Here is a 72,089-nt window from a genome sequence, read left to right as displayed (position 1 = left end):
ATTAAAGTACACAAAAGGTGGGGACCTAATTTGTTGTCCTTATTAACTCCAATCGAAAGTCCTAACCAAGCACTATGAAGATCAAATAAACTGATCTTCATGTAAGCTCTACTAAATTGACATTATTAGATAATGAAAGTAACACAAAGATTGAGTAAACTCACTCACTCTTGAAAATTAAAGCATACATTTTTATTTTGAACATTGTTCAATAACCGACTGATTGATGAAGAAACTAAATCCCATAAACAAATTCAGATTTATGAAATTTAGTTTAGTTTGATGAATAACAATGCAAAGCTATTTAAGTATTTATAGTGGTTTGGTTGGAAGAAAAAGATTAATTATCCTCAACAGACAGCTCATCTTCATGTGATCATTAATTATATCGTGTATCACACGTACCACACATGTTACTCTGCATGGATACACATATTAAGATAAATACATGTGATGAGTGTTACTATTTTTATGTACTTTTGACATCAAATTTATATGATTTTTGTTGGAAAAAATAGTTTAAAATGGCATGTTAAGTGGCTATTTTGCGGTACAATTATCAGTGGGGTCCACTTCCGATTTGGGTCGGTTCAAAGTGGATTCGGATACTTCGTAGTGAGACGAAGAGATTGATATATTGTACGCTCAAAACGGATAATGGGTGAATGAGATATTGATTCTCAAAGTAGACCCATTTGAGTTGGAAAATGAAGGGAAAAAGTGAGCTTTTGTCCCACATTGCTTTGGAATGAAGATTTTCCCCCCTTATATACAAGAGCTCATTTGAAGCATGTAGAATTGTATAGCATAGAGGCTCTCTCGCGCGGGGGGGAGGGGGGGGGGGGGGGTGCAAGTCAAATTCCAACTAGAGGAGCTTGAAAAAGGCTTGATTCAAGCCCGAGCTCGTGTGCGCCGGCACCTGGGTGCACGAATGTCGTCCGAAAATTGGCTGGCCTTGCGGGCATAAGTTATGCTAAACGGACTGTCATTTTCCAACACGCCACTGTAAGATGTAGCCGAATTCCAACTAGAGGAGCTTGAAAAAGGCTTGATTCAAGCTCGAGCTCGTGTGCGCCGACACCTGGGTGCACGAATGTCGTCCGGAAATTGGCATTTCCAACACGCCACTGTAAGATGTAGCCGAAACTACACCATGGTTCGGCCTTTGTGGCCGAAACCAGTAGGTAGTTTCGGCCACACCTTGGTTTCGGCCTTGTGGTGGCCGAAACTGAAGTCTCGACCTTGCGGGCCGAGACATGATAAAGGGCCCATGGCCGAAACTTCTAGTTTCGGCCTGGGGTCGAAACTGGGAGTTTCGGCCTACACGAACCTGTGCAGTTTTGTGACCGTTGGCTCTTCAATTCTATCGTTATGGAATTAATTTTTGAATTAATTCCAATTTTTTAATTTTGAATTGAAGGCCATGATAATGGTGCTGTTACAAGGTGTAGTGGGGGGGTGCCTTTAAGTGCCTAATAAAAGCTATTCATGTCCTCCACCCCTATATAAGAAGGAGTTTGGGCAGTAGAGTTTTACACAGAAATATAGAACACGAAAGTTCATCTTTTAGCCTCAAAACCTCTCTGCTTCTACTCCTTCTCTAAGCCTACTGTGTTCATACCGTGTCTTGCTCGCCGGATTCCTTGTTTGAGTGCTCAAACATTGAATCACTAGCAAGTTTTATCCTGGGAAGCCTAGGCCACAACGCTCCTAGCATCTTTGGGGGGTGGCAAATAAGGTTTTAAGGAAAGAGTGCACACTTGACTCTTGCAAGAACCCAACACCAAACACTAGCCAATTTCTTCATCTTTTCTTCCCTTCTTTCCAGAAAAATAATAGTCAATTTCTATTTGATTATTATTTGTTTTCCTACCAACGGTTCCTACAATTTTGTGCTAGTTTAAAGCTAAGTTTTTTTTTTTAAAAAAAAAATACATTAAAACGCAAAACAAAACATAGTTCAAATAGAAATTACATTATAAATCAATCATCTTTAATATTTAAAAGAAAACACCAATGTTGTTACATTTAAAGAATCCAATTAGAATTAAAAATTAATCTCATAAATCGCAATTATAATCTCATTTTAATATTAAAAAGGGAATGTCAAAAAATAAAATTTAGAAAATCAACACCCTTAAAATTCGAAACCAAAAACACATCACACACTAACACAAACCTAACCATATATAAGGTAACATATCCTTTAGTTCAACTTTTGTACATCTAGTATTCATACACGTTTAGTCAGTATATATGAGGGGCCTAAATATACAATATATATATACAAAGGGGATGGGGTGGGGGAGGGGGGCACACTACTGGAAATCCTGCAATTTCCGTCCAACTAAAGTTGGACGGAAAATAGGAGTTATTGGTCAGAAAACGGGTTTCCGTCCAAAATGAGACCTTGGAAAAATGAACATCACTAATTCCGTCTGATAGATTTAATTAACCCGGGGTAGACCCGAATCACTAAACCCGATAAGTAATGGATAGGAAAAATGCGTGTCACAGGGACAACTTTGTATTGATAATATTCGTAAAAGGGTTACACGATAAATATGGTAATAATAGCAGAAGTAGATGTCCTTAGGCAAGACACTAACTAATCCTTTTATACCAGCCAAGACTCCCAACCGCCCCCTATTCTCGCGGGGCAGTTGGATCACGCGTTGACCGGATCCACGCGAGTGCCCGGGGCCATCTTGCGCCTCAAGGCCCCCGTAGGCCTCGCCCGAGGTCGCAGGCCGAGGCCTTGATCGGCCTCATCCGGGGCCGCCGTAGGCCTTCGCGCCGGCCTTCCCGGGTCGGTTCGCCCCGAGCCCATACTTAATATATCCATCATCGTCCAATATCATATGTCGGTCGGAATTTACGTCCAACACGTCAAAATCGGACGGAAATTCCGGATGGTAACCCACCATGTTTAGGATGGGAATTTCCGTCTAACTTTAACCCGTTGGACAAAAATACCGACCACATGTTGGCCGGAAATTCCCCTAGTCCATTATGTTGATTTCTTTCCAACTGTTGGTCAGAAATTGCGACCAATTGTTGGCAGGAAAATCTATATTTATATAAATTAGTTTTTATTTATTTTGATCTTGCTATAATTTTGTTTTATCTGTTGTCAATACATTCTATGTCATTTACAAAATAATATACACACACTATTTAAATATCAAAATTATTTACAACAAAAAGATAGTATCGTGTCCGATCTATAAATATTTAACCAATGCACTATTGCCATACACACAAACAAAAAATCATATAAACATAAAGTACTTAATCTTCATGAAGGGACTTGTGTTTAATCATTTTGTCAATCACCCGGTTAGCTCCCATTTAATCTAAAAAATTTGTGCCTTATTCTTCAGCCAATCACCTTTTTTCTCCCTCATATACAAAAAAAAAAAAAAGCAATAGAAACATGTATATTTAGATTACAAGTGCAACCCAATGTAGACACTAAGGTGAAGCAATGGTCACCAATGGCTCGGCTTCCACCCACTTGGTGAAATAGTCGATGGTCACCACGCAGAACTTGAATCGTCCAGGTGCCAGAGGCAGTGGGCCCAGTAAATCGATCCCCCATTTGGCGAACGGTATGGCGGTCATCACTGGAGTGTAGAACGTAGCAGGTCGAGTATCCTTTCGGGCGAAGGCTTGGCATACGGTGCATTTGGCGATCCATTCCACGCAGTGTCTCATTATGGTGAGCCAGTAATATCCTTGGACGACTAATTTCCGAGCGAGGGTATGGGCGCCTTGGTGGGCTATGCATATTCCCCGATGTGCCTCGTCCATTATTTTTTTCAGCCTCTGGCCTCAACAAGCATCTTAGAAGGGGCCCTCCAAATGATTTCTTGTGCAATCGCCCGTCGATAATGTCGAAGGAAGACCCCTTTCTTCGGACCCGGGCGGCGACGGTTGGGTCGTCGGGCAACTCTCCTTTCTCCTTGTAGTTCTGGATGTCCTCGATCCAGAACATCTCGGGATTGTTCTCGCGATCCCAGCTCCCAACCGTTACCTGCTGGACCTTGTTCGTCGACTCGCTGATGCTTTGCCTTTGTACTTCCTCCTTCTGGCAAATCTTCACCAGGTAGTCTAGTATTCCCCCAGAGCAATTTTTGACAGTATGTCCGCCTCAGTATTTTCCGTCCTCGGGATGTGCTCAATTTCGTGAGCGACGAACCCTTGTAAGAGCTCTTTCGTCTTTCCCTTATATTGTGATAGTCGGGCATTCTTTGCCCCGCAGGTTCCAGAAACCTGTCCTACCACGAGTTAAGAGTCGGTCTTGATACGTAGCGCCGGCTCCTAAGGACCTTGCGAGCCGGATGCCGCCCAGCACGGCCTGGTATTCGGCCTCATTATTAGAGACCTTGAATTGGTATTCCAAGGCGTAATACAATCGAAACCCCTCAGGTGTGATTAGCATGACTCCGCCCCCGCAATGCTGACTGCTTGCTGCTTCGTCCGCGTGTAATTCCCACCATTCGCCCTCGTTGCCTGGTGAAGACGGGGCCTTCTCAATTTCTATGGCGGTGCATTCGACTATGAAGTCTCCCAAAGCCTGCCCCTTGATGGACGGTCGGGGAAGGTACTTGATCCCATATTGTGTCAATTCTACGGCCCATTTCACCAATCGGCCTGATGATGTGGGATTGCGTAGCATGCCGCCCAAGGGTAGGTCTGTCAAGACTCGGACGGTGTGTGCCTAGAAATAAGGCATCAGCTTCCCTATGGTGACGATCAAGGCGTACACCACCTTCTCCAACGGGGTGTATCGCGTCTTAGCAGATTTCAGGGACCTACTAACATAGTAGACCGGGTGCTGGACCTGCTCCTTCTCTTAGACAAGTATGGAGCTGACGACCCTGGTGGACGCGGCAAGATATAGATATAGCGGTTCACCTACTTGCGGCGTGGAAGTACGGGGCGCGTCGAGAGATACCTTTTAGCTCTTCAAACGACTCCTGACACTCGCCGCTCCACACAAAGCCTCCCTTTCTCTTCATGGCCTCAAAGAAGGGTACTGTCTTATCGGCCGGTCAGCCTTTGAAGGTCCTTGATGGTTTTCGGGGGCAGCATGTCCATGATGGCTTGGACCTTTTCCGGGTTCGGCTCTATACCCTTCTTGGTCACCATGTACCCCAAATACTTTCCCCCTTGTACGGCAAAAGCGAATTTCTTGGGGTTAAGCGACAAATTAAATTTCAGCATTACCTGGAAGCATTCGGCCAGGTCCTGGGCATAGCCTGATTCTTCTTGACTCTTGACCAGCATGTCGTCGACGTATGCTGCCATGGACTTCCCCAGCAAGTCTTGGAATAGTCGAGCGACCATTCTGGTGTACATGGCTCTGGCGTTCTTCAGACCGAAGGCCATTACTTGGTAGCAATACACACCGTCTAGGGTGATGAATGCCGTCTTCTCCTCGTCGGCTTTGTGCATATAGATCTGGTGATACCCTCGGAAGGCATCCATGAAACTTAATAGGGCCGACCCAGCTGTCTCATCCACCAGCTGGTCGATCCTTAGCAAGGGGAAAGGGTCCTTTGGGCAAGCTTTGTTGAGGTCGGTGTAGTCGACACATATCCTCCAGGCAGGCGGTTTGGGCATTAGCACCACATTAGCCAACCAGTCTGGATATTTCACCTCTCGGATTTGGCCGGCTGCGAGCAATGTGTCGACCTCCTTCTGCACGAACTCGCGCCGATCATTGGCCAGGTACCTCTTTTTTTGAATCATAGGTCGATGGCTAGGGTCGACCGCGAGTTTATACGATATGATTGATCAATCCACGCCAGGCATGTCCTCTGGCCGCCAGGCGAAGACCCACCGATTTTCACGGAGCACCTGAATGATGTCCGTCCGGACTTTCTTTTCGAAGTCGACCCCAATCTGCACCCGTCTCTCAGGTCGGGCAGGGTCGATCTCTACCTCTTCTAGTTCGACTGCGGGCTCAGGGCGCGGGGGCACCGCCTTCTGGGCGGACTGCTCAGTAATTTCATGTATCCGCATCTCACACTTACCCATCCAGGGACAGGCCTGCAGATAACACTCGCGGGTGGCTCTCTGGTCGCAACGAGCTGCACCTATCCCAGTTGGTGTGCGAAAATTCATGCACATGTGCTTGACGGAGTTAAGCGCTCCTAGTTCCTCCAAACCTGGTCGCCCTAGGATCACGTTGTGTGAGCACGCCAAGTCCACCACGATGAACTTCATGTCTAACTTCCGCACGTTTGGGTAACTACCAATCTTTACGAGCAAAACGATAGAGCCCTCTGACTCTATGGAATCTCCTGTGAAACCAACCAATGGTGTCTTTACCGAGGCCAGCTGCTCCCGGGTTAGGCCTAGCTTAGTGAAGGTTTCCAGGTATAGAATGTTAACACTGCTCCTAGTGTCTACCAGGACCCGCTGGACGACTACCCCACTTACATCCATCACGATGACTAGCGCGTCCTGATGTGGCATCTGGCCAGTGGGTAAGTCCTTGTCGGTGCGGTTGTGCGGTGAGACGAGAGCCATTGATTTTGATTAAATCAATGTCCAAGATTACCAAAAAAAAAAAGAAAAAAACGCAGTGGTAATTTGGTAGTTTTTGCATCTAGGTCAAATTTAAGGTGCGTGGTTTTGGTACTTAAGGTGCGTGAGTTTTGTGCTTAAAGTGCATGAGTTTTGTGTTTAAGGTGTATGAGTTTTGTGCTTAAGGTGCATGGATTTTGTACTTAATGTAAGTAGTTGTTGAAACTTAAGGTGCGTGATTTGTATGCTTAAGGTGCAACAGTTGTGTGAAACTTAAGGTGAACCATTTTGAAACCTTAGGTGCGTGATTTGTGTTCTTAAGGTGCTTTGTTATGTGCTTAAGGTGCGTTGTCTGTGTTCTTAAGGTCCGTAGTTTGTGTTGTTAAGGTGCGTGGTTTGTGTACTTAAGGCGCACCATTTTAGTGTTTAAGGTACGTCCTTAGCACAATCCCACGGGAACCCTTTCCCGCACCTGAACCTTTCGATATATATATATATATATATATATATATATATATATATATATATATATATATGTGTGTGTGTGGTGTGTGTGTGTGTGTGTGTGTGTGTGTGTGTGTGTGTGTGTGTGTGTGTGTGTGTGTGTGTGTGTGTGTGTGTGTGTGTGTGTGTGTGTGTGTGTGTGTGTGCGCGCGCGCGCGCACATTTTCAATATATAATTGGAGGTGAAATCTGATAGATTTAAACTCATGATTTATTAAAAGTAAAGATACAACAATGATCAAAGGACCAAAAGTGAAGATTAATATACACAACTAACACAGACCGACGACTCAGACTTGGTTAGGGACAATTCTCACACCACAACGTGCCCCTTTTATTTATATTTATTTTACCTTATAGATAGATAACATATATATTAAACATGGTGGCTAGTTTCTTCATTGCATTTCATGATTTCAATTGAACTTGAAAAGGATATATTTCAATCAGTGGCAAACCCAAAAAAATAGTTGAGTGGGGGCGAAGTTTAAATAATAAAAATTGTCTATAAGTCTATAACAAAATGTCAAGCATCAAGATCTTCTAAATCAGGGACAGATCCATAAATTTTTTTGAGTGGGGTGGTGAAACATTAAAACAAAAGAGATGACTTAAAAAAATGAAACACTTAAGAAGTTAGCCATAAATATTGTTAGATATGAGCGAAAAATAAAACACATCAAAACTTTAATATTATTAGATATGAGCGAAATATAAAACACATCAAAACTTTATAAAATATTTATAACAAAATAGGAAACATAATTAATTTGATAAATAATTCTAATAGAAAACATATTATAAATGATTTAATATAAAGTATATATAACCATTATTTTGTTTTTTGAAAGCAAGTCACCATTATTATTCAAATAGCCACAAAAACTATATTCACACCAATACACCATAACACAGATTCAAACCCTTGACATTCCAAGGACAAGGACAAATACACACACCTAGACATCTAAGCTAACCTATTTCTTGTGAACATTTCCTATTTTATTTTACTTATACTAAACCTTGTAATATATATATATATATATATATATATATATATATATATATATATATATATATATATATATATATATATATATATATATATATATATATATATATATATATATATATATAAGGTTACATATGGGTTGGGGGTGAGGGTGGGGGTGGGGGTGAGTGGAGGCAGCTACCTCCACTGCCCCCACTGTAGGTCCGCCACTGATTTCAATTGAACTTGGTTAGGGACAGTTCTCCCTCCCCGTTTGGAACCACAGCACTTTGGGAGCTCCGCAATGGTGCCGTTGATGTAGTTCCTACAATCCTTGTCGGAGCGATCCCTGGTTCACTGAACCAAGCCGTACACCTTCACCGATCCCTCGGCATTCGCCACTCCGGCCGCATAATAACTCTTCTGCCCTGCGGCTTTCACCGCTAGTTGCCTCAACAACGCGTTCCTTTTTGGGATGAATACCCTCGAGTTACTCACGCGTTTAGGGTTCCACAGGTAGAACTTATTGACATTGTCTATCTTCCCAAAGAAATTATACTGGGCGTACTTGAGAAGACAATTGGTGTTCCTAGAAGCAAATATTAATATAACATAGGCAAAATTAAATAGATATAAAGTACCACACACACACACACACACACACACACACACACACACACACACACACACACACACACACACACACACACATATATATATATATATATATATATATATATATATATATATATATATATATATATATATATATATATAGGCTTCGAATCCGATGCAACCCTATGATACATGAGATCTCATGATATCCATTGATTCATTTTTCATGGTTGGTTGAGATTGAAAGATTCTTTTAAACTAATTATGGACATTTGTAAAACATAAGGATTAAAAAGTAATTCTAGTATTGAGTTTATTTTTTGGTTAGTATTAAATTGTAATATTGAGCATAATATTAGGTAGAATATTAAAGGTAATAACTAGTAATAATTTGTATTGAGAGCTGATATTTTTAGTTGATTATGTACGATGTTGTGTGCGTGTATGTAGTATGCCGTGTGAAAAAGTAATTATATGATGGTGTTTAATTTTGGTGATAATTTAAATAGCATCTTTACCATAATATTATTCATTCTATCAATGGTAATAATTAGATATACTTGTATTCTGATATTTTAACGTGCAAAATGAAACAGTATTCAACAATCCTACAGAGCTTGCAAATGGTGCGCAAGTGTGTGCATTTTTGTGGTAGGGTGTGTGTGAATTTCTGGTAATGAAACTTTGAACCATTTGTTTTTTTTTTTTTTTTTTAAATTTAGTTTGATGGTGGTTGCGCTTATGTAGAGGTTAGCGTGTGCAAATTGTAAGCATGGAGTTTCATAAGAGTCTTAAGCATGATGAAGATATAGTGTTGGTGTTTGATGTTTGCCGTACGTTAATGTTGGCGTTAGTGTATGCATTTGTATGGTTGGGTGTGTGCGAATTTCTGGTAATGGATCTTGGCACCATCTGTTTTTTTAATTTAGTTTGATAGTGGTTGCGCTTATGTAGGTTAGCGTGTGCAAATTGTAAGCATGAAATTTCATAAGAGTCTTAAGCATGATGAAGATATAGTGTTCGGGTTTGATATTTGTTGTACATTAATGTTGGCGTTAGTATTTGTGCATTTGTGTGGTAGGGTGTGTGCGTTGCCTCTTTTAGGCGTTTGCATGCGTATGTTTTCTTTTTGGCTTGTGCAAGTTTATTGGAAGAAGAAAACCCAACTACATGAATAACATTTTTTGTAGACATTGACATTTTCGAATGGATAGAAAGTGCATAATAGATATACTATGAAAAATGTAAAACCAAATAAAAATAAGGAACGGATAAATGAACGCCCACACTCCGCCACAATGACGCACACACCCAACACCCAAGCGATATTTTTCGTACATCACAATAACAAAAAAAAAAAAAAAAAAAAAAAACATAAGCGCACATATGGAGTCCTCTAACGCACACACTAAAATATGCAACCACACCGGAAACACAAACTCATGATTTGAATCGCACATACCTCCTTCCTAACATGCATTCAGTGTAATGCACAACACCAACATATAAATGTAGGCAATAAATTACGAACAAAAATTTAAATATAAGAACAAAAGAAAAAGAAAAAATAACTAATACTAAATCATTACAAAGATGATTAATACATAAGCATAAAAAAAACCATGCATTAAGAAGTTATAGCATTGAGTTGTTACGAAAATCATATGATATTTTTTATCATAGGAATTCAAGAAATTCTCACAATTTATAAATGTTTGGAATGTTGATACGCATGAACCAGAACACCCAACCACCACCGGTGCACATTACCCGCACATTATCCCGAACACACTAAAATATGCACCCACACGGGAAGCACAAACTCATAATTGGAAACACACATACCTCCTTCCTAACTTGCATTCACCATAATACACAACATTCGATCTTCCATAGCCACCATCCATCACGCCTCCCTCTCCTTCAGCCTCTAAATGCCAAGCCAACTACAACATCATCAACTTCTTACTTCTCTTTCCGTCCGTTAAGGAATGTACAACAACTCCATCTCTCTCGCCGAAGTCTCTCCCTTGTCCTCTTTCAACTCTAGATATACACATACCAACCTATACATACATGGAGGATGAGCTCTTGTTTTATTTCACCTGCTGGGTTTCCGGCAATGAAGCTTGTACATGGCGACCTTGCTCCACCACTACCGCCTTTTTCTCTCGCTCCCTCTCCCTGGATTAGCAGTGACGAACCAGCGTAATGAGAAGTGGACGAGTCAGTGTCGAGCCACCTCTGTTCTATCTCTCGCTCGACATACAGCAGCAATAGACCGACGACCGTGACCGGCGAAGCAGCGGCAACAGCGAGCCCTGTTTCTTCCCTGCGATTGGACTTCTCCGGTAGTAATGCGGCCAAAATCAATGGAGGCCAGCTACCTTGCATCGCTACGTGGTGAAAGGAGAGGTGAAGAGACGACCACTAAGAGAGAGAGAAATATTGATTAAGGAGAGCTGAAATAACGCTACAAATCTTTATAAACATGGAAATAAATGAAATGGAAAGTAATAAATATAGTGCTTGATGGTTTTTGGGTTTTCGGGCCCAAGGAGGTCCAACACAACCTTAAGCTGGAGGATACACCTTTCACAAAAAGTCTCGATTTTAGTGAAAATATGATGCTCAATAATGCTCTCTATTCCCTCTCTGGGTTCTCGAATCTGTCTCTTACAAGGGGTGGAGGAGCCTTTTTATAGTGGCTCCTCCTCTACTGGCTTAAAGGCTCATGATAGCCGACTTAAAAATTACATTCAATGCGCCGAGCTGTTGGGCGACATTACAGACTCTGCCAACGGCTCTCTCTGGCCAGTAACCGGCGGACCGAGTCCTGCTTTTAATGCCTCAATGGCTCCTTGCCTTGACTGCTCTGAAGGCTCTCTCAACGGCTCTCTGAACCGAGTCTCTCCTTAGGCTGGGGGCTGGACCGACTCCTCGTCTCTAGTTGGCATTCGGACTGGGCCGTCCTTCCTGGCTCTGAACTGGGCCTTCCTCTTTGGGCCTGGACCGAGTCCTGGACTCGGCCCATGCATTCTCCGAGCTTGCCTTGCGTCAGCCCATTCTTTCTCCTTTGGTCTTTCCTTTCTGGGCCTCTTTTCTTGGGCCGGGGTTCTCACCCCATCAACTAGTCCCTCACTTTTCCATACCCGGTCCACCAACCTGGGTTTGGAAAAGTAGTAACCGTCTCCTGCTCACCGAATCCATGCCTTGAATGACTCAGGATTGACCCAGATTATTCGCTATCTCCCGGATCTCCCGGGACCGTTCTGATCTCCTCGACTTGGCCTGATACCTATAAATGCCCTTTGGCCGCTCTTCTCCTAGCTCACCAACTCCTCATGGGTCGCTCACCGCTGAGAGGGAAGCGCATTGATTTCGGGTCGCCCTGGCGCCCCTTGCCTTCGAAACGGACTCGTCCTGAGAGGGAGCCTAAGAAGAAGGCTCCTCGTCTGACTCCACAAAGATCTCCTGTGGGTGCTGCCTCCATGGTTCATCCACCGACTCCTGCTCGACGTGAAGTCGCTCCGACTTCTCGCCCTTCTCCCCCTCCGGGGACTGCTCGAGTAACCTCCCAAGGTGGGACCATTGTTAACGTGCCTATCCCAGAGCAGCTGTCCTTCCGCATGACTTTCTCTATTCCTCTGGACGACCTGGGCGGTCCGATCACAGGGCTGATGAACGAGGAAGACTTCGCCCGCTATCAGGAAATGTACCCGGACGACGAAGAGCTGGTTGTGCCACCACTCATGCCGGCCTTCTGGGACTCGGTTTGCCCATCCCCTCCTGGACCATCGGGAGGGTTTTTCTGGAAGCGACTCCTCTTCGCCGGGTGAATGATCTTGGGGTCGGCTGGATACTTTAGAGGGGTAGTTCTCTTAGGAGCATTTGCTTTATTCTGTAATAAGCTCCTTGTAACCTGCACCTTCTTACCTTATAATAAAACTCTCTTGGCGTTTTGTCTCTTTTTTCATTTTCTCGTATAGTTTGCGCATTCGTCCGTCCAAATGGTCGAGGAGTCGGCCATGATGTCGAGTCCTCCCTTCGCTCGACACCTGTAAAATCTCGCTCCCCAGGGCGAGACAGGCTTTTTCAGTTTAGCGTGCGAATCTCACCCTTCCTGAGCTAATTGGATGGGATTAATCTCTGACAGAGATTCGCGCTGCCCATCTAATCCGGCTCAGGTATGTCAGTTACGATTCCCTCCGTGATTTACGCCTCGGTTGTCGCCCTCTCGAGGCTCTATATAAGGGCTCCTGGTAGCTCTGTGTTTTCTCACCATTTCTTATTTCATCACTTCATGCTATGAGATTCAGGGACGGTGATCGTCGTTGGTCCATCCGCAACAAGGAGCATGCCCGGCTGGAGGAGCTCCGGCGGAAGAGGGCGGCTAACGGAGGGCACTTGACGGGCGACTCCACTTCTGATCCCATCGAGGTGCCTCCTGACATGCTTGACCTGATGATTGTGGAGCCGGAGGAGGACGAGATGGAGCCCATGGTAGAAGACCCGGAGCCGGAGGAGGACCTAGACTGGGAGGCTCCTCCGCTTTTTGGTGTGGCCATGTCGCCGAGTGCCCTGGAGAGGCCCCTGCGGATGGTTGTTGATGGGAAGCCTGCCGTGTATCTGGACGAACTGCCCGAGCCCGAGCCTGAGCCGAGTCCCCTGCCTTTCCGTCCCCACTACTACCTGGAGGGTCCGCAGCCGGTGCGTCACGCGGAGGAGGATGAAGCTAAGCCCTAGGCCCGTCTTTTCTGTGTAATGTTTATGGCCGAGTCCTCGGCCTTGTACCCCTGTCCTTATGAAATAAAATTGCGTTTTTATGTTTTGGTTCTCGGTTTTGTGTGGTCCTTTAGCCGACTCTTGGTTCTCATGACTGGCTTATAGAATCTGCCCGACTAATCCCTTTGGGTAAGGGACTCGGCGAACCCGTTGGCCGACCTCACGATCTGAAGCTCGTCCGAGCCTTTCACTTGGCCGGACCCAGCTAGGTACCTTCTGGAAACTTCTAGCACGGTCTTAGTGGGCCCCCCGTAGCTTTGGCTTTGATGGGCCTTTGACCCGGCAGGCCGGGTTGCAGTCACTTCAGCCTCGGCCTAGGGTAGACGCTTGCAGGCTAGCCCTAGGCCTGAACCGTCGCCCCGCCTATCGAGGCATTAAATGCGGCGTCCCTTCGATGTCTTGTCGCCTCCCATTCCTCCACTAGGAAGGCGCCGCGTGGCAGCCTCTTGGGCTTCCTTTTCCTTTTAAAAGCCCCCTTCCTTCCATTCTTCTTCCTCACTTTTCCAAGCTTCTCAGTGTCTTCCTCGTCTTCCCAAACTCAATCGAGACCTGTAAGTAATGTCTTCCTCTTCTCATTCTTCTTCTTCCCGCCGTTTGTCCTTTGACAACCCGGCGGGGACCTCGCCATCGTCTTCCTCTTCCTCTTCCGTTGTCCGCCGTCTGGAAATGCCGGCGGGCTTCCAAGCGGTGTCCTCTTCTTCTTTTCTCACCCCATCCTCTTCTGGGGCAGCCACTTCGATGAGCCCAGCCCCGCTGACCACGGTGGCGGCTCTGCCGGACGGTGTTGAACGACCGCGAGGCAAGTTCGACTCAGTTGTCCGGCCGTCCAGTCTTCCGTCAACTGCTACGGCGGCGGACCTGGACATGGCCCGCTTTCTGCTTGGCCCTTCGGCCTTGGTTGTTGCGGCGGAAGGCCGGCCTATTCATGACCCGCCGGAGGGTTTTGTGGGTATCCATTTGCACTCGGTTGCATTCGGCTTCCGAGTGCCCCCACACCCATTTCTTTCGCTTCTCTTCCGGCACTATAACTTGGTCCCTGGCCAGTTAGTGCCTAATTCTCACCGACTCCTCACCAGCTTCATCAATCTCTGCCATTGGTGGCAGTGCGAGCCATATTTGGACCTGTTCCGGTACCTCTTCACCGTGAACAAGGTGGGCTCCCACTCGCCTGGCTTCATCCAAGTTGCTGCTCGCCCGAAGCGACAGCTTTTCGAGGGGTTGTCCGACTCGATCAAAGAGTGGAAGCCCCTGTATTTCTTCGTCCGACCTCTCTCTTCTTCCTTCACCTTTCCGACCCTGTGGCCGGCGACTCTCTTCAAGCCTTGCTCTCGGCGGGCCGTTTTTACGGAAGATGCTGTCCAGGGCGGCGAATTCTTGAAGAGCCTTGGGCCGTACTCGGTTAAGTACTGGTCCCGGGTCCAAGCTATGGCCAAGCATGGCCTTCTGCCGGAGGGCGCCGCCACCATAGGTAGCGTCTTTTTCATCTCCTTTTCGACTCGCTTCTTATCTCATGCGGAAATACTCACAAGTGCGTGGGTTTCTCTTATAGGTCCGTACGATTCCGACTCCTCTAGCTCAGACGAGGCCGTTGCACCGACTCCGGAGATGACTGACAGAGCGGAAAAGATGAGGCGTCGCTTGACGCAACGTTCTACCGGCGCTGCCGCCGCGTCTTCTTCTCAGCCCTCGCCGTCGCCTCGTCCGACTCCTCCACCTCCTCACAACGTGGTCGACCTCACGCCCTCGCCCGTGGTATCGCCAAGTCGGCAGCAGCCGCCTCCTTCTACCGAAACTCCGAGCTCTAAGCGGCCGGCTGAGCATACGGAGGGGCCGACTCCGAAGAGGATCAGGCTATGCCACGAGGTGGATGAGGACGCCCAAATCTGGATGGGCAACACCTCCATTCGCAAGTGGTGCAAGGATGTCCTTCTGCCAAAGGATGTGGAGTCGACTAAGGCTCTTGGCGACGGGCTCATCATCGACACCTGTAAAATCTCGCTTTCCAGGGCGAGACAGGCTTTTTCAGTTTAGCGTGCGAATCTCACCCTTCCCGAGCTAATTGGATGGGATTAATCTCTGACAGAGATTCGCGCTGCCCATCTAATCCGGCTCAGGTATGTCAGTTACGATTCCCTCCGTGATTTACGCCTCGGTTGTCGCCCTCTCGAGGCTCTATATAAGGGCTCCTGGTAGCTCTGTGTTTTCTCACCATTTCTTATTTCATCACTTCATGCTATGAGTTTCAGGTACGGTGATCGTCGTTGGTCCATCCGCAACAAGGAGCATGCCCGGCTGGAGGAGCTCCGGCGGAAGAGGGCGACTAACGGAGGGCACTTGACGGGCGACTCCACTTCTGATCCCATTGAGGTGCCTCCTGACATGCTTGACCTGATGATTGTGGAGCCGGAGGAGGACGAGATGGAGCCCATGGTAGAAGACTCGGAGCCGGAGGAGGACCTAGACTGGGAGGCTCCTCCGCTTTTTGGCGTGGCCATGTCGCCGAGTGCCCTGGTGAGGCCCCTGCGGATGGTTGTTGATGGGAAGCCTGCCGTGTATCTGGACGAACTGCCCGAGCCCGAGCCTGAGCCGAGTCCCCTGCCTTTCCGTCCCCACTACTACCTGGAGGGTCCGCAGCCGGTGCGTCACGCGGAGGAGGAGGAAGCTAAGCCCTAGGCCCGTCTTTTCTGTGTAATGTTTATGGCCGAGTCCTCGGCCTTGTACCCCTGTCCTTATGAAATAAAATTGCGTTTTTATGTTTTGGTTCTCGGTTTTGTGTGGTCCTTTAGCCGACTCTTGGTTCTCATGACTGGCTTATAGAATCTGCCCGACTAATCCCTTTGGGTAAGGGACTCGGCGAACCCGTTGGCCGACCTCACGATCTGAAGCTCGTCCGAGCCTTTCACTTGGCCGGACCCAGCTAGGTACCTTCTGGAAACTTCTAGCACGGTCTTAGTGGGCCCCCCGTAGCTTTGGCTTTGATGGGCCTTTGACCCGGCAGGCCGGGTTGCCGTCACTTCAGCCTCGGCCTAGGGTAGACGCGCCGCTTGCAGGCTAGCCCTAGGCCTGAACCGTCGCCCCGCCTATCGAGGCATTAAATGCGGCGTCCCTTCGATGTCTTGTCGCCTCCCATTCCTCCACTAGTAAGGCGCCGCGTGGCAGCCTCTTGGGCTTCCTTTTCCTTTTAAAAGCCCCCTTCCTTCCATTCTTCTTCCTCACTTTTCCAAGCTTCTCTGCGTCTTCCTCGTCTTCCCAAACTCAATCGAGACCTGTAAGTAATGTCTTCCTCTTCTCATTCTTCTTCTTCCCGCCGTTTGTCCTTTGACAACCCGGCGGGGACCTCGCCATCGTCTTCCTCTTCCTCTTCCGTTGTCCGCCGTCTGGAAATGCCGGCGGGCTTCCAGGCGGTGTCCTCTTCTTCTTTTCTCACCCCATCCTCTTCTGGGGCAGCCACTCCGATGAGCCCAGCCCCGCTGACCACGGTGGCGGCTCTGCCGGACGGTGTTGAACTGCCGCGAGGCAAGTTCGATTCAGTTGTCCGGCCGTCCAGTCTTCCGTCAACTGCTACGGCGGCAGACCTGGACATGACCCGCTTTCTGCTTGGCCCTTCGGCCTTGGTTGTTGCGGCGGAAGGCCGGCCTATTCATGACCCGCCGGAGGGTTTTGTGGGTATCCATTTGCACTCGGTTGCATTCGGCTTCCGAGTGCCCCCACACCCATTTCTTTCGCTTCTCTTCCTGCACTATAACTTGGTCCCTGGCCAGTTAGTGCCTAATTCTCACCGACTCCTCACCAGCTTCATCAATCTCTGCCATTGGTGGCAGTGCGAGCCAGATTTGGACCTGTTCCGGTACCTCTTCACCGTGAACAAGGTGGGCTCCCACTCGCCTGGCTTCATCCAAGTTGCTGCTCGCCCGAAGCGGCAGCTTTTCGAGGGGTTGTCCGACTCGATCAAAGAGTGGAAGCCCCTGTATTTCTTCGTCCGACCTCTCTCTTCTTCCTTCACCTTTCCGACCCTGTGGCCGGCGACTCTCTTCAAGCCTTGCTCTCGGCGGGCCGTTTTTACGGAAGATGCTGTCCAGGGCGGCGACTTCTTGAAGAGCCTTGGGCCGTACTCGGTTAAGTACTGGTCCCGGGTCCGGGCTATGGCCAAGCATGGCCTTCTGCCGGAGGGCGCCGCCACCATAGGTAGCGTCTTTTTCATCTCCTTTTCGACTCGCTTCTTATCTCATGCGGAAATACTCACAAGTGCGTGGGTTTCTCTTATAGGTCCGTACGATTCCAACTCCTCTAGCTCAGACGAGGCCGTTGCACCGACTCCGGAGATGACTGACAGAGCGGAAAAGATGAGGCGTCGCTTGACGCAACGTTCTACCGGCGCTGCCGCCGCGTCTTCTTCTCAGCCCTCGCCGTCGCCTCGTCCGACTCCTCCACCTCCTCACAACGTGGTCGACCTCACGCCCTCGCCCGTGGTATCGCCAAGTCGGCAGCCGCCGCCTCCTTCTACCGAAACTCCGAGCTCTAAGCGGCCGGCTGAGCATACGGAGGGGCCAACTCCGAAGAGGATCAGGCTATGCCACGAGGTGGATGAGGACGCCCAAATCTGGATGGGCAACACCTCCATTTGCAAGTGGTGCAAGGATGTCCTTCTGCCAAAGGATGTGGAGTCGACTAAGGCTCTTGGCGACGGGCTCATCATCGAGACCTTGCTCCGGCAGTCGTATCGCGTAAGTGTTGTTCATTCGGCCTCTTCCTCTATTTAGTTTCCTCTTTTTCATTTAACTGACGGTTGGGTGTGCAGGACCTCACCCTCCAGATGGAACTGGGCAATCGGTTCCAAGGCTTTAGGAATGACATGCGAGCCATGGTCGCCAAGCTGCGCCAGACGGAGGAAGCTTTCCTGGAAGAGCAGGCGAAGCAACTCAAGATGGTGGAGGTGCACAACGCCGAGCTGCTGAGGGTAACCCGTCAGTGGGAGGAGGAGAGGGATAAGGCGGCCACGATCGCCGCGACTTCTGTTGAAGATTACAAGAAGTCAGCGGCCTTCGAGGCGGACGTGCAGGCGGCGGTGGCAGCTCGGAGGAAAGAGGTGGCCAAGGAGTGGCTGGCGACTCCGGAGGGTGATGATTTCCTCTTGGACCTGGGCGAGCGGGACTACCGTCTGGGCTTCCGCGAGGCGTAGACAGAGATTCACGCCACTCTGCTGGCCCGCGACTCCGCGTTCACTCCCGAGAGCTGGTGCCTCAAGCCGGTGCTGGACGCTGATGGGCCGGCTGCTCCTATTGAGCCGGCGACTCTTCCTGTGGTGACGCCTCCAGAGCTCACCGAGTCCTCTCCTCAGGCGGAGGACCCTTCTTCTGTTCCCCTAGCTGGACCATCGGCAGGGGCGCAAGTTGAAGGGGTCGCCGTCGACACCCCCTCCCCCGTAGCTTAGGGTCTTTTAGAATAGATCCTATCTTTTGTAAAGGCTGGCCTCCTTGTCGGCCTTATTTTAATGAAAGCGTTTTCCTTCCTCTTCTCTTGCAATTTTGTCTTGGAGCTCTTTTTAATATTTTGCTTTCTTCTAATGCTTCGAACCCAGCTAGCCCTCATTCTTTCTCGCCGAGTCCCTCAGTCGAGGCGACTCTTTACGCAGTTACCTTCTCAGAAACGACTAAGGGCTTGGACCCTTGTCCCCTGGCTTTCTCTCGCCGAGTCCCTCAGTCGAGGCGACTCCTTCCTACTTTTCTCTTGGAAACGACTAAGGGTTTGGGCCCTTGTTTCCTAGCTTTCTCTCGCCGAGTCCCTCAGTCGAGGCGACCCTTTAGGCTTTTCTGTTCTCAGAAACGGTTCAGGGTCAGTGCCCCGGCGTTTCTATATATACTTGCCGAGTCTCTCTCTCGAGGCGACTCCTTTTGGCTTTTTCACGAAAACGACTAAGGGTCTGGGCCCTTGTTTCCTAACTTTCTCTCGCCGAGTCCCTTAGTCGAGGAGACCCTTTAGGCTTTTTCTGTTCTCAGAAACGGTTCAGGGTCAGTGCCCCGGCGTTTCTATATATACTTGCCGAGTCTCTCTCTCGAGGCGACTCCTTTTGGCTTTTTCACGGAAACGACTAAGGGTCTGGGCCCTTGTTTCCTAACTTTCTCTCGCCGAGTCCCTCAGTCGAGGTGACCCTTTAGGCTTTTTCTGTTCTCAGAAACGGTTCAGGGTCAGTGCCCCGGCGTTTCTATATATACTTGCCGAGTCTCTCTCTCGAGGCGACTCCTTTTGGCTTTTTCACGGAAACGACTAAGGGTCTGGGCCCTTGTTTCCTAACTTTCTCTCGCCGAGTCCCTCAGTCGAGGCGACCCTTTAGGCTTTTTCTGTTCTCAGAAACGGTTCAGGGTCAGTGCCCTGGCGTTTCTATATATACTTGCCGAGTCTCTCTCTCGAGGCGACTCCTTTTGGCTTTTTTCACGGAAACGACTAAGGGTCTGGGCCCTTAATTCCTAACTTTCTCTCGCCGAGTCCCTCAGTCGAGGCGACCCTTTAGGCTTTTTCTGTTCTCAGAAACGGTTCAGGGTCAGTGCCCCGGCGTTTCTATATATACTTGCCGAGTCTCTCTCTCGAGGCGACTCCTTTTGGCTTTTTCACGGAAACGACTAAGGGTCTGGGCCCTTGTTTCCTAACTTTCTCTCGCCGAGCCCCTCAGTCGAGGCGACCCTTTAGGCTTTTTCTGTTCTCAGAAACTGTTCAGGGTCAGTGCCCCGGCGTTTCTATATATACTTGCCGAGTCTCTCTCTCGAGGCGACTCCTTTTGGCTTTTTTCACGGAAACGACTAAGGGTCTGGGCCCTTGTTTCCTAACTTTCTCTCACCGAGTCCCTCAGTCGAGGCGACCCTTTAGGCTTTTTCTGTTCTCAGAAACGGTTCAGGGTCAGTGCCCCGGCGTTTCTATATATACTTGCCGAGTCCCTGGGACGATTGGCTGTAACCCATGCACTTTATTCAGATTTCTTGGAATCCTCGGGCTCATACATGACCTATCATTGGCTACTGATAGAACCTTTTCAAGTGAGTAGCATTCCATATGCGATCTATGAGCTTGCCTTCCATAGTCTCTAATTTATAAGTTCCGGCCTGGACAACAGCCGCGATGCGGTATGGCCCTTCCCACTTGACCGCGAGCTTGCCTCCTTCGGTAGGCTGGCTGGCTTGTCGATCCCGCAGCACTAGGTCGCCAACCTGGAAGGTTCTCGGGCGAGTTCTACGATCGCGGTATCTTTTCACCGCCTGCTGGTACTCAACCATTCGGGCACTCGCGGCTTCCCTTCTTTCTTCTAGAAAATTTTTCTCAATCTGCAGGTTTTCTTCATTCGCTGCGTCCGAGTAAGTGCGAACCCGATGGGTGGGTTCGACCACTTCGACTGGAACCTTGGCCTCAAAGCCGTACGCGAGCGAGAACGGACTCTCTCCCGTCGCTCGCCGCTGGGTAGTGCGATAAGCCCATAGGACTCGATCAAGCTCGTCTGCCCAGTTTCCTCGGACGTCCTCGAGTTTCTTCCGGATTCCGTCGACCAATGTTCGATTCACATTTTCGACCTGCCCATTTGCTTGGGGGTAGGCTACCGACACCTTGGTATGCTTGATACCGTGTCGGCGACAGAAATCGGCGAATGCCTGGCAGTCAAACTGTCGCCCGTTATCGCTGACGATGTGTTCGGGCAACCCGAAGCGACAGATCACCCTTTTCCACAGAAAGCGTCGACACTGGTACTCGGTGATGGTAGCCAGAGGTTCTGCCTCAACCCACTTGGTAAAGTAGTTGATGGCCACGACGCAAAACTTTAATCCTCCCGGGGCGACGGGTAGGGGTCCCAATAAGTCTATTCCCCACTTGGCGAAAGGAATAGCAGTGGTGACCGGTGTATAGAAGGTGGCCGGCCGAGTGTCTTTCCTGGCGAATGCCTGGCAAACACCGCATTTGGACATCCGTTCAATACAGTCCCGCATCATGGTCGGCCAGTAATACCTTTGAACGACCAACTTTCGGGCGAGCGTGTGAGCACCCTGGTGCGCAACACAAATGCCTCTATGAGCTTCATCCATCACTTTCTCGGCCTCAGGCCTAAGTAGGCATTTCAACAAGGGCCCCCCAAACGACTGTTTATATAGATGCCCGTCGATGATCCGGAATGAGGGGGCTTTTCGTCGAACCCTTGCGGCGACTGCCGGGTCAGTTGGCAACTCGCCCGTTTCCTTAAATCGTTGTATGTCGTCGATCCAGAACATCTCAGGGTTTTTATCTCGATCCCACCCTTCGATGCTTACTTGCTGGACCTCTAGCGGCGCCCCGTCGATACTCGGCCGACTCAGTTCTTCCTTCTGGCAAATCCTTATTAAGTGATCCGGCACCCCTTCCAGGGCGATTTTGGACAAGATGTCGGCCTCTACATTGTCCGCCCGGGATATGTACTCTATTTCATAGGCTTCAAGTCCTTTCAACATCTTGGTGGCACATTCTTTGTATAACGCCATTCTCGCGTTCTTAGCTTCGCACGTACCCGAGATCTGTCCGACTACCAGTCGGGAGTAGGTTTTGATTCGCAGCCGTTCGACTCCTAGATCTTTGGCGAGACGGAGGCCGTTCAATACTGCTTCGTATTCGGCCTCGTTATTTGATGTAGAGAACAGGTATCTCAGGGCATAATACAGCTGGAATCCCTCCGGAGAGATAAGCATGACACCGCCTCCGTAGTGCTGTCGACTCGATGCTCCATCCGCGTGCATCTCCCACCACTCGCCCGGATTGCTCTCCGAGGCGTGGTCCTTCTCTTCCTCACTCGCGGTACATTCGACCAGGAAGTCGGCCAAAGCCTGGCCTTTGATGGAGGGCCTGGGTTGGTACTCGATCCCGTACTGAGTCAACTCGACGGCCCACTTTACCAATCGGCCGGAGGACAAGGGGTTCCGCAGCACACTCCCGAGTGGCTGATCCGTCAAGACCCGGACGGTATGAGCTTGGAAGTAGGGTGCTAGCTTACGCACGGTGACTACCAAGGCATACACGATCTTTTTCAGGGTGGTGTACCGCGTCTCAGCAGCCTTCAACGAGCGGCTTACGTAGTAAACCGGGTGCTGGACTCGGTCCTCCTCTCGAACCAACACCGAGCTTACCGCCTTGGCCGAGGCGGCGAGGTACAAGAGTAAGGGCTCGCCCTCCTGGGGGGTAGATAGTACTGGGGGAGTCGACAGATATTGTTTTAATTCCTCGAACGACTGCTGGCATTCGGTAGTCCAGGCGAATCCCTCCTTCTTCTTCATGGCTTCGAAGAAGGGCACGGTTTTATCCGCTGATTTGCTAAGGAAGCGGCTAAGAGCCGCCAAGCGTCCTGTCAAGCGTTGCAAGTCCTTGACGGTAGTAGGAGGTTGCATGTCAAGGATGGCCTGTACTTTCTCCGGATTAGGCTCGATGCCTCGCTTGGTGACCATGTAACCCAAGAACTTACCACCCTGGACGGCGAACGCACACTTCTTGGGGTTCAGCCTGAGGTTGTACTTTATCATTACCTTAAAGCAGTCGGCTAGATCTTCCGCGTGCTTGTCCTCCTCTCGACTCTTGACGAGCATGTCGTCGACGTACGCGGCCATCGACTTTCCTAGCAGGTGGTGGAACAGTCGGGCAACCAATCGAGTGTATGTAGCTCCGGCGTTTTTGAGTCCGAATGGCATGACTCGATAGCAGTAAACTCCGTCCGGAGTCAGGAAAGCGGTCTTCTCTTCGTCCGCCGGGTGCATGAATATTTGGTGGTATCCTCGGAAGGCATCCATAAAACTGAGAAGCGCAGACCCGGTCGTTTCGTCGACTAGCTGGTCAATTCGGGGCAGAGGAAACGGGTCTTTTGGGCAGGCTTTATTAAGATCAGTGTAGTCTACACACATCCGCCATGCCGGGGGCTTGGGTACAAGGACCACGTTGGCCAACCATTCCGGGTACTTAACCTCATGGACGTGTCCGGCTGCTAACAACGTGCTGACTTCTTTTTTCACGAACTCCCTCCGGTCGTTGGCCAAGTATCGTTTCTTCTGCACGACCGGCCGATGCTCTGGGTCTACGGCGAGTCGATGTGATATGACCGATCGATCCACGCCGGGCATATCTTCGGGGCCCCAAGCGAAAACCAGTCGGTGCTCCTGGAGCACTTTCATGATTTCCCCTTTTAACTTCTCCGGAAGGCCGACTCCAATTCTTACTCGCCTGCTCGGCTGTGCTGGGTCAATCTCGATTTCCTCTAGCTCGACGGCCGGCTCTGGGCGAGGTATCACTGTTTTCTTAGGGGGCCTCTCGGTGATCTCATGGACCTGCATCCCACGCTTGCCCATTCCTCTACATGCTTGTAGATAGCAGTCGCGGGCGACCTTGCGGTCACAACGCACCGTTCCTATTCCGTTCGGCGTGCGAAACTTTAGGCATAGATGTTCGATTGAGATCAAAGCTCCGAGGTCTTCTAGACCCGGGCGGCCGAGTATGGCGTTGTGCGAGTAGGCTAGATCGACCACGATGAATTTCATGCTCAACTTCTGTACGTCCGGGTAGCTGCCGATCTCCACAGGAAGAGTGATGGATCCTTCCGCCTCCACCGAGTCCCCGGTGAAGCCGGCGAGAGGGGTGTTCACCGGTCTGAGCTGTTCTCGGGTCAGCCCCATCTTGGTAAAGGTCTCTAAGTACAGTACGTTGACACTACTCCCGGTGTCGACCAGGATCCGGCGGACAACTACACCGTTGATGTCCATGGCGATGACCAACGCGTCTCGATGCGGGGTTTCCCCGGCTGGCAGGTCTTTATCGGTGAACACGATGGGCTCCCGGCATATCTTTTTGGAGCTCTCCTCTCGGCCGTAGACCGTTTCGACATATAGTTGCCAAGCCCAGGCTTTTCGGGTATTTGCGGAATCTCCGCCCTCTGGTCCGCCGACTATCATGTTAATGACTGGCTTCTGGCGCCATTGGGCTTCGTCCTCCTCGGAAGCTGGCTGCTTGCCTCGGCTATTTTCTGCGTCGGCGGAAGGCCCCTCGTCTCCTCGATTGGTCGACCTTCGCTTCCATTGGTTAGGAGGCGGAGTCCCTTGCTGGATGATCCCCTCCATGATCTTCTTTAGGTAGAAGCATTCTTCCGTGCTGTGAGTGTAAGATTTATGATAGCGACAATATTTAGAAGTCTTACCAGCATCCTCGTTCGCTGCACGATCGTCAATCGGCGGAGGTAGAGGCGGGGCGACCGCTTGTACCTCATGGACCGGCCGCTCTGGAGCCGGTCGATAAGTGTGGACGACGGGGCGGTCGTACGGTCGCCTGGCCTCGGGTCGCCGAGCTACGTCTGAACGTCTTTCTCTTGTCTCGGCCCGCGTCCTCTTTCCACTAGCAGACCCACCGACCTCGCGTTGTCGTTTGTGTTTCATAGCCTGTTCCGTGTTTGCTATCTTGTTGGCCATCTGGATAGCTTCCGCATATGTCGCCGGGCGGTTGTCCCTCAGGTCCCGGTATAGCTGTCCGGACCGCAAAGATTCAATGAAGAAGGTGAGTGCTGTTTGGTCCTCCACTTCTTCTATCGACTGGATCTCCTTTTGCCAGCGGGCTAGATAGGCTTTTAAGGACTCGCCCTCATCCTGATGGATGTCGCCCAAGTGAGTCAGGTCCTTCTGTGGCTTGATGTTAGCGGCGTAGTGGCTCATGAAGCGGTCCGCCAGCTCTTCGAAGCTGTGAATCGACCCCGGGGGTTGTCTTACAAGCCACCTTTGCGCGGCCCCTTTTAACGTGGGTAGGAAGGCACGGCACATGACCGGGTCCCATACCCCCAAGACCTGCATTTTGGCCTGGTAACTCAGTAGATGTTCCCGCGGGTCGCCTGATCCGTCGAACGTGGCTTGTTCCGGGAACTTGAAGTCGCCCGGTATTTTGAAGGCCATGATCTCGGCGGAGAAGGGTAACGAGGTCAGTAGCGCTCGGCCGGGGGCCTTGGTTCTCCCTTCTACCTGTTCTTTCAAATTTCTTACCTCTTGGGCGAGATTTGCCATTTCGACCCTCTCTTGGGTGTGGTTTCCTGTCGATTCCGCGCTCTCGCCGACCTCCGACTCGGCGGGTTGGTCATGGTCTCGGGTGGGCTGCTCCACGCGGCGAGCCACTGTCCGGCCTTTCCCCGCACGGTTACGCTCACGTGCGCTCTGCCGACCGTGAGTTTCTACCGGAGCGCGGAGGGGTTCTCTTCGCCCCAGCCGTTCTCTCGTTGACCGTCGCTCGACACCAGGGCCTAGCCGAGAATGAACGGACTGGACAGGTTGACTCACCGCCCGGCGGGTTGATTGTCGATTGTCCGGCCTTCGTGGCGGTGGGGGGTCTTGTTGCGGTATCCGAGTGGCGGATTGCTCCCGTATTCCCCGACTTGCCTCGGCGAAAGCGCGTCCAATTGCGTGTAGCTGATCTGGGGTGAGCGGTACCGCAGTCGGCTGTGGATTTATCTGAGGTGTCGGTGGCGGTGTTGCGTCGTCTTCCCGGCTTCGGGTGCTTCTTCGATTCAACTGATCTCTTAGGTCGGCACCTAGCCCATTGCGTTGGCTCAATTGGTCTTGGCTTCCTGTCATGGTAAAGTCTTTCAATTTCTTGCGACCAAGACTCTCCTTGATGATTTCTCCGACTCGCTTCGCTCAGAAGGCACGCGACTCTTTGTTTCGATCCCCACAGACGGCGCCAGTGATGGTTTTTGGGTTTTCGGGCCCAAGGAGGTCCAACACAACCTTAAGCTGGAGGATACACCTTTCACAAAAAGTCTCGATGTTAGTGAAAATATGATGCTCAATAATGCTCTCTATTCCCTTTCCGGGTTCTCGAATCTGTCTCTTACAAGGGGTGGAGGAGCCTTTTTATAGTGGCTCCTCCTCTACTGGCTTAAAGGCTCATGATAGCCGACTTAAAAATTACATTCAATGCGCCGAGCCGTTGGGCGACGTTACAGACTCTGCCAACGGCTCTCTCTGGCCAGTAACCGGCGGACCGAGTCCTGCTTTTAATGCCTCAATGGCTCCTTGCCTTGACTGCTCTGAAGGCTCTCTCAACGGCTCTCTGAACCGAGTCTCTCCTTAGGCTGGGGGCTGGACCGACTCCTCGTCTCTAGTTGGCATTCGGACTGGGCCGTCCTTCCTGGCTCTGAACTGGGCCTTCCTCTTTGGGCCTGGACCGAGTCCTGGACTCGGCACATGCATTCTCCGAGCCTGCCTTGCGTCAGCCCATTCTTTCTCCTTTGGTCTTTCCTTTCTGGGCCTCTTTTCTTGGGCCGGGGTTCTCACCCCATCAGTGCTTAAGGACAAAAAGACCCCTGCTTCATCTAAAATCCATATAACTGGGATCCAAGTGGTAATCAATCAGAATCGTCAAAAAATTAAAATCAACGATCATGGAGTGTGCTCACGGGCTCGGCTGACTAGGGGGTGTGCACCGGATCAAAATCTATATATATATATATATATATATATATATATATATATATATATATATATATATATATATATATATATATATATATATATATATATATATATATATATATATATATATATATATACCTATATAGGATTATATTCATGTAAAAACACACCTTAAAATACAAACGTGAGGATTAATAGGGACCGTTGGATGGTCTTGATTGAAGCGTCCGGTCATTGTGTTTATACAGTAAGTTTATTTAGTTTTTATGTTTAGGGGGGTATTTGTGGTATTTTGCTGAAGATTGTAACCTAGTCAAATTATTCCTTCAGGAGCAGTTTCACGCGCACGACCGGACTTTCTATCCTCCCCTCGTTCGTCTCTCTCTCCGTGCGTAGAAGGCGTTCGCCATTCGCGTCGTCTTCACCAATCCCTCCTTCATTCTTCACTTCCACATAGCAACGGTAGTCGATGGGGACCGCGGTACATCGAAGAGGTGGGGACCACCGGTTGGAGCTATCGGCCGAGGTACTTAAACAGTCTATTTTCCTCATTCTTTTTTTGGGTGGGTTCTTGTGTTTTGTGCAATTTTTGTCTTCTTTGTGGGGGGCTTTGTGTTTGTTTTGTCATTTTAACTGGGCATTTTTTTTTCTTTGTTTAATCCCGAATATTTGGGTTTTTTTGTTTTTTTTTTTTTTTTGGATTGTGGCCGGAAATTCTGTGTATGCAAGGTGCAGTCTGTTTCAGAGTGTCGTTAATCATGCTGTGCTTTTTTTTTTTCTTTGTTTAATCTCGAATTTTAGGTTTTGCTTGTGAGGTGTTCGCACTTAGTCTCTATCTAATTGTGCTTGGTTGATTAAATTTTATCTCTCTAATATTTTTTCATTTTAAAGAAGTTATTTAAAAAAAAAAAAATTGCCAGTAACTCATGATGTTAAAAGGCAAAGTATATCATGGAATATGGACATATGGTACATGTTGCATCAAGGACCAAAATACATAGAACTTGTATTATCCGCATATAGAAATAATACTGCACATGAAAATAATATTTTAAGCATTTAATTTGTGATGAACTTACAATTGTGATTAGGTTAATTTCATGTAATAATTCATAATTATATAGAGGTAATATTGGTTGGGGTGTGTGCTCACATTTTACTCGATCAATTTATTGTTATTGTTAGGTTCTCAATGTTGTTGCAATTGTGGGTGGTGTGTGCATGGGTTTGGTATGGTTACCTTTTTACCCAATCAATTTAGTGTTGGGTCCTCAATGTTGCCCCATTTTGTGGGTGGTGTGTGCATGTTTGGGTCATGTTGTGTGCTCGGTTCTTTGGTGTAGTACTTTTGCCTGCGTTTCATTTATTTTTGGGGTTCTGTTGTGTGTGGTCATTAGATCGCATGTTTTGGCTTACATGTTTGCATGGATGTTATTGTTTTCTTTCCAGGCCAGAGGTCCAAGGTGTTGCGTCACATGGAGTCCTATGTAGGACTGCGGGTCTCGGATTTGGATTGTGGCCTTGTTAAGGGGGACACTACGGTGTTGCATAATCTAAAAATGTGTTACATGAAGGATCTAGCATGCAATGTCTGAGTTCAATGTGCACAGACTACGAAACTTGTCTCGTGCCTACCCGTCTATCTCTGGTCCTCTTCCATCTCTGTAGACGTGTGTTTGATCTACTATGGTCTTTTTGGGTGGTCCTTGTAATGTGCACATGACTACTTTATACTGTGCTCATAGTACTTTTTTGGCACTAACTGTTTTTTTTGTCCAAATACTGTTGTTAGTATTTATTACTTTTGAACCTATGTTCGTGGGTTCAATGTTTGGTGTGCTTGCTGTGTTTATTATATCTTAGTCGTGTATTAGTTTTTTTCAATCCATGTGTGCACAGACGCATGTAGGTGTGTGCGTATAGCTTTTGTGCTTCGAATGTTGCAATTCACGTGCCGGCCGGTGCATCTGTATTTGTGCACGAGGGACATATTGTGTTTTACCCGCGTACCTAGGTGGCGGTATACATATTATCTGCAGTCTGTAGCATTTATGTTATCCATTTACTATTCAGTTCGTTAAACAGTCTAGTGTGCACCGTGTTACTAAACCATGTGCATGGTACTTGTATTTAGTGTGCACGGTATTCATAAAATCCGGTACTCACATATTACTGTGCTATCGCTTCTAGTTTGGACCGTATTACTAAACCATTTGCACGTTACTTGGTTTTAGTGTGCACGGTATTCATCAGGGTTGCAAAAATCCAACCTAGGCACCGAGTAATCGCCGCCTAGGCGCTAGGCGCCCCTAAGCCGTGGCGATTTCCCCCCTAGGCTCCCGCCTAGGTGACCGGCCGCCTAAGCGCCCGCCTAGCGCCTAATTCGGCCGCCTAGCGCCTAACTCGGCCGATTACACCAAGTTTACTCGTCAATTTCTGTCGAGTTAGCCGAGTTAACCCGGCCGACTTGACCTTGCTAATTTTTTTCATTTATATATATATAATTTTTTTTTTTTGAAAACCATAGTTTTGATGTTATGACTTATGAATTATCATTAATTCATTTATTTGGATGTGTTATTTGACTAAATGTTGAAAACAACTTCATTAAAATTGTCAAACTGCAAGTCTACCACTGTTTTTTTGGCGCCCGCCTAGCGCCGCCTAGATTCCGCCTAGGCGCTGCCCGGGCGCCCGACTAGCGCCTAGCGCCTACTGCAACCATGGTATTCATAAAATCTAATACTCGCATATTACTGTGTGATCATATCTAGTGTGCACCATATTACTAAATTATGTGCAGGGTACATTGTTTTAGTATGCACGGTATTCATAAAATCTGAAACTCGCATATTATTACTGTGCTTCTGAATAAATCGTGTGCTATTAAAACTGTTTTAATACATCTAAACGAACATTATTGTGCCATTGAATAAATAATGTGCTATTCAATCAAACTGGTTTGATAAATGTAAACAAAAAGAATAGTTAATTCTTTTGGTGGGTGGTGTGTGCATGTTTGGGTCTCCAGTATTTCGATCCGTCCTTGCCTATTTTCATTACACATTCTTCTATACTGCTTCCATAGTAATCTTCACCTGAAACTAGTTGACCATATGAAATAATAATTGCACACATGACCATATAAGTTGTAATAGACATATAAATTATTCAACTAGTTTAGGATACTTCATGGACGTTTAAAATGTACGTCTGGCCAAATAAGCAGTAATGGACGTATAAATTTCTAATCTCATTAAGGTTTTCTCGTGTGTGCATGGGGTTGTGCATCACCATATTTCTGCAGTGGTGTAGTGCACTAAGTTAGCCGTTTGCGTAATCATCGATACTTAGGACGACCATGTGTGCATGATACCATATTACTGTGTGCATCGTGCTATATAAATGTATGTTCCGGATTCATACTCGCATGTTATTCCATTGCATAATCCTTGTTAATCTGTTCCTCAGAATTAGGGTTCCCAATTAATGTAATTCGTAAAGGACATGTTCACCACGTCAACACTATCGCAATGCCATTGTTAATTCTAAATTATATGAATCATGCACACTTCGTTTCACTACCATACACACTTTGTCGTTTAACTATCATACTCAATTGGGTTTCTTTACCTGGTAATGAAGGTGACCTCTGCTCCAAATTCACATCCATAAGTTCTCGCGGCATAGATGTGTTTGAAAGCTGTCGGTTGAGGGTGTTTGGTGTCTTCGTTTGGATTGCCATTGCTGGGGGTGAGGGGTTGTGCAGTTTATGTTATGTATTTTAATCCTTCCACAATTAGACCTCTTCAATTATGGTTTAATATCAATATTGAATATTGAATATATTACGTAATTAACCTACTATTGAATTGCCTTCATTTCCCTTTTTACCATTAATTAGGATTCTATAATAATCTTTTTTGCTTAGATCTAATCCTTTAATTTACTAAAATCTAATGGTCCATATTTGTCCACACGTTTTTATTTTAAGAGTGTTTGCATGTGAATGCAACCCTATATATATATATATATATATATATATATATATATATATATATATATATATATATATATATATATATATATATATATATATATATATATATATATATATATATATATATATATATATATATATATATATATATCTACTATACTAATAAGAGGCCAAGAGAGTTATGCCTATAATGGGTAGTCAAAATGGTTGTCAAATTTTTTTAATCAAATGAATGACTCAGATTGATCAAATTTTTATTTTTCCTTAAGATTTTCTAATTTATCTACTATATATATATATATATATATATATATATATATATATATATATATATATATATATATATATATATATATATATATATATAAGAGCCTAAGAGAGTTAGGCATATAATGGGTAGAAAAAATGGCGGTCAAATTTTTTTAATCAAATGAATGGCTCAGATAGATCAGATTTTAATTTTACCTTAAGATTTCATAATTTATCCTTAATGAATACGATTATCCGTTAACTTTTCCGTTTTATATTATTTTTTCTGTTAATTTCTCTTAGTTCACCGTTAACTTACTCATTGATTTCAATAAGAAATCTTAGGTTCGAACCCCATCGCAATCAAAGTTGGCATAATTAGTATTCTATTTTACTCTTATTAAATTATAAATAATAATTTAGTAGCTACAACAAAAAATCATACATATGCATTTCTTTAATTTAGAATTATGTGTCTACAATATCATTATTCAAAAAAAGTTTATTAATTGATTATCAATAAATTAAATAAGAGAAATAATTTCATTAGTTATATTGTATTTATTTTTCTCCAATATAAAAATTCTTTACATTCAAATTCATCAATTGATTATATTCGCTACATTGTCCTTACAATGTATATATTAAAAAAAATTATTCATTATTAATAAATTAATTATGAGAAATAATTTTATTAGTTATATTGTCAATATATTTCTCCAATGTAAAAATTCATTACATTCAAATTCATCAATTGATTATATTCACTACATTGTCTATTATCTTTTTTGTGCACTATTTTTTAATTAAATATCAAAGTTATAATACAAAATAATGCTATATATTTATTTATCAAGTATTTTATTAATAACATGAAAAAATTAAAAAAAAAAATATATATATATATATATATATATATATATAAAATAAAGAAATTCATATTAACTACTTGAGGGATTTGTTGACAAAGAGAGTATTCAAATCACACAACAAATTGAAGTGAGAACTATCTTGCAATGTCCTTGTTTGACAATCAGCAGTAAGCGGTTAGCGTTAGCGGATTATGTTAGCGAATTTGACCAACGAATTATATCAACGTTTGGTAAAAAGATATTTGAAAAAATTAGCTGTTTAGATGTAAAATGACCTAAAGATATACATAATAAATACTTGGGGGATTTATTAACAAAAGAGTATTCAAATCACACAACAAATTGAAGTAGGAAACTATCTCGCAATGTCATTGTTGGGCAATCAGCAGTTAGCTCTTCAATATTAGTATATATTTAATATTTTATGCCCTACTTTTTATTTGCTCTCCCTTATGTCCCGTATTTGGTTTTAACCATACCTATACAATTATTTTATTGTCAATTATAATCAATCTTGACTATATTATCTTGCATTTATAAACTTTGAATTGTCTATTTAAATACGCAAATTTAACATTCAATTATCTAAACAATTTCAATATAATCTTGCATTGATATACTTTAAAGTATTATTTAAAAAAAAAAACATTGGGTATTATCCCAATCGTGCAGTGCGCGTAAAAACTAGTATATATACTAATAAGAGCCCAAGAGAGTTAGGCCTATAATAGGTAGAAAAAATGACGGTCAAATTTTTTAATTAAATGAATGGCTCAGATTGATCAAATTTTAATTTTCCTTAAGATTTTCTAATTTATCCCTAATGAATATGATTATCCGTTAGCTTTTTCGTTAAATATTATCTTTTCTGTTAATTTTTGTTAGTTCACCGTTAACTTACTCATTGATTTCAATAAGAAAGGTCTTAGGTTTGAACCCATCCCAATCAAAGTTCGCATAATTAGTACTCTATTTTACTCTTATTAAAATAAATAATAATTTAGTAGCTACAACAAAAAATAATACATATGCATTTCTTTAATTTAGAATTATGTGTCTACAATGTCTTTATTTAAAAAAAAAATTATTCATTATTTCAATAAATTCAATAAGAGAAATAATTTCATTAGTTATATTGTATTTATTTTTCTCCAATATAAAAATTCTTTACATTCAAATTCATGTATAATGTTCGCTACATTGTCTTTATTTAAAAAAAAATTATTTATTATCAATAAATTAATTAAGAAAAAAATTTTGATTAGTTATATTGTCTTTATATTTCTCCAATGTAAAAATTCTTTACATTCAAATTCATCAATTGATTATATTCACTACATTGTCTATTATTTTTTTTGTGCACTGTTTTTAAATTAAGTATCAAAGTTATAATACAAAATAATGCTATATATTTATTTACAAAATATTTTATTAATACCACGAAAACATTAAAAAATATATAATTAATAAAGTCAATCATATTAACTACTTGAGGGATTTGTTGACAAAGAGAGTATTCAAATTACACAACAAATTGAAGTGAGAACTATCTCGCAATGTCATTGTTTGACAATCAGCAGTTAGCAGTTAGCGTTAGCAGATTATATTAGCGAATTTGACCAGCGAATTATATCAACGTTGGTAAAAAAATATTTGAAAAAATTTGTTGTTTAGATTAACATGTAAAATGACCTAAGGGTATAATAATAATAATAATAATAATAATAATAATAATAATAATAATAATAATAATAATAATAATAATAACAATAATAACAATAATAATAATAGTAATAATAATAATAATAATAATAATAATAATAATAATAATAATAATAATAATAATAATAATAATAATAATGCTCCGCGTTCTCCGCGCACTTTCCGATCGTGAGTTTCCGTTTTCCGATTGCGATCGCCGATCGTGAGGATCGTGTAGATCGTGCCTTTTGATCGTGGCTTTCTCTCTTAGCGCTGTCTAAGGGACTATCTCCCTAGAGGTTCTAGGGCTTATATATCCATGGCGGTTCATAATGCTTTCACAGACGTACAACACTCTCATTTTCTATTTTATGCGATCCTGTTGTGGCTATTGTGTTACACCTTAAGCAGCATGGCTTCGAGTTCTTTCCTGTCAGTCAATCTCATCGAAGAGAAATGGGCCGATCTGTCGCTAGCCGATGAAGAGACTGGAGGTCTGGAAGCTCCGAATACCCAAGTGATCGGCGAGGATAATTCACACCTGGATCTGGTCGGCCGCTTCCTCACTGATAGACCGATAAAGTTTGATCACATGCAGCAGGTGATGGCGTCAGTCTGGAGGCCTGTCATGGGGATGCACGTTGATCTCCTCGACGAGAACCTCTTCCTGTTTCATTTCCCGCACCCGAAGGATTTGCAACGGGTTCTCGAAGACGGACCATGGTCCTTCGAGAACAATTTGTTGATTTGTGCGAAGCTCAAGCCGGGGATGCGTCCAGAGGAGGTGGATCTCAATGCTACTCCTTGCTGGATCCAAATCTGCGGGCTACCAGCGATCTACGCGTCACAGGAATTCATGACCCGCATTGGCAATTATGTAGGGGAATTCATGGCTATGGATCCAAATAATTTTGGTGGCGCATGGAGAAGCTATTATCGCATTTGAGTCCTTCTGGAGGTCAATGCGCCTCTCAAACGGCGTCTAAAATTATTCAGAAAGGACGACACATATCAATGGGTAACGTTCAGGTACGAGAGAATCAATATGTTTTGTTTTTGTTGTGGACTGCTGGGGCATACAGACAAGTTCTGTAAAAAGGTTTATGAGGAAAGAGTGGAACCAGATGCGTTCTCGTACGGTGCATGGATGAAAGCAAGGCCAAGGCGACAGGTGAAGTCGGTGGGAGCGAGATGACTTCTGCCATCGATGTCTGCGGCTGTGGTGATGGTGTTGGGAGCGGGGTCACCATCGGTGGCCTTAGAAGAGGTGGAGGAGGGTGGCGGGCTGCATTGTGAGTTGAAGAGGCGTCGGGAGAACGAGGAGATGGCAGACAACGGTTTGGGCAAGGATGTAGTTATGGAGGAACAATCAAAAAATTGTGTTTCGGCGGGATTGGGTTCTCAGTCCTGCCCGTCACAATGAGCACTTTAAGTTGGAACTGCCGGGGATTGGGTGGCTCCCGGACAGTTCGTGAGTTAACGGGCATGGTAGCCCGTGTGCGACCCAGCTTCGTTTTCCTGATGGAAACGAAGTTAGATTCAAGTCAGATTGAGAGGTTGAGAGTGAGTTGGGGTTTTGAAGGTATGTTGAGTGTGGATAGTGAAGGAAGGAGTGGGGGACTGGCTCTGTTATGGCGTGACTCGGAGATGGCAAATCTGGTCAGCTATTCGGCCAACCATATTGACATTGAGGTGAGGTTACCCGACAAGCCGACATGGCGTCTTACGGGTTTCTATGGGAACCCTGATCAGTCCAGGAGACAGGAAATGTGGGATTTGTTAACGCAGCTAAGGGACCGTGTTAATCTTCCCTGGGTGGTCCTTGGGGATTTTAACGACATCACCTGTCAGTCCGAGAAACGTGGCGCTAGGTTACAATCGGAGACGCTTATAGAGGGTTTTAATTCAACTTTGAATGATTGTTCACTGGTGGATTTGGGACTGTTGGGATCTCGGTTTACTTGGGAACGCGGTCGGGGTACAGAGGGTTGGGTAAATGAGAGGCTTGATCGTGCAGTTGTTTCTATGGAGTGGATGGATATCTATGAGGGAGTGGAGGTGCATAATATGTTGACATTGTTCTCGGATCATAACGCTATATTTCTGGATATTGAGCCGCGACAGTTTCGGCATCCCTCTAAGGCTTTCCGATTCGAATCTGTTTGGATTTCGGAAGAAGGATGTGGTAGGGTGGTAGATACAGCCTGGCGACAAACTACAGGTCTGGATTTTCAGCAATGCATCACCATATGCGCAGAGCAGTTTGGGCGATGGGGAGGTGAATATAAGCGGCGATTCGGTCTTCGCATTGAGGTCCTTCGGCGCAAATTGGAGCAGCTGCGTGATGAAAGAGATCAGTGCCGTGTTCGGCAGTATCTAGAGTTCAATGAGGAATTGAATTCTCTTTTATGTCAGGAAGAGTTATTCTGGAAGCAGAGGTCCAAACAATTGTGGCTCAAGCACGGAGATTCCAACACCAAATATTTCCACAAAGTGGCCTCTTTCAGAAAACGCCGCAATACTTTAAAAAGGCTACAAGATCAGCCTGAGGCGTGGAAAGAGGGTGCGAATATGAATGTCGAAATCTTAAGGTACTATAATTATATTTTTCAGTCCGAATTTCCCTCGGAAAATATGTTTGATCGGGTTAATCGGAGGATGACCAATGACATGAATGCAAACCTAAGGCAATCTTTCACGGTGGCCGATGTTAAAGCTGCCCTCTTTTCTATGGCCCCGGAGAAAGCCCCGGGACCGGACGGAATGACACCTTCTTTTTATCAACGTTTTTGGCCTGTGTTGGGCCACAGTTTATCGATGTTTATCCTGAACTGTATTGAAACGGGCTCGTTTCCTCTGGGTTACAACGATTCAAATATCGTTCTGATTCCCAAGAAACAAGTGCCGGAGAAGGTCACGGATCTACGCCCGATTGCACTTTGCAATGTAGCCTATAAGGTTATTGCGAAAGTGTTGGCCAATAGGTTGAAGGGGGTCTTAGACTCGGTGGTTTCTCTTTCACAGAGTGCCTTTGTTCCTAATAGGTTGCTTACAGATAACATCATTGTGGCCGGGGAAGTGGGTCATTATCTGCGAAGAAAGACGACCGGTGCATTGGGATGGGAGGCCCTTAAGCTTGATATGGCCAAAGCATACGACAGAATGGAGTGGACTTATCTGGAAGGTATGTTGGGAGCTCTTGGCTTTGAAAGGAAATGGATTGATCTTATGCTGCAATGTGTTTCTAATGTCCGGTACACTATTCAAGTCAACGGAGAGGGAGTAGGGGTAGTGAGTCCAACCCGAGGCATTCGTTAGGGGGACCCTCTATCTCCGTATCTCTTTATCATTTGCTCGGAATGACTATCAATTCTTTTACAACAGGTGGAGGGGCGGGGAGACATTCATGGAGTGCGGGTTGCTAGGGGGCCGCCGGCAGTGACTCATTTTTTCTTCGCGGACGACAACCTTCTGTTCTTCCGGGCTACCTGTGGGGAAGCCCAATCGATCAAGGAGTGTTTGGATCGGTATAGTTCAGCCTCAGGGCAATTAATCAACTACGAAAAGTCGAGTTCCATGTTCAGCGCTAACATTGAAGCCGAGATGAGGGGGTTGGTTACAGCTTATATGGGCGTTCGGGAAACGAGGGACTTTGGTCGTTATCTTGGGTTGCCATCGGTTTTAGGCCGGAAAAAGTCGGCTACTTTTCAATACATAGAGGAGAAGGTGCGTGAAAGGCTAGGGTCGTGGCAACAATGGTTACTTTCTAAAGCAGGTAAAGAAGTTATTCTCAAAAGTGTTGCGCAGGCCCTTCCTATTTTTACTATGTCCGTTTTTTTGTTACCAGCCCGGATGTGTGACAGAATTGAAAAATTATTCAATCGGTATTGGTGGGGTGATGGCAAATCAAATAGCAAAGGAGTGCACTGGATGAACTGGACTTGATTAAGCGTACCAAAGAGCCAAGGTGGGTTGGGTTTTTAGACAATTACACGAGTTTAACATCTCGCTACTTGCCAAACAAGGATGGCAGCTTCTAACCACTCCACATTCACTGGTTAGTCAATTATTGAAGGCGAAATATTTTCCAAAATGCTGTTTTACAGAAGCCGTACTTGGGAGTAATCCGAGCTACATGTGGCGCAGCATCCTAGCAGGCCAAAGCGTCCTAATAGAAGGCTTATTACGACCGATTGGGGATGGCAGGAGCACAAGAATTTGGGGCTGGCCTTGGTTGGCTGATCCCATCAATCCCGCCCTCAATACCACGCCATTGGATTTTTTGCAAGCCGCTACGGTTAACGGGCTCATGGATGCGCATGGACAATGGGATGAAGAGGTGCTCCGGGATCTCTTTGATGAAGCAAAGGTGCGACGGATTATAGCCACCCCAATAGCTAATCATTTACTTTATTCATGGCGTTGGGTGGGAGACGTACGAGGAGTGTACACAGTGAAACACGGATATAAGCTATTGACATCGAATTCTATGACGAGTAGTAGCCCGGGAAATTTTGACGCATGGGAGAAGCTGTGGAAACTTCCAATTCTGCCCAAGGTACGTCACCTACTATGGTGTTGTGCTCGCGGAATATTGCTGGTGCGGGAAAGCCTCAAACTAAAGAGTGTTTGGATTGGGGGAGGATGTCCGCTATGCACGTACGACACTGAAACTGCTGAACATCTATTTGGAGAGTGTTGTTTTGCTCGGCAGCTGTGGACGAGAGATGAAGGGCTGCAAGGTAGGTCGATCTAGACTTACATGGCGGAGCTACTTAATGGCATGCGTAGAGAAAAGACGATACGAATGGCTGCGGTTTTATGGATGATCTGGACAACACGGAACGATAGAATTTGGAGAAACAAGGTATGGACTGTGGAGGTTATGCATAATCAGATTGAGCTGTTGGTAACTGCCTGGAACGAGAATTATAGACGGGAGACCACTATTGAGCAAATTCACGATGACGATGCGAAGTGGGAACCCCAGCGCCGAACTGGTTGAAGTGCAACATCGACGCGACGCTCTCGTCTGTCGGTGTAGCCTTCGGGGCGGTGATCCGAGATCATATGGGGCACTTTGTGGCAGCAAGGAATGGTTGGTTGACCTGTTACCGTGATCCCTTAATGGCAGAGGCTTGTGCAGTTAAAAAGAGTTTAGAATGGCTTCACAGTTTGGGTCATAACCAGTTGATTGTTGAATCAGATTGTTTAGTTTTTTTGTAATGCTTTTAATTCCTACAACTTAGATTTGTCTTGTGTAGATCTAATCGTGAAGCAATGTAAACAAATTGCTAGAGACATGGGGGACGTTGTGGTTCGCCATGTTAGGAGATCAGCAAATCGTGTGGCTCATGTTCCTGCACGGACAACCGATTCTTCGTCTGGCTCAGGTTCTTGGTCCGTTGTACCACCTGATTGTATTTCCGGCCTGTTGGCTCAGTAATGATATTTCCTTTGGTTTCAAAAATAATAATAATAATAATAATAATAATAATAATAATACTAATAATAATAATAATAATAATAATATAATAATAATAATAATAATAATAATAATAATAACAATAATAATCTATACTATCTCTTCCTAATAAAATATATTGATTTCTACTTTCCCATTCGTATAATAATTATGGGTTAAAGTTGTGAAGTGTCAAAAGTTCGGCAGCTCGGTTGTCCGTTTTGGACAAATATTTTTTTGAAATCGCGTATTTTTTCGAGATCTATCCTCCGCAAACTGGTGTAGGCGGTTTGGCCCACCAATTTCTAAAAAAAAATGCTTTATTAAATAGTTTCTAAGTAATAATTGAGTCAGATTGTTTAAATTTTTGTATTGCTTTCAATTCTCGTTTGGTAGATTATTCTTATGTAGGTACGATTGTTAAGCAATGCCAGTTGATTGCTAAGGATATTGGGAATGTGTCAGTTCGCCATATCAGGAGATCAGCGAATCGAGTAGCCCACGTGTTAGCAAGGGCAACTGGTTCATCGGTTGTCTCGAGCTCATGATCTTTAATTCCACCGGCTTGTATTTCCAACTTGTTAAATCAGTAATGCAAAGTTGTTTTGTTTCAAAAAAAAAAAAAAAATAGTTTCTAAGGAAAAACTATGAGAACCTTATGTTTTATTAATGAATTTTTAAATTTTGTATTAAAAAATTGTCCCGTGCGTTATTTAATAATCTCTCTTTATAATTGGTCAAATTATTTAATTTTGGTAAATTAGAGAATAATTAATGATGGTAATAGAAATCCTAAAAGAATATAGAATTGAAGAATATTTAATTATTGTTATATTTTTATTGTGACTCACGAAATACAATACAAGAATATATAATTATGGTTATATTGTTATTGTTTGCCTCACGGCCATTATATACTAACAAAACTTGAAAAGAAACTAATAATAATAATATAATAATAATAATAATAATAATAATAATAATAATAATAATAATAATAATAATAATAATAATAATAATATAAGTGGTAAAAATAATATCTTAAAATAATTAAGTGTTAATAATAATAGTAAGAATATTAACGTAAGAATTATAACATAGTATAAATCGTAATAATTAAAAACTATAGTCTAGGATTAAATTTGGAATTGTCAGGAAAGATATGCGACATCTGGTAAAATTAACTCTTAAATAATTATATATCGATTTAAATATTCTTAATATATTCCAATAATTCCATTCCGTGCATTGCACGGGTGAAAATCCTATATATAATAAAGCCATATGGTCTTGTGAAAATTAAATGGTGATAATCAACATTTAATTTTCACAAGGCCATAATAATATTGTTAATTATTATGTTACAATTAATGGCACAACATCCTTTATTATAAAAAAAAAAAAAAACAAAAAACAAAAAAAACACACACACACTCATCATTTGAAAAATAAAATAGCTATATATTATATAATCATATAAAAAATGTACTTTTGAAAAAATAAAATAGCTATATATTATATAATCATATAAAAAATGTGTTCAATTAGAGTTTAAATTTTTTTTTTTTTGAAAGCTATTGGCTCTATTACATTGTAGTATCTGTTCACATACTTTCTCAACCTATTAAAACACAAAGAACCAATAACGCCTCCACTGAGGCTCGAACTCATAATCTTCCAAATGGAAGTCCAACCCGGATACCATTGGACCACATAGTCCTGGTAATTAGAGTTTAAATTTACTCATACAAAATTTAAAATTTGCTTTCTAAATGTAGTTATCTTAGTTATTATTTGTATTGTGAAAATTATAATATAGATGAAATACAATTAAGAATAAATAAATGTAATTATGTAAATTCTCTCTATAAATTTATTTGAATATGCACACAATTAGATTTTATATTAACCATACAAAATTTTAATTTTAATTTTAATTGTAATTTTGTATTCTATAAAAATAATAAATACTTGACCAATGAAAGCTCAAAAATATTATTATATTAAACAATTTAATATATTTTAGTTTTTCTATTTTTTATTTATATTTATAATACTATAATTTTTTTCCGTGCATCGCGCAGGTGAATTACTAGTACTAGTAATAATAATAATAATAATAATAATAATAATAATAATTATTATTATTATTATTATTATTATTATTATTTTAAAAAAATAAAAAATATATAATTAAGTCAATCATATTAACTATTTCGGGGATTTATTGACAAAAGTGTATTCAAATCACACAACAAATTGAAGTGAAAAACTACCTCGCACTGTCCTTGTTTGGCAATCAGCAATTAGCTCTTCAATATTAGTATATATTTAATTTAATATTTTATGTCCTAATTTTTATTTGCTCTCATTTATGTCCCTATTTAGTTTTAACCATACCTATACAATTATTTTATTGATAATTATAATCAATCTTGACTATATTATCTTGCATTTATAAACTTAGAATTGCCTACTTAAATACACAAATTCAACATTCAATTATCTATGCATAAACAATTTCAATATAATCTTGCATTGATATACTTTAAAATACTTATTTAAAAAAAAATTATTGAGCATTATTCCAATCGCACTATGCTGAAAAGAATTTATATCATATCATTCTTCCAAAGGTTGAACCCCAATCTTAAGTTCCAAAATGTAGTACTGGCCGAACTGTAATTGTCAATTTGTAGAGAATATATAAAACTGTACATTGATAAGCAAAGTTGAATATGAATAGAGTACAAAGAAGAAGTCAACCAATGCTTGTAGACTCAACACAGAAATAAAGTAATATAAAATTGTAGGTAGCTAGATATCTTTATATATACTGTAATATTTTATAATATAAAGGTAGTGCCTAAACTATAATAGACAATTTGTAAAAATATAAATTCTTCATCGTCGCTAACCTTGATGAAATCCGGCTCCTTCCAGATGCTCATGATGATGCCGCTTCTTGCGGCGTCCTCCGACGACCCGAGCGGGAGGTGGACGTTGGGATCGTACGACAGCAGAACGCCGGCGGCCTTGGCCACCTTCATCGCCGCCATGTGTGCCAACCTGCACGGCTCCGAGATGAGGCTTATTGAGCCGTAGTGGAAGATCTTCGCCCCCATGATGATCGCCGTGTTCAGCTCCGCTTCAGAATACCCACCAGCATTCGCCCGAACTCATTGTCCCCGACCTTGCCGATGAACGCCGACGCGCCGCCGAGCTTCATGATAGCGCACGCCACATTTGCTTGGAATTTGGTTGGGATTTGTTTGGAAGAATGTAGGAATCGATGTTTCGTTGCGTCGATTATGCTTGATTGAAATTCAATTTTAGCTTTTGGATTAATTGTCTAATTTCCATAGTCAAACATGATATCGGATGGGAAGAAGGGGCTAAAGGGTTAAAAGAGAAGCGTCAATCATAGATGACTGAAATACTTAGGAATACACGGCCATGAGACGGAAATGTTAATGGTAGACTAAAATTAGAACACTTATTATAACCGTGGTCGTAATGTGACAAGATAAATAATGGTGGACTAAAATTGAAATAACCCCTATAATAGTAGATTAAAAATGGAATTAACTCTAGAAAATTGTATATCCTGGAAATTAATTAAGAAGCTGTTGTGTATCCAACCTTATCAATACAATCCTTATGCCATGGACCAGGGTTCATAGTGCACTATGGACCTTGGTTCATGTATTTTTTTGTATTTTGAGTTATAAAATTTTATACTTGAAACAAATTAGTAATTGTGACTTGTGTTGTGAATTATATTTTAGTGCCCATGAATACAAATTATATATGTACCTAAATCAGATTTAAAAAATAAGTAAATATAACATGTGTATGTATCTTGTATTATTATTTTTGTGTATTGTATTATGAAATTCTATATCTTACGTGTACGAAATATGTACCTCATCTTTCTAATCTAGCTGGGTCCATAATGCTATGTTATGTGTTTGTGTTGTGATTATTTGTGTTTTGTGTTATATATGAAATTCTGTACCTAATGAGTATGAATTAATTATGTACCTCGTTGTTTCAATTCAAGATCTATAATGCAATGTGGACCCTCTGATAGAAATTGCCTTATCAATATTACAAATATGATTTTTAAATTGCAAAATCCATAACCATGGAATGATTACATTTTTATAATTAATAGTTACCAACATTTACATATGCTACAAGCCAACAAAAGCAACGAAATATAACAATTTAAACACTCTCACACAAGTTGATTCTTGGCTTTGGGTAGGAAACAATTATAAATTTTCAAGCCAGTTGTCTCACTAAAAAAAAAGGTGTCTATAATCCAATTACTGTGTCCACGGTAAAAACCTTGAATATACAAAAAAAAAAAAAAAAAAAAAAAAAAAAAAAAAAAAAACAATAAGAGTGAAGAAACACTCTAATTTCTATATATGCTCTTACATATGCCACACAAACAAAGAAACTAATCAAACTGCATAACCAATACCGGAATTGTGAAATTTCTCTTTTGTGAGTGCATCAATTCTTTTAATACTCTCATCATTTAAGTACTTTTTATGATCACCAACAATTGCTTTTCTAAACAAGGCATTAGTAGCTATTGCCATCGTCCAAACAGTTCGAGAATCCTTAGACTTGTTAACTTCATGATTGCTCAAAACCTCAAAGCTGCAACTCCTCACTATCTCCTCCACTTTGTTATTATCCTCTTCAGCAAAAGGACAACCCAAAAACTCAGCCAATCTTTTGACGTGAGTTTTTGTGTCATTCTTTAGCTCTTCATATGTAATAAAGAACACTTTATTAGGGTTCTTTAAACTCGCCAATTTATACCCCAACACATGGTCATAGTAAGATCCAAAAGGTACAATTCCCTGACAAAATTTCTCTACAGCTTCTTCCAACCCCCACGCTCCTTCCTCGGCTACCTTCGACTTATTCACATAATGCCAGAGGGAATTCAAGGTGTCCTTTGGGTTCCTGGCAACATAAACCACACGACAACCCGAGGATTCAAAGGTTTTGCCTAACAATTGATATGGAATATGGGTACTGAAAATGTTAGTTTTAGCGTTGGGTGGTGGCATGATGTAGGGTGGTGATCCTTCATTGAAGACTCGCATTTCAAGGAAAGGAACAAGATCGTGGGGGTTGTGCTTGATTAGGGAATCAAGACAGGATGGATAGATGATTGAGTAAAGCAAAGATTTGAGCCATGTGGTGCCGGTTTTGGGAAATGAAGCCAAGATTACATCATTAGGGTGTGGGTTGAACTCGGCTAGGACCCGTTGAACTGCAGGGACCACACGTGGGATGAACCAAAAGCCATTGATTTGTTGCAGTTGTTTACTTCCCCACCATTTCCCTTCTTCTACTACTGAGGAATCTTGGTTCTCCATTTGCCCAAGACCGAATCACCTGAGAACAATAATTTTGAGAAGATTTTTTTTTTTTTTTGTTAGTCCTACTTAATATAAACGGTCGAGTTTGTCTCTGATTACGAATACGAGTTTGTGTCAATTCATTTTGTGCTTGCTGATGAAAATGGACTTAATTTTGGGATGAGATTCACGGAGTGAAGTGAAATGAGATGCTCACAAAGTCCATCAAAAATAAAATCAGTGGTATAAAAAAACCTTCTTTACTTTTCTTTTTGTCATTATTAATATTTCTTGTTCTTGTTAATCTTATCAGAGCATTGTTAACGTTGACATGACCGACAAACTCAACAAGGAGAGAAAATTAAAGGGTGTTTAATTTATACCTGATATGACTTATCTGGATGGAGTTTGCTCCTGCTACTGAAATATGCAAGAGAGAGAGAGAGGGAGGGAAGATGATGGAAAAGGAATAAAATAATAGAAAGAAAAGATGATGCTTATTTTGATGCCCTCTTTGTTGCATAGCCACATATATTTATAGCATTGGCATGCATCGGCACATTAAAATGATAAGTATATTTTTAGAGCTAAATATTTTGTCATAGTTTTAAATTTAAATTGAAAAAAAAAATGAAATAAAAATTGAGTAAATACAGTAAATTGTTTACTTATAATGCTCGAAAACTTTTGAGAGTCTGCTTTATTTCCATTTCAAAATCATTTATTCCAAAGAAATTAATCCACATTATTTGAAATAAGATTTATTTTAAAATATTTATTTTTTTTTTTAAAACACCTAATAATTATAATTAGGATTGTTGGTTTTTACAACTTTGATGGCTGTTCGGCAGGCCAATACTATCGAATAATGGAATAATAATGTTTATGCGAGATAGTGAAAATAAAGGTGAAGTAATAAAGAGAGAATAATGTGATATTATTTCTCTAGGGTTTGGCCCTCAAAGCGTCGACTCCCTACATGATGATCTCAGGGGATATTTATACATAGATGTAGGTTTCATACATGGTAAGTAGGCCTAAAGGGGAATAGGGCTGACGTGCTGTCAACTTACTACCTTTTCCGCATGAACTAATCAAGGAAGCTGCCTAATGAGAGAAGATCACTTCCGTAGAATCCGCTGAACGCGTTTCTGGTGTGTGGCCGGTCGGGAATGGTCCCGTTTGTAGAGCTTGGTCGCTCGACCGAGTACTGGAAAGACATACGATCAGGGACTCACCGCCCGCGCGGCCTGGTCGCCCGCCTGAATCCCATGGGTGTCCGGTCGGGGACACGCCGGCCACCGTGACTGGTCGCCCAACCATGGTGCATCCAAGAGCCCGCCCGGGGATGCATCGGCTAGCGGGCTGGCCACTTTAAGAGTGCTTGATGGCCATTGTGAGACGCCTCGCATCGTGACTAAGGGGTCCCTAGCGACCCTCCCCTTGTTAAGTAATGAGCCATCTCTTGGTCTGGCTGTCTTGTCTGACCTCTAATCCAGGCGGCTAATTTGGGGTATCTATCAAGGATCGAGTGAGAGATCGCTTGATAGGAAAAACAACAATTTTAATTATTTAATTATGCTTGTATTGTAGACTCGGTTTTAAAATTATTGAGTTAATACCTCCAATGGTCATCCGAGTATTAGGGTATTACCAGGTGTGGTCCTCCGAGTTTAAAACGACCACGAGATGTCCTCTGAGTTTTAAAAAATAACCACCTGTGGTCCTCCGTTAGGATTGGTGTAATTGGCGTTAAGTGTGAGGGCAAACTGGTCATTTCTCGTATGAGTTAATCCCTCCAATGGCCCTTTGAGTATTAGGGTATTACCAGTTGTGGTCCTCCGACTTTAAAATGACCACTAGACGTCCTACTAGTTTAAAAATATTATCACCCGTGGTCATCAGTTAGGTTTGTTGTCAAAGGGGCGTTAAGTCTGAGGACAAAGTTGTATTTTCACCTATATTTCTTTCTTCTTCGTTCATAGCAATGGTATGTCTGCAACATTTTCCCCTCTAGATGCTTCTTCAAATCCTCCACCATCGCCTTCACGTCCAGTTTCCCGGTCACTGTCAGTAGATCATTTTGTATATCCACTTTCACCACTTTTTCTTAATCAAGCATACAACATTCATGGAGTAAAAGGAAAAGTGGGATACACGTATAGGAATTAACTCTTTCTCGTAGTGGAAATAACAGGTTTGCCCTCACACTTAACGTCCATTTGACACCAAACCTAACGGAGGACCACGAGTGGTTATTTTTTTAAACTTGGAGGACATCTCGTGGTCGTTTTAAACTCGGAGGACCACACCTGGTAATACCTTAATACTCGGAGGACCATTAGAGGTATTAACTCTAAAATTATTACTCAAGTCACTTTTTCACCTTTAATTATTTACAAGTAGGCCACTAACAGAGTCTATTGAATTTGACAGAAAATCTTGCATTGTAAAAATTGTCTTGGGCAATTGAGTAAGTTCACATCTCATGTATCGCCACATATGCACTACGGCATGAATTCAATGAGACATCAAAATAAGTAATTTATTATATGCAATAAACGGGAAAAAAACTATAACAAACTAGAATATTTGAAGTTATAGTTCACTATGTCCTTAATCCAAAGTAATATCTGACTTGTCATTTTTGCTTCTAAAGTCAAATTCTTCTTCAATTAAAATATGTAAGTATTTATATTGTGTTCTACAATGAGGTAAATAAATTTTAAGTTTAGTGGGTTTAGTGTATACTAGATGTTGTTCCACGTGATAACGGGTAAATACAATCTATCTATCTATACTATATATATATATATATAACTAAAATCCTCCACTTAACTTCTCCCCAAAATCCTCAAATTTTAATATATTATTTTCTATTTTTCTATATATTCGTACTATAATTTTACATTAAAATTCATATTCTAATATTGTAAAATAATGTAATACAATTTCTAATAGAATATATTCTTTCCTATTTTTCTATTCGTACTATAATTCTACATTAAAATTCCTATTCTAATATTGTAAAATAGTGTAATACAATTCCTAATAAAATATATTTTTTGCTACTTTTCTATTCATACTATAATTCTATATTAAAATTTCTATTTGCAATACAATTAGACAATATTAAAACACTATTATAATGCTCCATGCGTGACAAATAAATCTGACAGTACAAATACTAAAAATAGGAAGCAACATATATTATAATTATTATTGTTAATGTTATCTTTATTATTATTATTATTATTATTATTATTATTATTATTATATGTATATATATATAATATTTGAACATATGTCAGTCAGAAAGGGGTGATTGAGTAGTAAAATAGTCAAACATAATATTAGCAATACAACAATATTAAAATTCATATTTCTATTCAATAATATTATATTATTCTTTTTCCCGTTAAAAATTATATTCTTCCTTATTAGTTTTATAATTCTCCGTTAATTCTCTGTTAAATTTACTAAATTTCAAAATTTCATTAAAACTCAACTTCCTGGCTAAATTATTAAGATTTAAATAAAAAAAATCCTTAAAAACATGCACGCTTAATTCACAGTTAAAATCAAACTCAATATCCCAACTCCATGTTGTAGTCAAACAATCCTAAATCACCAATAAATATAGCACAAAACCCAGTAGTCTATCACCAAAACTGAAACAGAAGAATGTGGAAGAGCAATTTGGAGCTTGGATTTTCAATTTGGAGCATTCTATTCTATTAACTTTAGTTTCGATAGGTGAAGTAAGGATTACAAGTTCTTTTTTGGTGATTATGCAGTTTATGTTTTTTTTTTTTTTTTTTTAATGTTGCAGTATAAAATGATTCATGTTTTAGTTTCATTTTATATTTATTTATTAACTGTTTTCTATTACAGTTGTTTCTCTTGAGTTTTCACATATTGCAGAAAGTATTCCAGCCAGGCATGGCGTTGGTGATGATCATCATTCTCAATTCTATTCGGTAATAACAGATTAACAGTTTTAATCTTTAAAAAAAAATCTTATTTCAATCTATAACTAATTGCTTTTATTATTAGGTTGATGTTGAGGCATAGTGTTGGATTGAAGAATAAAGTAATGACTTAGTATGGTTCAAGTATTGTGTAGTTTTTTCCTCTTTTATATGTATCACATTTTACAATAAATTTCAAGTATTCTGTAATATACAAATCTGCTTTTTTCAAGTGTATTAAGATCGATTCTATTATTTTGAACAATAATATTTAGGGAATTGTGCTCTTCGATCTCCAGTACACCACTGAAAAATTTATTCTATTAGATTCAAATCATTTAATAACTTAATGTATCAATAGATTGGCAATGGTGAGGTTGTGGGTGATAGTTCAGTGATAAAAGAGACGCCTTCTGAATGAGTTCTCATCAACCCAAACATCACAGAATAAAGGGCCCTCATTGTAAGCTTGAAGGAAACTCATTGATTATAATTCCTTCTGAATGAGTTCTCATCAACCCAAACATCACAGAATAAAGGGCCCTCATTGTAAGCTTGAAGGAAACTCATTGATTATAATTTATGTGGTTGAAGTGTCTGGTCTGTATAGCCATGATGACGGGTGGTATTATATATATATATATATATATATATATATATATATATATATATATATATATATATATATATATATATATATATATATATATATATATATATATATATATATATATATATATATATTTTTTTTTTTTTGTTATTGGGTTTCAAAGACAATTGTGTCCGGTGGCACATAAGATTGTTTACTTTGAGCTACTGGTTGAACATAAGCCTTTCTAAGATTTTGTAAAGCTCATGTAATCAATGAATTTTCAAAATTCCCAAGCACATATTCTTCTAAGTAGGTGATTGGATTGTAATCAAACTGTTTTGATGGTTGAATTATTCTTTTGAAGGGAGTTCAAGTATGGACATATATAGCTAATTTGGTGGTTGGAGTCCATGAAGAAGTTTTTCATATCTCTTGAGTTTTTCATTATTTTTTGGATGTATATTATAGGTTTGAGTTCTATAATATTGTAAAGTATTGAGAATATGTACTTTTGATAATTCTTATGTATTGTTAATAGACTATTAGATGTTTGGTAATATTAACTTTTTACTATTAGCGGTTAAATGTAAAAAATATATATAAGGACATTCGTAATAATAATAATAACAATATTATTATTATTATTATTATTATTATTATTATTATTATTATTGTTGTTGTTGTTGTTGTTGTTGTTGTTTTTGTTGTTGTTGTTGTTTTTGTTGTTATTGTTGCTATTATTATTATGAAATAATATAGTATAATTTATAATAATACTAATCTATACTATATATAAAAACAAAATTCTCTATTTTAACTTCCCGCCCAAAAGACTCCTATACTATTAAGGTTTACGCAATATTATAATAATATGGTAATACAATTACTATTCGTAGTACAATTGTATATTAAAATATGGTAATACAATTCATAATACAATATATTCTTTCCTACTTTCCTATTCCTAATACAATTCTAGATTAATAATAATAATAATAATAATAATAATAATAATAATAATAATAATAATAATATTAAAGTCCTCATCTTCAACTTTTCCACTCAAACTAATATGAATATTAATTAATTGGTAAAAAAAATTAATAATTGACTGAAAATATTAAAAATAAATCCGTTATTAATAATTAACTAATTAATATGTAATAAAAAAGAATAATTGACTGAGAATAAAAATGACACCAAAATTATGCCAATTGAAAAACGAAATGAATATTAATACTTGATTAAAAATTAAAAATGATCACAAATTGATTCAAATGAAAAAGGAAATGGCTAGTATAGATAAATTAAAAAATGAATATGTTATTAATAATTGACTGAAAATATTTAAAAAATCTATTAATAATAATTAATTAATTTATATATAGTAACAAAATAATAACAGGGCGTTTGGTTGGAGGGAGAGAATTATGTGGGAAAGAAATTGCAATTCCATGGGAGACGAATTACTAGGAATAAAGTGAAAATTTAAATTTCAGTGTTTGCTTTATAGGAATATAATTACTGAGAATTTCAATTCCAATATTTGGTATATATTGGAATTGAAAGGGAATAAGTAATATAAAATCCAAAATACTTATTGTTGTTGTGGGCATCAATTTTAAGTTAAAAAGTGGGAGGGGTAATTTTCTCTAATGATTATTTTTTTTCTTCCTAAAATCTATGGAATTAAAATCGGGGGGAAGGGGGGGGGGGGGGGGTGGGATTTTAATTCCATGAAAATGAGGAAATTGTAATTAGGTGGGAATTAAGTGAGAATGGAATTTAAATTCCCTCCAAACAAACGCCCTGTAATTGTCTAAGATAAAAAATGGCACGGAAATTATGCAAATTGAAAAAGGAAATGAATATTAGTATTTGGCTAGAAATTAAAAATAATCCCCGTTTAACTATTTCGAGCAGGAAACAGATTAACTATAATATAGGTATTATATGAGATATATATGGATCTGAACTCATTGATTTTAAGAGAAAATAGTAATGCAATGGGCAAACTATTTTGAGAATACTTTGCACAAAGAAGATTGTTACTACATTATTGCATGACTATGTTAATTATATGGCAATTAAAAGAGGAAGTGAATATATATATATATATATATATATATATATATATATATATATATATATATATATATATATATATAGACGAGGATGGACAAGATTCTATTGCTACTATCCATGTCGTCTATAAAGAGGTTTTCAATATTCAACCAGTGATATTATCTTTTCTTTTTATGCCAAGATGAAAAAATTGATATATATCTACACAGAAAATATATCTTCCATACAAATAAATTAGGATCGCAAATAATTTATATAACTGAGTTACTAGACATTATGTGCTTAGATGACATTAGTGACCTCTCTCAGTCATGAGATTGAGCCTCAGTCGCACATGTAATCTGCATAAACATTCTCACATTTGAGATGTAATTCATACATTAGTTTTATATATATAAATAATGAAGAATCTGGAAGCTTATCTTCATTTCTTGGCCAGATCATCTCACCCACACTCTCACATTTGAGATGTAATTCATACATTAGTTTTTTATATATATAAATAATGAAGAATCTGGAAGCTTATCTTCATTTCTTGGCCAGATCATCTCACCCACACTCTCACATTTGAGATGTAATTCATACATTAGTTTTTTATATATATATAAATAATGAAGAATCTGGAAGCTTATCTTCATTTCTCGGCCAGATGATCTCACCCACACATCTCTTATCCTCACATGCAGTCGCTCTATCTCTGCATCTATCAATATTAGAAAACTATTAACTAATTCAATGAGTAAGAAATAAAGTAATAATAAAATTGTAGGTAGCTAGGGATAGATATCTTTATATATACTCTATAATATGTATAAAGGTAGTGCCTTATAGCGGAGAGGGTCATCCGCCATGGCTGTCTGCATGGTAAGGACGACGGCAGCAATGAAAAGCCGAGGGAGAAGAAAGAAAAGCTTTGAGTTGGCCATGGTAGATATATATAGTTTGTTAATCAATATTCAGTTGATGAGAGTATAAAAAAGACTTTTACTTTTCTATTTTGCTATTATTATTATTATTATTATTATTATTATTATTATTATTATTATTATTATTATTGTTTCTTATTCTCTTGTTAATCTCAACAAATTAATATTAGAGATCATCAACAAATTCAACAGAGAAAATTAAAGGGTGTTTAATTTATACCTGATATGACTTATCTGGATGGAGTTTGCTCCTGCTACTGAAATATGCAAGAGAGAGAGAGGGGGAGGGAAGATGATGGAAAAGGAATAAAATAATAGAAGGAAAAGATAATGCTTATTTTGATGCCATATTTGTTGCATAGCCACATATATTCAATCCTTATATTATGCACCAGGCTCACAATGCATTGTGTGTCTCAGGACTCGCAATATGTGTGCCTTGTGTGCCTTAGTGCACGATATAATTTACCAATATTTATAGAATTGACATGCATCGGCATAGTAAAATGATAATTATATTGATAAGTATATTTTTAGAGGTAAAATTTTTGTCATATTTTTAAATTTAAATTGGAAAAAAATGAATGAAATAAAAATTGAGTAAATACATGCAGTAAATTATTTACTTATAATATAATGCTCGAAAACATTTTAAGAGTCTGCTTTATTTCCATTTCAAAATCATTTATTCCAAAGAAATTAATCCACATCTATATCTATGTATACTATATATACTTCTAAACAAAATCTTGAACTTTAACTTCCTCCCCAATTCCTGGAAAATCTTATTTTCTAATAAAATATATTGTTTTCTACTTTCCTATTCATACTATAATTCTAGGTTAAAATTCCTATTCTAATATTATAAAATAGTGTAATACTTTTTTGAAGGTCAATCTTGCGATTGTATTAATGAATCAAAGCCGAAATAGCGTCAGGTGGGATAGCATCCCAGTACATGCTAACGTAGCTAAAGTATGCGCATGTAAATTAACCTGCCTAGAGATGTAATCCAAAGTAATACAATTAAATAACGACATAAACGTTCTGCACTGGTCAATTGTGACCCCAACGTACGAATGGATCGGCGTGTGATGGTGTCGGATAATCGTAGCCAATTCCATGCAATCCGTGAGTAAACTTACTGATGTGTTGTTCCGTTCATGTAGCCAAGACAGAGCTTCCTTGTATGCCTGGGCCTCCGCCATAAGTGGTGAAAAACAAATTGGTAATTTGTCATTCCTTGCTGCCACAAACGAGCCATCTGCCGCTATTATTATCATGCCGTATGTAGCCTCGCCCGTGTCGTGCCGGAAACCCGCGTCCACATAACACCGTAGACCGCCCTCCCCTGGACCGTTTAAGTGCTCCGATACCGCTGCCGGCTCGGTTCGGCGGACATGGGCAGCGCCGTACGCCTGCAGTGCTACGGTGGCTGCTCTGGCTAATTGGGCAGGCCGCATCATTGATCCCTTCCAGACAGCTGAATTCCGGATTCTCCAAATATAATATAATACTGCTACCATTAACCGGGTCTGCTCCTCCGTCATGGCCGCCATAGCCCCTTTTAGCCATGTTGTAAAAGAGTCTGCAACAATATTAATAATAGGCAAGTGTGTTATATTCCAAACAAGTCTAGAATATTCACAGAGCACTAAAGCATGTAACACATCTTCATGATCTAAACAACACATTGGGCAGGTTGGGTCCACCTCCACCCTTTTAAATATCAAGTTAAGGGTTGTTGGCAAAATGTCACATATGGCTCTCCACAAGAAAGTTTTCCATTTGGGTGGGACTTTTATTTTCCACATTGCAACCCATTTATCAAAATTCGCAGGATTATTCTCATAATCACCCACAATATGCCTATAGGCATTCTTTACTGTATATGTCCCCTTTTGGTCACTCATCCAATACCATGAGTCCTCATACTCAGGACTAATAGGGATCATATTTATTCGCTCCACATCTTCAGGAATAAATAAATCAGACAAAATATGTGGATCCCAGGTATGAGTCTGTAAATCAATTAATCCTGCAACTCGTGCCTCTCTCAATTCCTGTGGCATTTCTGTTTGAATCAATGGGCTAGGATTATCTCGTAACCACGGGTGCCCCCATATTAAAGTTGTTTGTCCATTCCCAATTCTCCTTCGCACCCTGAGACTACCATTGCATGGCCTGCCATTATACTTCTCCAACAGTAACTTGGGCAATTACCAATAGTTGCATCTGTAAAACTGGTTGTGGGATAATACCTTGCCTTATAGATTTTAGCTACGAGTGTTCCTGGGTCTGTTAAAAATCGCCATGCCTGTTTACCCAGCATAGCTAGATTAAAAGCCCTTAGTTCTTTAAAACACATACCACCATACTTCTTTGGTATGCACAACCTGTCCCATGCCTTCCAATGTATTCCCCTTTCTCTTCCATTCCCCCACCAATACTTATTCATAGTTCGCTCAATTGACTGACAAACTGTCTCAGGTAACAAAAAAACACTCATCGAATAGGTAGGCATAGATTGCGCTACACTTTTCAATAATACTTCCTTACCAGCCTGAGAAAGTAACTTTTTACTCCACGAACCAATTCGTTGCCTGATCTTTTCCTCCACATACAAAAAAAACAGCTATTATTTCTCCCTACAAAGGAAGGTAGGCCCAAATATTTCTCAAAATTGGGTGCTTGCACCACCCCCAGACAATCCGCTACCTGTGCCCTGTCAGCCTCCTGGGTATTTCTGCGAAAAACATATATTAGATTTATTATAATTCACCACCTGGCCTGACAATTTCTCATACCTTGCAAGGCACTGCCTTATAACTCCCGCCTCCTGGATATTTGCTTTAAAAAATAGGAGACTATCATCCGCAAAAAATAGGTGTGATACAGGCGGCGCCCCCTTTGCAACTCTGCACCCATGTATTGAGCCTGCCAACTGTTCATACTGTAATATCATCGAGAGAGCCTCTGCACAAATAATAAATAAATACGGAGAGAGAGGGTCTCCCTGCCTGAGTCCCCTGGTTGGTTTTACGTGCCCCCTGCTATACCATTGACCATTACAGTATAATTAACAGTTGTTACACACATCATAATGAGCTTTATCCACTTCTCACTAAAACCCATAACAGTCAGCATCCTTTCTAGAAAGTTCCACTTCATTCTGTCATAGGCCTTTGACATATCTAACTTCAATGCACTCCACCCCACTATACCACATTGCTTTCTATTCAGATAATGCCCCACCTCTGCTGCCACCAGGATGTTGTCAGTGATTAGCCTTCCCGGGATAAAAGCACTCTGGGATTCTGATATCAATCCTCCCATTAGTGTTTTCATCCTATTTGCTATCATCTTGGCCATAACTCTGTAAATGACATTACTCAACGCAATCGGCCTTAAATCTGCAACTGTCTCGAGCATCTCCTTCTTCGGTATCAAAACAATGTTAGTATCATTCAATCCCTCGGGGAATACACAGGAATTCAAAGCATTCGTTATAAAGCCAGATACATCTCCTCCCACTATCTCCCAAAACTGCTGGTAGAAACCCGGGTTCAACCCATTCGGACCCGGTGCCTTATCCGGATACATTGAAAAAAGAGCCTCTTTAACCTCATTAGTTTCAAAAGGGCGGTCAAGCATCATATTCTGCTCTAACGTTACTCGTGGGGTTAGGACCCCAAAAAGTGGATCATCACAACTCAATCCATTAGAGGCAAAAATATTGTCAAAGTAATTCTGTATAGCAGCATGAATATCATCCCCTTCCACCCAATTACCAGCATCACATTTAATACTAGAAATAAAATTCTTTTTCCTACGTGTAGTGGCATACCTGTGATAAAATTTTGTATTTGCGTTAGCCCCGCGTAGCCAGTGCTGCTTGGCTCGCTGCCTCCAAAACACATCCTCCTAGGCCTCTATTCGTTTCATGGAATTCTCAATCTGTTGGTACTCAGCTAGCGCTACCAAATCTCGCCTACTCCGTATGGCATCTTGCCTCCGCTGTAGCTGGTTAATTCGTTTTCCGAATTTATGAAACTGGTCTCCCCTCCACCGCATTAATTTTTCTCCACACAACTGCTGGCAATGCAGCAATCCCTCCGTCCTCCCCTCTTGCCAGGCCGTTTCTACTACTTCTTTGCACCCCTCATCTAATAGCCAAGCCATTTCAAACCTGAATCTCTGCGGCCCCCTTCCCCTTGACATGCAAATCGCATTAATACTGAGGAATAAGATCGAGTGATCCGAGGCCCGGGTTCGAATATTCTCCAACCATGCATTCTCATTGAGCAGACCCCAATCATTCGTTATTAAAGCCTTGTCCAATCTTTCCTCTATCCAATTCGGCGTCCCCTTTCCCTTCTGCCACGTAAACTGGTGGCCCCTCATTGGCATTTGCATCAAACCACAGTCATCCACAGCATCTCCGAAACCCCGTAACACACTATTAGGATACGGATTTCCCCCCTTCTTCTCATGCTGGTATAGTAGATTATTAAAGTCCCCTATCACCACCCAGGGCAACAAGGATCTAGTCTTGAGAGTACCAAGTAAATCCCATGTCTCCTCACGCCTACCACGTTCGGGGATACCATAGATACATGCCATGCGCCATAACTTATTAAACAAGCTTACTTCCACATCAATATGACTCTGCGAGTAGCTTAAAAGTCTCACCGTATTATTCTTCTTCCACAAAAGCGCCATTCCTCCACTCAAACCTTCGTTATCAACATAAAACAAACCTTCATACCCAAGCGTAACCCGGATCCGTTCTGCATGTACCCGTGGTACCTTGGTCTCCATCAAGAACACAAAATCAGGCTTCTTACTGGACGCTAGGCCCACAATCTGTTGAACTGTGCGTGGATTGCCCAAGCCACGACAGTTCCAGCTCAAAGTACTCATGATGATGGGCGGGGCTGGACACCAGCTCCCGCCATGGACAAGTTTTTTGAAACAGCTGCGATTGTTACCTCATCGTTTCCACTATCCTCTCCCCCCTCCGTCCCATGCCTACGACGCTTTGCCGTAGCCACCACCACCTCATCCTTAGACATACTCGTGGGTGTGACACCCCCACTTCCCTATCCCCCCATCCACCACACGTGGCTTGACTCCCAGTGGTCGTGGTTTCCCGCCAATCGGAACAAGCCAGCTATCCCCAACCGCTCTAGGAGCGCTCCGGGATCCACCAGCTCGCATATCCGGACCGTACAGGTACCTTTCGACCGGAATTCCAGCCTCCCTAGCGTGCATGCAGAAAGTATGCAAGTGACCCATACAACCACAAAAGTAGCAAAACTTATGCAGCCGTTCATATCTAAAATTTACCCATGCTGTAGTCCCATCTCTCTTCATCAACCTCATCCTCCTTCTAAGCGGCCTATCAACCGAAATTGACACCCGAATAGGGTGAAACGTTAGCCATGGCGCCCCTTCAAATCGGTCATCATGTTTAACAAAAGAGCCCAAAAAATTTCCTGCCTGTTCTAGAATTGCATGCGACGTGTATCCCTTTGGCATATCATGCAACTGTACCCACATGTCAATCTTATCCAGCTCTACATCCATAGGATTCACCCCATCTAACACCTCCTGACACACAAGTGCATTATTCTCAAAGGCCCAGGGTCCTCCATTCAGCACGTATTCCATATCTGTCTTATGGAAAAACACAAACAAGAACAAACCCCTTTGAATCTCCGTTACCTGTACTCCACGTACCGGTTTCCAAACAGACGCCAGAACCTGCCTCATAAAGTCCAGTTTTATCATCTTCTGCGTCAAAACCCGCCCGACAATCCTCCAAGTCTCTTCCTCCTCCTCCCCATCACCCTCTACTACCCCATCCCCACCTTCCCGCATAAACACCGCCCCCTCCTCCTCCATCAAAGCCATCTCCGCCCACCTATCTGTCAATTCCGCCACACCCACCTCCCCCCTCGGTCGGCCAGTTACCGGCCCTTCTCCACCACCCTGCCCCCTACCGTCTCCCAGCCTCTCCCTCAACCCGCCAACCTCCACCGACAACCCACCCCATCCTGGAAACCTACTGCCCTCACCACGCCCAACCCCCTCATCCAGGCGCATGCCTTCATGCAATCCATAAAACCTATCTCCCACCACCCCCCTTGGCGTTCGCTGCCTACCTTCCGAACCCCCCTCCCCCACCGGTTCGTCGCCCATCAAACCCCCCTCCACAGTTCGGCGATGATCACCCACACCCCCTCACTGATTCGTCGTCCGTCCAACCCCTCCTCCACTGTTCGGCGATGATCACCCAGACCCCCTTCTCCCGTTCGCCGACCGTCCAGACCACCGTCCATCGCTCGGCGTCCATCGTCCAACAGCCCTTGATCGACTCCTTCCATATCAGCCAACCCTCCCCTCCGTTCGGCTTCCATTGTTTCAGCACCGGCCACAGACCGGAAGAGAAGAAAAATCACCGTCGAAAACCCAGGAAAAAACCCTAGTAGAAACGCAAAAACCCTAGAGAGAATTTTCTAGAGAGAGAATTTTTTATAATGTCCTCATTAAAATAGTGTAATACAATTCCTAATAGAATATATTTTTTCATACTTTCCTATTCGTACTATAATTCTACATTAAAATTCCTATTCATAATACGATAGCACAATCTATATCTATATATATATATATATATATATATATATATATATATATATATATATATATATATATATATATTCTTTCTAGCATTTTTCTGCCCAAACTCATTGTATTGGTCAAATTATTTAATTATGGTAAATTATGGAATAATTAATGATGGTAATAGAAATTCTAGAACAATATAAAATACAAGAATATTTAATTATGGGTATATTATTATTGTGCCTTACGGTCATTATATGCTAACAGAACTTGACAGAAAAATAATAATAATAATAATAATAATAATAATAATAATAATAATAATAATAATAATAATAATAATAATAATAATAATAAATATTATGGTAAATTATGGAATAATTAATGATGGTAATAGAATTCTAGAACAATATAGAATACAAGATTATTTCATTATGGTTATATTATTATTGTGCCTCACGGTCATTATATTCTAACAGAACTTGACAGGAAAATAATAATAATAATAATAATAATAATAATAATAATAATAATAATAATAATAATAATAAAAAATAATAATAATAATAATAATAATAATAATAATAATAATAATAATCCAAACAAAACTATATACAAAATAAAAATAAAAAATAAAAAGAAGAAGGCAAAGGCGAACGGAATGATCGTGGTGACCGGTGTGTAGAAGGTGGCTGACCGAGTGCCCTTTTTCGTAAATGCCTAGTAAGTCGGGCATTCCAGAATAATGAGCTTCCGGGCCAGGGTGTTGGCCCCCTGGTGGGCTGCGCAGATCTGTCGATGCGCCGCCGCTCTTATGAGTTTGGCATCCTCGGGGAGCAAGCAGCGTAGTAGCGGGCCACCGTAAGATCGCTTGTATAGCTATCCGTCCACCAATTCGGAGGACGGAGCTCTCCTCCTTGCGCAGTTAGTGCTCTCCTCCTTGCGCGGTTAGTGTTTTCCTTATTATCAGGCAGCTTTGCTTTCTATTTGTATCTGATCATATCCGCCATCCAAGGCCATTAGGCCTAATCTTGGGAATCCTGGCGGGGAGCGAGCACCTGGGCGACTGTGCAAACCGAGAGCGCCTCAGTGCTCGGTCGTTCCACGTCCTCGGTGCGACAAGCCATCACCAAATGAGGAGGTATGCCCCCTAGAGCCAGTTTCGACAAGATGCCGGCCTCTACATTTTCTTCCCGGGAACGTGTACGACTTCGTGAGCATCTAACTTTTCCAGTAACCCCTCAGTTACATCCTTGTAGAGCTTTAACCTTTCCTCCTTGGTCTCACACTCGGCCTTCAACTGACTGACCACCAGTGGGGAGTTAGTTTTTACGCGTACCCGGGTTGCTTTTAACGCGAGGGCCAAGCGTAGCCCCCCTATGACCCTTTGTACTTTACTTCGTTATTGGATACCCCTGAACTTGTACCGCAATGCGTAGTAAAAATGAAAGCCTTCGGGCATGGTGATCATCACGTCGCCGTCGTAGTGCCGTGCACCAGCCGCGCCATCAGTGTGTACTTCCCACCAGTCGGCGTCCTCCGACCCCTCAATAGGTAGTCTGTCATCTGGGTGAGTGGTGCACTCTACTATGAAATCAGCCAGAGCTTGGGCCTTGATGGATGACCGGGGAGTGTATTTGATGTCGTACTAAGTGAGCTCTATGGCCCACTTCAATAATCGTCTGGAGGAAGTCGGGCTACGCAGAACACTGGATAGGGGCAAATCGATCAACAAACGGACTTCGTGTGCTCGAAAGTAGGGCACTAATTTCCTGACCGTGGTTACCAAAGCGAATGTGACTTTCTCCAGGGGGGAATAATTGATCTCCGCTCCTTTCAGGGTTTGCCCAACGTAGTACACGAGTAACTAAACCTTATCCTCTGTTAAAGATATGTGTGGCTGGTATCTGCTGTTGTTGTATTTAGTCGTAGTCTAGCTCATGTATAATAGTTATTAAACTAGTTGTTATAACTGTTAGCTATCTTTTCTCATTTGTTCAGCTATTTATAGCTGCCTATGAATTCATCAATAAATCACTTGTTTTCATAATCTTATCATGGTATCCAGAGCTTAAAATCTCCTACGAAAGAAACTATCATTTTTTTGTATATTCTACCTTGCTTCCTTCTTACTCAATGGCGTCTACCACCCAAGCTACTGCTCCAGCCACCACTGAAGTCATCCAGCTTCATGCTACTACACACTTCCCTATCAAACTCACACCTATGAATTTCCCAGTATGGTGCCGGCAAGTCCACGCTACTCTTGTTGGGCTTGATCTCCTGGGATATGTTGACGGTTCCATCAAGGAACCAGCCAAGTGCACCGATTCTGCGAACACCGTCGCCAACCCGAGTCATTTCATTTGGTATCGCCAAGACCAAACTATTGTCAGTGCACTTCTGGGGAGCTGTACTGACACAATCCAGCCGGTCATCTCCTCGGCCACAACAGCCCGCGATGCATGGCAACGTCTCATTGCCAGTTACGCTAGTGCCTCTTGAGGACGCATCATTTCTCTCAAGGCAAAGCTCACCACAAACCCCAGAGGTTCTCGGTCCATTACGGCGTACCTCACTGGCATGCGGGCCATCGCTGATGACCTTGCTCTTGCTCAGTGTCCAGTCACTGATGAAGATTTGATCGTGTATGTGTTGACGCAGCTTGGAGAGGAGTACAACTCCATTATCTCTGCAGTCCGCGTTCGTGAAACGCCCATCTCGTGGGGTGAGCTAGCGGATATTCTAACTGACCATGAACGCCAGTTGAAGGTTGCTGATGATACACGCCAATCACTATTGGCAATAGCTAATGCCACTCAGTGGACCTCGTCTTCTCGGAATAACCAGCAATCGAACTATGGTCGGAAATATCACAACAATACTGCTAGTTCCGGCCCCAATCGTATGTCTTGGCAACAATGGGGGACTAATCGCCCTACGGTTATATGCAAATTTTGTAACCTTGCAGGTCATGAATCAAAGGTACGTCGCAAGCTGGCTAGGTTCCTAAGGGAACACAACGTTGTCACCACCCAAACTTTTACATCTCCTACAACCCATTCTGCGCAGGCATCTCCACCCTGGTTGTTTGACAGTGGTGCATCGCATCACGCCACCCCTAGTGTTAAGTCGCTGCAGACACTCTCCGAGTATAGTGGTCCTGATAAAGTGCGCCTGGGTGACAGTAATTCCCTCCAAATATCTCATATTGGTCGGTTTGTAATCCCTACTTCGTCTTTTGTTCTTACCTTAGAAAATGTCTTGCGTGTTCCTTAGTTGCACACTAACTTAGTGTCTATATCCCAACTATGCAAGACTAATCGTGTGTCTGTTGAATTTTTTTATTCCCACTTTATTGTCAAGGATCTTCGAACGGGGATTTCTCTACTACGGAGAGTGAACAATAATGGTTTTTACTATGGTCCGGTTGCTTCTCACCCAACAGTACACACTACACAAATGTCGTGTTTATCTCAGTGGCACCAACAACTTGGCCATCCGTCTAATAAGGTGTTGCAACTTGTGTTACAACGCTGTAATGTTCCAGTTTCTATGTCGTGTTTGTGACAATTTTATTGTTCGTCCTGCAATATGCATAAAAGTCATAAATTTCCCTTCGCAAAAAATACTCTAGTTAGTACTAAACCGCTACAATTAATCTATACTGATGTGTGGGGGCCAACTGAAAAATCTATTGACTTATTCTGCTATTATGTAATCTTTGTCGATCATTTTTCGAAATATATTTGGCTATACCCTGGCTTTATCAATAAATCACTTGTTTTCATAATCTTATCATCCTCCTCGCGCACGAGAACTGACCCGACTGCCTTCTTGGAGGCAGCCAGATATAGCAACAACGATTCACCCTCCTTGGGCTTGGATAAAAGAGGGGGCGATAAGAGATACCACTTGAGATCTTCAAAGGCGGCCTGGCATTACATTCCCCAGTCCACCGGAACCCTTCCCGCCTCTTCATAGCTTCAAAGAAGGGGAGGGCCCGATCAGCAGACTTAGACAGGAATCGGCTGAGGGCGGCCATCCGGCCAGTCAGTCGTTGCATTTCCTTGAGGTTACCGGGGGGCTGCAAGTCCAAGATAACCTGTACCTTCTCTGGGTTGGGCTCGATTCCTCGCCGGGTGGCTATGTAACCTAAGAACTTTCCCCCTCTGATCGCGAACGTGCACTTCTTGGGGTTTAACTGCAGGTTGTACTTCCTCATGACACTGAAACAATCCGCCAGGTCCTTGGCATGATCCATTTCCTCCCTGCTATTGATTAACATGTCGTCGACGTTGGCCGCCGTGGACATGCCGATCAGATCTTTGAATAGCCGGGCCACCATCCTAGTGTAGGTGGCTCCCGCATTCTTGAGGCCAAATGGCATGACTTTATAGCAATAAACCCCATCCGGGGTCACAAAGGTGATCTTCTCCTTGTCCGCCATATGCATGAATATCTGATGATATCCCCAGAATGCGTCCATGAAGCTAAGCAAAGCACACCCGACCGTATCATCCACTAAATGAACGATTTGTGGCAAGGAAAAAGGGTCCTTTGGGCACACCTTGTTATGATCCATATAATCCACGCACATCTTCCACGGTGGCGGCTTGGGCACCAACACCACGTTGGCCAGCCAGCCACGTGTAAAGGCCGACAATTTGACCGCATTTTTGGGGTTTGGCTTGGCAGGGTTGAGATCCTGAGGAGCTGTTCTGCTGAGCAGAGAGCTAGTGGGATTGTTTGGACAGTTAAGAAGGAAATTACGAGGTATTATTCTTTGCTCAAGAGTAATCAGATTCTTGCTGTTTATCTAGGGAACCTTATTGATACTACTTATACTGGTGTATACCATGCTAAAATCAAGATTCATTTTTATCCTGAGGAAGGGTTGAGTTTGGAGAAATCTGCAAATTTGTTTGATTCTGTGGCGGATTTGATAATACCCATTTCGAGAAACTTGCCATTGAATGATGGGTTATGGTTTGAAGTTGAGAATTTGACAGATTTTGAGACTAAGGAGTTCAAGATTCCTGGGAATGCTTATAGGGCAGTGTTGGAGGATTATGTTTCTTTCCATGAAAATGATGAATTCTGGAATGGGAATCCTCCCAATGACTACATTTCTGCAAATAATCTCACTGGCCTTCCAGGGAATGGACCTTTTAGAGAGGTGGTTGTTAGTTTGGATGACAAAGTAGTTGGTGTTGTTTGGCCTTTCAATGTGATTTACACTGGAGGTGTCAATCCCCTCCTGTGGAGACTATTAGGAATATAGCGGAATAATGCGGAAGCGAAGAATCGAAAATTGAGAATTATAGAAGTTGAGTAATAGGGGAAAATATAAATGACACAAAGAAATAACAATATGGAGAATATATATATTATATATTATCACTCAAAGAGGACTAAAGAAAATTAATATCATATATATATGTATGCTACGTGAAATAGCTAAAAAGAAAAGGTAATGAATGAATTGATGCATTAATTACAAAGCTTAAACAAGCTATTTATACATAGAGAAAGAAAGAGATAAATACGGCATTTAGGATGCAAGGCACCACTTCCGGCGGAGACGTGCAATGAGAAGGCTACTATGCATGCGACGTGGACGGACAACAGTATGTGGTGCATCATGGTGAGTGGAATGGATTTTGAGCCACAGAAATGAATTATTTTCTAACAATCTCCACCTTGGATCAAATCTATTGTAGAAATTAATAATTGGAACAGCCCGACTAAACTCAAGCACTACTTGAACTTAGCAACAGGAAGAGTCTCGGAATAGCAGGATGGAACACCATCAACCTCCTGTGTGACTGAAAGAGCATAAGCAACCAAGTTGGTTTGATCATCACTAGCATACATAGCAGGTTTTTTAATTGTCCTCCTAGAACGATCCATAGCAATGGAATATTCTCGTTGTGGCTCGACGAGAGGTGCTGTGCTAGTAGATGCATCATCTTTAGTATTACCATCAGCAGTAGTAACACTATCAATAGGCCTGAACTCAAACTCCTCATTCTCACCAGTACTCTGCGTCTCACCTGTACTGGGAACTTTTCCAGAAGAAAGTAGTGCATTTTCATCAAAAGTGATATCTCGACTCAAAATGATTTTCTGAGAATCAGGAGACCATAGACGATACCCTTTTGACTCAGAGGCATAACCAAGGAAAATGCATTTGACAGCTCTCAGGTTTAATTTACCCGTACTGGAATGAGCATAAGCAGGACATCCAAAAACTCTTAAGATAGAGTAGTCAACAGGATTACCTGACCAAACTTCCTCCAGAATTTTGAAATCAAGGGATGAATGTGGAGATCTATTTACCAAATAGCAAGCAGTAGAAACGGCTTCGGCCCAAAAATCACGCCGTTTCCATAACCCAGCATTAGAGAGCATACAACGAGCTCTTTCCAATAAAGTCCTGTTCAAACGTTCGGCAACACCATTCTGCTGGGGTTTATCAGGCAAGGTCTTGTGCCTGGCGATTCCATTTGCTGCACAAAAGTCATTGAAATCTGACTCACAGAACTCCAAGCCATTGTCTGTCCTGAGCTTCTTGACTTTTTTACTTGTCTGAGTCTCAACAAGTATTTTTCACTTCTTGAAAATAGAAAATGCCTGATTTTTATGTTTCAAGAAATAGACCCAGACTTTACGAGAAAAGTCATCAATAATAGACATAAAATATCTACAGCCTCCCATAGACTGGAATTTAGTTGGTCCCCATAAATCGGAATGTATGTATTCCAATACATCTTTGGTACGGTGTGTAGTAGTAGAGAAACTAACCCTCTTTTGTTTCCCAAAAACACAATGCTCACAGAACTGTAATTTACCTGTACCTGAACCACCAAGGAGGCCTTTCTTGCTCAGGATATGCATGACTTTCTCACTCATATGCCCCAGACGCATATGCCATAACTGAGTGAGATCCGCATCAGACATCGATGAGGATACCGCTACTGAACCTGTCACAGTACTGCCTTGCAAGATGTACAAGCTTCCGGAACGAGAAGCTTTAATGAGAATAAGAGAGCCTTTTATGACTTTCAGAACTCCACCTTCAGCTATGTACTTGCACCCCAGAGATTCCAAGGTGCCCAAAGATATCAGATTGCGTTTCAAATCAGGAATATACCGAACATTGGTAAGAGTCTTGATAACGTTATCATGAGTTTTAATATGAACACTTCCAATTCCACTAACCTTGCATTGCGTATCATTACCCAGCAAGACAACATCACCATCAACCGGTTCCAGAGAGACGAACAAGTCTTTGTGAGAACACATGTGGAATGTACAACCAGAGTCCAGAATCCACTCGGTTTCGCTCCGTTTGCAACCGGAGGTAACAGATAACATAACATCGCCTTCTGAATCACTTTCAACAACACTAGCTTCAGCGAACTTATTTTCTCTTTCTTGCTTGTTTTTCAACTTGAAGCATTCAGTCACATCGTGACCCTGCTTCTTGCAGTACTTACAGGATTTGTTGGACTTACGTCCATTGGACTTGGATCTAGAATTTTTATTGCTACTCCCTGATTCAAGTGAACGACCCTTACGGTCAAGCCTTCACCTTTGTCCTCAGACTTAATTTCAATGTCAAACTTTTCTTTGGACAATAGGTTTGACTTAACATTGTCGAAAGTAAGGGTATCACTACTATTACCATACAGCATAATTTCTTTGAAATGCTTGTATGATTTAGCGAGAGAGACAAGCAATAAAACAGCGCGATCCTCATCGTCAATTACAACATCAATATTTTCCAAGTCCAATAAAATAGAATTGAATTCATCCAAGTGAGATTTAATCGAAGTACCTTCCGTCATACGGATTGTGTACGGGCGCTCCTTCAGGCGTAGCGTGTTCGCCAGAGTTTTGGCCATGTAAAGCGTATCCAGCTTGGACCATAATTCTGACGCAGTCGTCTCACTTAATACCTCACGTAGAACCTCTTTAGACAGGCACAAAAGGATGGTTGAACGTGCCTTGTCATCCAAATCTTCCCAAGTTTCATTTGTCATTGTAGCCGGTTTCTTCTTCTTCCCAGCTAGCGCTTTCTTCAAACCGTTCTGGGTTAGAACGGCTTCCATCTGAACCTTCCAGATAGAAAAGCTAATTTTCCCGTCGAACTTCTCGATATCGAACTTGGTAACAGTCAACATCTTTGAAAATAACTCTCAATTAAACCGCTCTGATACCACTTGTTAGGAATATAGCGGAATAATGCGGAAGCGAAGAATCGAAAATTGAGAATTATAGAAGTTGAGTAATAGGGGAAAATATAAATGACACAAAGAAATAGGAATATGGAGAATATATATATATATATATATATATATATATATATATATATATATATATATATATATTATATATTATCACTCAAAGAGGATTAAAGAAAATTAATATAATATATATATGTATGCTACGTGAAGTAGCTAAAAAGAAAAGGTAATGAATGAATTGATGCATTAATTACAAAGCTTAAACAAGCTATTTATACATAGAGAAAGAAAGAGATAAATGCGGCATTTAGGATGCAAGGCACCACTTCCGGCGGAGACGTGCAATGAGAAGGCTACTATGCATGCGACGTGGACGGACAACAGTATGTGGTGCATCATGGTGAGTGGAATGGATTTTGAGCCACAGAAATGAATTATTTTCTAACAATCTCCACCTTGGATCAAATCTATTGTAGAAATTAATAATTGGAACGGCCCGACTAAACTCAAGCACTACTTGAACTTAGCAACAGGAAGAGTCTCGGAATAGCAGGATGGAACACCATCAACCTCCTGTGTGACTGAAAGAGCATAAGCAACCAAGTTGGTTTGATCATCACTAGCATACATAGCAGGTTTTTTAATTGTCCTCCTAGAACGATCCATAGCAATGGAATACTCTCGTTGTGGCTCGACGAGAGGTGCTGTGCTAGTAGATGCATCATCTTTAGTATTACCATCAGCAGTAGTAACACTATCAATAGGCCTGAACTCAAACTCCTCATTCTCACCAGTACTCTGCGTCTCACCTGTACTGGGAACTTTTCCAGAAGAAAGTAGTGCATTTTCATCAAAAGTGATATCTCGACTCAGAATGATTTTCTGAGAATCAGGAGACCATAGACGATACCCTTTTGACTCAGAGGCATAACCAAGGAAAATGCATTTGACAGCTCTCAGGTTTAATTTACCCGTACTGGAATGAGCATAAGCAGGACATCCAAAAACTCTTAAGATAGAGTAGTCAACAGGATTACCTGACCAAACTTCCTCCAGAATTTTGAAATCAAGGGATGAATGTGGAGATCTATTTACCAAATAGCAAGCAGTAGAAACGGCTTCGGCCCAAAAATCACGCCGTTTCCATAACCCAGCATTAGAGAGCATACAACGAGCTCTTTCCAATAAAGTCCTGTTCAAACGTTCGGCAACACCATTCTGCTGGGGTTTATCAGGCAAGGTCTTGTGCCTGGCGATTCCATTTGCTGCACAAAAGTCATTGAAATCTGACTCACAGAACTCCAAGCCATTGTCTGTCCTGAGCTTCTTGACTTTTTTACTTGTCTGAGTCTCAACAAGTATTTTCCACTTCTTGAAAATAGAAAATGCCTGATTTTTATGTTTCAAGAAATAGACCCAGACTTTACGAGAAAAGTCATCAATAATAGACATAAAATATCTACAGCCTCCCATAGACTGGAATTTAGTTGGTCCCCATAAATCGGAATGTATGTATTCCAATACATCTTTGGTACGGTGTGTAGTAGTAGAGAAACTAACCCTCTTTTGTTTCCCAAAAACACAATGCTCACAGAACTGTAATTTACCTGTACCTGAACCACCAAGGAGGCCTTTCTTGCTCAGGATATGCATGACTTTCTCACTCATATGCCCCAGACGCATATGCCATAACTGAGTGAGATCCGCATCAGACATCGATGAGGATACCGCTACTGAACCTGTCACAGTACTGCCTTGCAAGATGTACAAGCTTCCGGAACGAGAAGCTTTAATGAGAATAAGAGAGCCTTTTATGACTTTCAGAACTCCACCTTCAGCTATGTACTTGCACCCCAGAGATTCCAAGGTGCCCAAAGATATCAGATTGCGTTTCAAATCAGGAATATACCGAACATTGGTAAGAGTCTTGATAACGTTATCATGAGTTTTAATATGAACACTTCCAATTCCACTAACCTTGCATTGCGTATCATTACCCAGCAAGACAACATCACCATCAACCGGTTCCAAAGAGACGAACAAGTCTTTGTGAGAACACATGTGGAATGTACAACCAGAGTCCAGAATCCACTCGGTTTCGCTCCGTTTGCAACCGGAGGTAACAGATAACATAACATCGCCTTCTGAATCACTTTCAACAACACTAGCTTCAGCGAACTTATTTTCTCTTTCTTGCTTGTTTTTCAACTTGAAGCATTCAGTCACATCGTGACCCTGCTTCTTGCAGTACTTACAGGATTTGTTGGACTTACGTCCATTGGACTTGGATCTAGAATTTTTATTGCTACTCCCTGATTCAAGTGAACGACCCTTACGGTCAAGCCTTCACCTTTGTCCTCAGACTTAATTTCAATGTCAAACTTTTCTTTGGACAATAGGTTTGACTTAACATTGTCGAAAGTAAGGGTATCACTACTATTACCATACAGCATAATTTCTTTGAAATGCTTGTATGATTTAGCGAGAGAGACAAGCAATAAAACAGCGCGATCCTCATCGTCAATTACAACATCAATATTTTCCAAGTCCAATAAAATAGAATTGAATTCATCCAAGTGAGATTTAATCGAAGTACCTTCCGTCATACGGATTGTGTACGGGCGCTCCTTCAGGCGTAGCGTGTTCGCCAGAGTTTTGGCCATGTAAAGCGTATCCAGCTTGGACCATAATTCTGACGCAGTCGTCTCACTTAATACCTCACGTAGAACCTCTTTAGACAGGCACAAAAGGATGGTTGAACGTGCCTTGTCATCCAAATCTTCCCAAGTTTCATTTGTCATTGTAGCCGGTTTCTTCTTCTTCCCAGCTAGCGCTTTCTTCAAACCGTTCTGGGTTAGAACGGCTTCCATCTGAACCTTCCAGATAGAAAAGCTAATTTTCCCGTCGAACTTCTCGATATCGAACTTGGTAACAGTCAACATCTTTGAAAATAACTCTCAATTAAACCGCTCTGATACCACTTGTTAGGAATATAGCGGAATAATGCGGAAGCGAAGAATCGAAAATTGAGAATTATAGAAGTTGAGTAATAGGGGAAAATATAAATGACACAAAGAAATAGGAATATGGAGAATATATATATATATATATATATATATATATATATATATATATATATATATATATAATATATATATATATATATATATATATATATATATTATATTATCACTCAAAGAGGATTAAAGAAAATTAATATAATATATATATGTATGCTACGTGAAGTAGCTAAAAAGAAAAGGTAATGAATGAATTGATGCATTAATTACAAAGCTTAAACAAGCTATTTATACATAGAGAAAGAAAGAGATAAATGCGGCATTTAGGATGCAAGGCACCACTTCCGGCGGAGACGTGCAATGAGAAGGCTACTATGCATGCGACGTGGACGGACAACAGTATGTGGTGCATCATGGTGAGTGGAATGGATTTTGAGCCACAGAAATGAATTATTTTCTAAAGAGACCTATAACGGGGATTGGCTCGTTTGATCTCCCTTCCTATTTCATCGAGATTACTCCGTTCTTAGGATCGTTATTAGATGGGAATACACATAAGGTTTGTTTTAGCGTCACGAACGCTTTGAATGTCTGGTACATTGATGCAAACTTGCATCTTTGGTTGGACTTTAAGAGCGAGAAAACGGAGGGGAGCCTCGTGAAGTACATTAGCCAGCCCCTCTCGTTTTCCCTGGTATCGAATTTCTCTGGCTTTGATGGTTCCTTTCTGACAAAGGCTAATCGACACATTACATATACCGGATGGGTTAAGTCGTCCTATGGGACGATCACTACAGAGGTGACTCAACGTTTTAATTTTAGCAACTTCATGGTCATGGGGAATGAAGGGAATTTGCAGATAATCAATCAGACAATTGATTTCAATGACACGGTTCTTGCCAAGAATCCCAAGATGCCATCTTCTGTTAGCTCGCTTAAATCTGATAAGAAGTTTATCTTCACAATGTATACTGATAACGTGATTCATGCAAATAATAGCTATTCTTCTATAGCTAATCTAACGCTGGGCTTTAACGAGAAGAGGACCAAGACTTCCGATTCAGGACAGTCCTTCAGCTCTCTTACGAATTCGCAAAATGGGCAGGGCTCTATGCTCGTGAAGGGCAGCACGGTAGTTAGTGGTCTCGGGAGTACCCAACAAGCATACCACTACATTGACGATTCGTTGTGTTACCACAGGAACATTAGCAGTTCGAACTACACAATCCTCTACGATAACGAGAACTATCGTTGCAAAAAAAGAACACGGTCTAAGTTGCACCTTCAACCTGTTCGAAGGGCTTCCTTAGCATCTTGCATCGTTGATAAAGAAACAGTCTAAGTTTCTTCCTTTTAATTTCTTGCCATAACTGTTTAGTTTCAGAGAATTGTGGTGTGCTTTCTCATAATGCATGAAATAAGCAATCAACTGGTTTGTAGTGTTTTGATTATGATAAAATATAAATTGCTTCAATGTTCCTGTATATTCTCTTTGATTGTTGCATCTAAGATTCAAATTGCTCCTGTTTAGCAAAGACTTCACCAGAATATCATCTTGTGTTATCTTGGCCTTCACTTTGCCTGAATCTTGATTGTTTCAACTTTCAAGAGTGTGATTGTTCCTTTCCAGCAATGGAGTTGGTTACCGCACTAAATTATACTATGGGCCAAATGACCAATGAATGTTCCTTTTTAGTATATCATTATTAATGTACTTAGAGCATCCACATCAGTTGGAGAGATTTTTGGGATAATGTAAGAGTGATTAGGAAAGAGAATGTGGGAGGAGAGAGAAAAAAAAAAAAGGAAAAAAAATAACAAAAATTGAAATTGAAAAAAAAAATAATAAAAAAACTGTAGCGTCACGCACGCTGACGCGCCACACGGGCGTGTGCAGCCATGGGCTGTGCGCAAACGCACACAGCCAATGTTAGCTTTATTTATTTATTTTTTTTTTCTGACATTATCTTGATATTTGCAGGACAAATCTTCTCTAAAATAACCTCACTCCACATTTATTATTAATCCACCCAAGATAATTCATCTGATAATAACTCCATAATAACCACTGATGT

At 42.1% G+C, this 72,089-nt stretch overlaps 5 protein-coding genes and 1 long non-coding RNA gene across 6 annotated transcripts; 2 read left to right on the top strand and 4 right to left on the bottom strand.

The window, feature by feature from the left end:
• Positions 1-20,439: 20,439 nt before the first annotated feature.
• LOC109163409 lies at positions 20,440-25,461 on the bottom strand. Its single transcript, XM_019312151.1, has 2 exons — positions 20,902-25,461; positions 20,440-20,745 (listed from the first exon to the last, which is right to left on the bottom strand). Exons 1-2 carry the CDS (start codon positions 25,459-25,461, stop codon positions 20,440-20,442), a joined length of 4,866 nt encoding a protein of 1,621 aa, XP_019167696.1.
• Positions 25,462-43,570: 18,109 nt separating this feature from the next.
• Positions 43,571-45,027, bottom strand: LOC109163438 (cytosolic sulfotransferase 17-like). The gene is made up of 2 exons (XM_019312185.1): positions 44,922-45,027; positions 43,571-44,575 (listed from the first exon to the last, which is right to left on the bottom strand). Exon 2 carries the CDS (start codon positions 44,554-44,556, stop codon positions 43,624-43,626), a length of 933 nt encoding a protein of 310 aa, XP_019167730.1. The 5' UTR covers positions 44,557-44,575; positions 44,922-45,027; the 3' UTR covers positions 43,571-43,623.
• A 6,399-nt stretch (positions 45,028-51,426) lies between these two features.
• Positions 51,427-52,435, bottom strand: LOC109163442. The gene is made up of 2 exons (XR_002051270.1): positions 52,333-52,435; positions 51,427-51,889 (listed from the first exon to the last, which is right to left on the bottom strand). It is a non-coding gene; the product is annotated as an uncharacterized LOC109163442 (long non-coding RNA).
• A 4,744-nt stretch (positions 52,436-57,179) lies between these two features.
• LOC109163408 lies at positions 57,180-58,220 on the bottom strand. The gene has a single exon (XM_019312149.1). It carries the CDS (start codon positions 58,218-58,220, stop codon positions 57,180-57,182), a length of 1,041 nt encoding a protein of 346 aa, XP_019167694.1.
• A 3,105-nt stretch (positions 58,221-61,325) lies between these two features.
• Positions 61,326-62,021, top strand: LOC109163407. The gene has a single exon (XM_019312148.1). It carries the CDS (start codon positions 61,326-61,328, stop codon positions 62,019-62,021), a length of 696 nt encoding a protein of 231 aa, XP_019167693.1.
• A 1,249-nt stretch (positions 62,022-63,270) lies between these two features.
• Positions 63,271-71,498, top strand: LOC109163405 (peptide-N4-(N-acetyl-beta-glucosaminyl)asparagine amidase A-like). Its single transcript, XM_019312147.1, has 2 exons — positions 63,271-64,007; positions 70,477-71,498. The coding sequence occupies exons 1-2, from the start codon at positions 63,271-63,273 to the stop codon at positions 71,354-71,356; spliced, it is 1,617 nt and encodes a 538-aa protein (XP_019167692.1). The 3' UTR covers positions 71,357-71,498.
• The last annotated feature ends 591 nt before the right edge of the window (positions 71,499-72,089 follow it).

This window comes from Ipomoea nil, unplaced genomic scaffold (assembly GCF_001879475.1).
Source record: "Ipomoea nil cultivar Tokyo-kokei standard unplaced genomic scaffold, Asagao_1.1 scaffold3025, whole genome shotgun sequence".
NCBI lineage: Eukaryota > Viridiplantae > Streptophyta > Magnoliopsida > Solanales > Convolvulaceae > Ipomoea > Ipomoea nil.
Note: the sequence above shows the minus strand (reverse complement) of the source record. Positions and strands in the feature narration are given on the sequence as shown.

Bases quoted from the DNA above. Each gene is read 5' to 3' on its own strand.
- LOC109163409 (XM_019312151.1), bottom strand. From the start codon at position 25,461: ATGGCAAATCTCGCCCAAGAGGTAAGAAATTTGAAAGAACAGGTAGAA. The intron at 20,746-20,901 runs GTCCTATGGGCT...GAAAACCTGCAG, and splicing joins GGGCAGACGAGCTTGATCGA to ATTGAGAAAAATTTTCTAGA.
- LOC109163438 (XM_019312185.1), bottom strand. From the start codon at position 44,556: ATGGAGAACCAAGATTCCTCAGTAGTAGAAGAAGGGAAATGGTGGGGA.
- LOC109163408 (XM_019312149.1), bottom strand. From the start codon at position 58,220: ATGCGCCTGGATGAGGGGGTTGGGCGTGGTGAGGGCAGTAGGTTTCCA.
- LOC109163407 (XM_019312148.1), top strand. From the start codon at position 61,326: ATGCGGGCCATCGCTGATGACCTTGCTCTTGCTCAGTGTCCAGTCACT.
- LOC109163405 (XM_019312147.1), top strand. From the start codon at position 63,271: ATGAACGATTTGTGGCAAGGAAAAAGGGTCCTTTGGGCACACCTTGTT. The intron at 64,008-70,476 runs GAGACTATTAGG...TTATTTTCTAAA, and splicing joins GGTGTCAATCCCCTCCTGTG to GAGACCTATAACGGGGATTG.